This window comes from Hyla sarda, chromosome 2 (genome assembly GCF_029499605.1).
Source record: "Hyla sarda isolate aHylSar1 chromosome 2, aHylSar1.hap1, whole genome shotgun sequence".
Classification (NCBI taxonomy): Eukaryota; Metazoa; Chordata; class Amphibia; order Anura; family Hylidae; genus Hyla; species Hyla sarda.
The window spans coordinates 348,316,950-348,389,038 of record NC_079190.1 but is presented as its reverse complement, the minus strand read 5'-3'; the positions used below and the strand labels follow the sequence as shown (position 1 = coordinate 348,389,038).

Genomic DNA, 72,089 nt, shown 5'->3' with positions numbered 1-72,089 from the left:
GAGGAGGAAGAGGAAGAAGAAGAAGAGGAGGAAGAGGAAGAAGAAGAAGAGGAGGAACAGGAAGAAGAGGAGGAAGAGGAAGAAGAGGAGGAAGAGGAAGAAGAGGAAGGGAAAGAAGATGAAGAGTAAAATGATGATTGTGAAGAAAAGAGAGATTTGGTACAATCTGTAACCAAAAGGGAGGGAGGTCTTCTTGGCCGTCGTTAATAAAAATGTAATGTTTCATCTGTATGGAGCACAATTACTATTAATTGTGTCAGATATATATTAAAATATATTTACCCGATATGACGGTCTGTCTTTTTTCTACATGCTCAAAATGCCATGTTTAATTCTGTTAGAAATATGTGTTATTTAAAAATTCATTTTAAAGGAATGCTTCATTGTCCAGATATGGTCAGAGATGGATTACTGGTGATTACCTTGAATTGTGCGTTCAATATTGTCTGTGAGAAAAGTTACGATTTATTACTGTAACCTTCCCAAAAAGAGAAAAAAAAAATTGTATAACGAAAAAAGACTCCAGCTCACCATGGGTGCCATTAGGTCAAGGAGATACATCTGCAGGGAGCACGAGAGGGAAAGCCGAGCCATATCCTCGGTGAACCAGCTGATCCAAGTAGGAGAAATGGGGAAGAGGGAACTCCAGCTCCACAGTGGATAAAATTTAACCTTTAATGGTACATGTTAAAAAGAAAGTCCAAAATGAACAAAAAGACAAACAGTGCTCTGATGAGTTAAAAACCCACGTCCACCGACGCTTTTCGGACCGCTAACAGTCCTTAGTCATGGTGCTACATCCTAACCGGACAACTGCCTTATATATACTAAATAGTATATCAAAGTCACATGACAGACTACGTCACAAATTGAGCCACACCTTTTGCATAATAGCTAATAATCAAAATACGGCGAGCAAATAATAAATATAAATATGGCAAGCTTGTGTGAAAACTCAATATGTGTAAGCTAAATCACTTCTGTAATTCATACCTTTCGGATATCTAGTATCTAATATTAATATCCAAAAGGCTTCATGCTTCAAAAGGACACGTGACCAGTCTCCACCTCTTCGTGGCGGATGCACCCTTTCAATGCCGCAAACTTCTATGGAAGACACATCCCCTTGATGGATATCATGGATGTGTTTTGCAAGACCTGATAAAGAACGCATGTTGAAAGTCGCAGCATGTGAACTATGGAAGAGTTCATAGAGGGGCCAGACGAGCCTCGTCAACAGACACCATTTTCGAACAAACATGTACCGACATTGATGACAGGTTGTCAGCCAGAGGTTACTCTAGAGCCACGCTCAATAGAGCAAAGAACATGGCTAAGAGCAAAAGCCGTGATGCTCTATTAGTGGAGAAAAGAAACCCCAAGACCACTGGTGTCAGGACTACGAACAAAGTTACATTTTCTACTCAATACAGCACAGATTTTTCAGCTATTAAGAGTATTGTATCCAAGCACTTACCGGTTTTGTTTGAGGATGAGATATTGACGTCTATTCTACATAAAGGGGTTCACTATGTGGCCAAAAGGGGTCGTACACTACGCAATCAGTTATCCCCAAGCGATATATTAAACGATGAGCCTTCAGACACTTGGCTCCACCTCAAGGGCTTTTTTAAGTGTGTACGTACTAGATGAAATCTATGCAAACATGTTGTTAAGACAGCGGAGTTTGCATCATCTGCAAATGGAAATAGGTACCCCTTAAAAACTTTTATTAATTGTGACACGACACATGTTGTCTACCTAGCAACATGTGGATTGTGTAAAGTGCAGTATGTTGGGTTCACTACCCGTAAGTTAAAAAGACGCATCTATGAACACTTCCATAGTTCACATGCTGCGACTTTCAACATGCGTTCTTTATCTGGTCTTGCAAAACACATCCATGATATCCATCAAGGGGATGTGTCTTCCATAGAAGTTTGCGGCATTGAAAGGGTGCATCCGCCACGAAGAGGTGGAGACTGGTCACGTGTCCTTTTGAAGCGTGAAGCCTTTTGGATATTACTGTTAGATACGAGATATCCGAAAGGTATGAATTACAGAAGTGATTTAGCTTACATATATTGAGTTTTCACACAAGCTTGCCATATTTATATTTATTATTTGCTCGCCGTATTTTGATTATTAGCTATTATGCAACAGGTGTGGCTCAATTTGTGACGTAGTCTGTCATGTGACTTTGATATACTATCTAGTATATATAAGGCAGTTGTCCGGTTAGGATGTAGCACCATGACTAAGGACTGTTAGCGGTCCGAAACGCGTCGGTGGACGTGGGTTTTTAACTCACCAGAGCACTGTTTGGCTTTTTGTTCATTTTGGACTTTCTTTTTAACATGTACCATTAAAGGTAAAATTTTATCCACTGTGGAGCTGGAGTTCCCTCTTCCCCATTTCTCCTACTTCCCCAAAAGAGTCTGCTCTACTACTCTGAAGAAAATGCATTAAAGTACAGTATATTCTTTACCAGGGTGACACCCTACCAATATTTTGTACACTTTAAACTGCTTAGTTTCTTGAGATCACTAGACCCCCCCAGCACCACCCCTCAGCTTCTTTGACAACAAAAAATAGGAACAAAGCTGAGGTATTAGGGACTTTTCAAATATGGCTCAATATGACAAGGGTGCTCTGTGCAAATTCAACCAAGACATTTTTTATCACAGAATAATCTTTCAATTTACAGAGGTCATTTATCAGAACTGTCCAAGAGAAAAACTGGCCTTGTTGCCCATAGTAACCAATCACAGTGTTAATTTCTTACACTGCTATGTAAATGTTAAAGCTGCACTATGATTGGTTGTTACAGTTTTGATAAATAGGGTCCATTATTTCTAGATGTTAGTTAACACAGTACATTGAATTTCTGTTATTCCAAATGTACAGTATGTCCTGCTCTGTACCATACATTAAGGTGCAGTAGAAAGGTTATTTACATGAAGTGCTGTATATTAATGGAGCTCGTGTGGTGTAGGCTTAGAGGATAAATCCATGTGATTGGCAGAGGCCGCTGGCTTTAATATATAGCTAGGCTTCTTCTGCAATAGCAGGTCATTTAACACCCCAAATGCTGTACTCAATAGTGACTGCAGCAGTTAGGTATATCAGTAACTAACCCTGTATCAGTTACTAACTGACCTATAAACCCTTTGTGCAACTCACTCAGCAGTAGAGAAAAAAGTATTGTGGCACTCTCTATTCCAGTCATAAAACAAAGTTCAATCTTTATTTTATCCTGATTACAAGTCACAGGTCGGGTAAGATGTGAAGCTACAATGACAACGTCCATTTTGCTTGAATTCTCATGCTACCTCAAGCTTCCTCACCCCATCACGGAAACAACAGTAACCCCCAGATATTTGTCTACTCAACACTTCTCTTCTGACGTATGTCACTTTACCTTCCATCAAAAAATTATATATATGCCCCAAAAACACATGAGAATTAAGGCGTATCTATCATTTTTCAAGATAAGCTGCCCGGTGTGAACATGAGGAGCAGCACTATTTCTGGTCATTATATAACTTGTATGTGGTATTTTTAGCAGATTTGTATTCTGCAGGCTTCAGCTCTAATTTGTCGTTCTCACAGAGTTAGTGGGCCACTGGCATATGTATGCGGGCATGATTTCAGCTGAATATAAAGATGGTGATACAGTACCTGTGCCGGGAAATGAGGAAACAATATACCTTTCATGCTCCAGGATAACCCTTTTCATTTTCCTCCTTATATATGGATCTAAGAAAAGTTTTATATTTTAGACTTCTGTTAGATCATAATGTGTCCTAGGAGACAATGGGTGCTCTTATAGTTAAAAAAGACCACATCTGCAAGGGGTTAAATTATGTAGGCGTGAGATCGAGGGGAGAATCTTTAAATGCTGTATGCCACAATTTATCTCACAACCGAGCTCTCACATAAATCGCTCCCCATACATAATGATAAAACCCATTTATGGTATAGTTAGTGTATAAGGATTATATGTAACTTTGAACTAAGGCCTGTGGGTTCCCCTGATCCCAGGGTATACCGTATTTTTCGTCCTTTAGGACGCACCGGCGTATAAGACGCACCCTATTTTTAGGTGCAAAATCAAAAAAATTTAAGATTTTGAACACAATAGTGGTCTTCAACCTGCGGACCTCCAGATGCTGCAAAACTACAACTCCCAGCATGCCCGGACAGCCGTTGGCTGCCCGGGCATGCTGGGAGTTGTAGTTTTGCAACATCTGGAGGTCCGCAGATTGAAGACCACTGCATAGGAGGTAATACTCACGTATCCCCGCTGCTCCGGACCCGTCACCGCTGCCCTGGATGTCGCTCCACCGCTGTCACCGTGTCCCTGTCACTCCGGAACTTCTCTGCTGCCGGCCGGGTATCCTCGCTCTCCGTCGCCGCCATCACGTCGTTACGCACGCCGACGCACGTACACGACGACGAGGAAGGAGAGCGCCGGCCATACAGGGGATCCCTGAACGGAGAAGACACCGAGGAGGCAGGTAAGGTCCCTCCCGGTGTCCTGTAAGCACTAACCCGGCTATTCAGTCAGGCTGTTCGGGACCGCGGCGGTGATATCGCGGCGGTCCCGAACAGCCCGACTGAACAGCCGGGTTAGTGTCACTTTCCCTTCAGATGCGGCGGTCAGCTTTGATCGCCGCGTCTGAAGGGTTAATACAGGGCATCACCGCGATCGGTGATGTCCTGTATTAGCCGCGGGTCCCGGCCATTGATGGCTGCAGGGACCGCCGCGATAGGGGTGTATTCGCCGTATAAGACGCACCGACTTTTTCCCCCCAGTTTTGGGGAAGAAAAAGTGCGTCTTATACGGCGAAAAATACGGTAGATCCAGAAGGTATTGCAGTTTATTAACTTCCGGCGGTGGTCTCCACTTCTCACTGTGGGGAAAACCCTCTCAATACATTGTGTGTACAGGTCAGTAACACCACCCTAAAGTGCCTGCTCAAAGCTAATATGTTGACTACTGTACTTTTATGTCCACTAAACGGCATGAGAACCTAACTTTTAGAGAATTACTAGTATGTCCTACATACTGCAGATTACTTTGTTCTCAAGTCGCTAGACACACAATATTTTGCAATTACAATTAATGTTTGGATTGATTTGCATTTCAGCTTAGTACACTAGTTAAATGTATCTGTAATACTAATACGTCTGCATGTTTGGAATGGTAGGTGCCCACATTTAACGTAACCTATGTGATGTAACCAGGTGTAATTCTTTTCGCTCTTGCTTTTTGGGACTGAAACATTCTAGAGAATAAGAGGGTCCCCAAAGTTGGTGCCTTACTGGATACCACTTGAACACCCCCCAGAATGATTTGAGCCATAACAGGATCTTGCTTTAGTGTCAAAATGTTACGTGTAACAATATCTTTGATCTCATTCAACTGAATACTATATGGAGTGACAAAGCATATCTGAGAGTCAAGTTTCTGCTCCTGACCCCCATTTCTGTCCAACCTTTTACTTTTATGGTAAGCCATTGGTGGGGGGTTTATGTTTCTGTAATCTTTAAAACAGCTTGATAGATTCTCCTTTAAATGCAATATCCTCAGTACAGTTAGGTCTTACTCTGTACCGTTTCCCATAGGGAAAATTTCTTTTCACATGGGGAGGATGACAAGGGCATGAGAAAAGCACAGCATCCCTGCACAGTTCTTGCAAAACGGAGTGAAGATTATTCTATCATTTTTGTGACTAATCAGAATAACAAGAAATTGGATTTCATGTTTACTAAAATCTCCTGTAAACTCAAGTTGCAAATGGTTAACAATCATTGTACATACGAAATAAAGGTATCATATGATTCATATTTTGTCATTTCTTCTTTCTTTACAATAACCAGTTGGTCAATATAACAATCCAGCCATTATATGTACTTGAAGAATGAATTGCTTGAAAAATATGCTGGCGAGAAACAACCCTCCCATACTTGCACCTTTAAAGGTTAACGCCAGTCAAAACTAACTTATCACCTTTCCTCCACGATCTTGGAACGGGAACCCCAGATGTCAATGGAGAGCGTGTATGTCTAACAGTAGACGGCACACACTTCATTCATTTCTATGGGGGCGCACGGGGATGCCCGACATGGCCAGGGGTCGCCCCCCCCCTGCAATCAGCTACTTGTCCCCTATCCTGTGGAAAGGGGCTAAGTTCGTTTTAGCTGGAGTTCTCCTTTAATCTGTAAATAACACGTGTCATTAAACAGGGAAAATTTTGATTTTAATAAAAACCCTAAGGCCATACCAATAAATTCTTTAAGCTCCGCTCTGTACATACTATAGGTAAATTGAAATAGAAAAAAAATTTATTTAACATCTGGAAAACAAAAGGCTATGTTGGATCTAAAGAAAAAAGATTTCATTATGGACAATATGGACAGAAGAGGCGTGGTAGTAGTTACAAATGCTGGTCTATACTAAAAATTAAACATGAGTCTATAACCACATATAGAGCGTTTCTAAAAAAAAATCTGATAGCAAAGTATCAAGTCAATCTGGAGAAATTATTAAAAGAAGGTGTTACTCAGAGTCCTGGACACTAAAATATTTGACTGTTTAACCCCTTAACGACGCAGGACGTATATTTACGTCCTGCGCCGGCTCCCGCGATATGAAGCGGGATCGCGCCGCGATCCCGCATCATATCGCGTGGGTCCCGGCGCTAATCAACGGCCGGGACCCGCGGCTAATACCACACATCGCCGATCGCGGCGATGTGCGGTATTAACCCTTTAGAAGCGGCGGTCAAAGCTGACCGCCGCTTCTAAAGTGAAAGTGAAAGTGACCCGGCTGCTCAGTCGGGCTGTTCGGGACCGCCGCGGTGAAATCGCGGCGTCCCGAACAGCTGATCGGACACCGGGAGGGCTCTTACCTGCCTCCCCGGTGTCCGATCGACGAATGACTGCTCCGTGCCTGAGATCCAGGCAGGAGCAGTCAAGCGCCGATAATGCTGATCACAGGCGTGTTAATGCACGCCAGTGATCAGCATTAGAGATCAGTGTGTGCAGTGTTATAGGTCCCTATAGGACCTATAACACTGCAAAAAAAATGTAAAAAAAAAGTGTTAATAAAGGTCATTTAACCCCTTCCCTAATAAAAGTTTGAATCACCCCCCTTTTCCCATAAAAAAAATAAAACAGTGTAAAAAAAATAAAAAATAAACATATGTGGTATCGCCGCGTGCGTAAATGTCCGAACTATAAAAATATATCATTAATTAAGCCGTACGGTCAATGGCGTACGCGCAAAAAAATTCCAAAGTCCAAAAAAGCGTATTTTGGTCACTTTTTATATCATTAAAAAATGAATAAAAAGTGATCAAAAAGTCCGATCAAAACAAAAATCATACCGATAAAAACTTCAGATCACGGCGCAAAAAATGAGTCCTCACACCGCCCCGTACGTGGAAAAATAAAAAAGTTATAGGGGTCAGAAGATGACATTTTTAAACGTATAAATTTTCCTGCATGTAGTTATGATTTTTTCCAGAAGTGCGACAAAATCAAACCTATATAAGTAGGGTATCATTTTAACCGTATGGACCTACAGAATAATGATAAGGTGTAATTTTTACCGAAATATGCACTGCGTAGAAACGAAAGCCCCCAAAAGTTACAAAATGGCGTTTTTTTTTCGATTTTGTCGCACAATGATTTTTTTTTCCGTTTCGCCGTGCATTTTTGGGTAAAATGACTAATGTCACTGCAAAGTAGAATTGGCGACGCAAAAAATAAGCCATAATATGGATTTTTAGGTGGAAAATTGAAAGGGTTATGATTTTTAAAAGGTAAGGAGGAAAAAACGAAAGTGCAAAAACGGAAAAACCCTGAGTCCTTAAGGGGTTAAATGTGAAAAAATCCTGTTACTCCCATATTTCTGTCTACCCCGAAAGTACACAAGAATATTTTTCCTCTCTAGATTACTGTTCGTGGAAGATATCTGCCCATTGGAGAGATTGGTAGATCAATACCTGCAACCACTAGCTTAACTAACCCCCTCATATTTACGAGATATTAAGCACACTTTAAAGTGGTATTCTGGTCTTATACTGGTCTTATTGCTGAGACCCCCTGTGATCTCACTGCAGCATACGGCATTTTGTCATGCCCCCTCCATTAATGGAGGGGGCGCAGTGTGACATCATGAGGGGGCGTGGTGTGAGGACCTAACTCTGTCTCTGAAAATCAGAGTTTCCCAGACTGAAGCCGCACCCGGCACAGGATGCCAGGTGCAGCACGGAGATTGCAGGGGTCCCAGAGTCAGGACCCCCTGTGATTAGACATCTTATTCCCTATACTATGGATAAGTGTTAAGATGTTTAAGGCCATAATACCCCTTTAAATATTATTGAACATATTGGGACAAAAGTTATAGCTGGGTGAGCTGTGATGTTATGGGGTTTTAGCAATCCTCAATGACTTGGGTATTTAGTGTGACAAGTCTTATTTACAGTATGGGGATTTGTTTCTCCCCATCTCTCGCCAGCATATTTACATCAGTATGAGAAATACAGTACATTTTTTCTCAAAGCAATTCATTCTTCAAGTACATCCAATGCTATATTGACGAACTAGTCATGTTATAGAAAGAAGAACAGGTGAAATTTGATTCCATTATTTTGTACATACAGTAAATGTTAACTATGTGCAACTTGAGTTTGCAGGAAATTGTTGTGAACATGAAATCCAATTCCTTGATATTCAAAAATGATAGAATAATCTTGACTCCAGTTTGAAAGAACTGTGCAGGGATGCTGTGCTTTTGTCATCCTCTTGCCATCCTCCCTATGTGAAAAGAAATTTGCCCTATAGGGAATGGAACAGACTAAGATGTAACTGTACTGAGGATGTTACATTTGAGGGAGAATCTATCAAGCTGTTAGAAAGATTACACCACAGCGCTAACCCCTTAAGGACCAGGACAATTTTCACTGTAGGACACGGCCATTTTTTGCACATCTGACCACTGTCACTTTAAACATTAATAACTCTGGGATGCTTTTACCTTTCATTCTGATTCCGAGATTGTTTTTTCGTGACATATTCTACTTTATGTTAGTGGTAAAATTTTATTGATACTTGCCTCATTTCTTGGTGAAAAATTCCAAAAATTGAACATTTTGCATTTTATTTTTAACTTTGAAGCTAACTGCTTATAAGGAAAAAAAATATTCCAAATAAATTATATATTCATTCACATATACAATGGCCCTCATTTACTAAGAGTGGAGCGTCGGTTTGTGTTTTTACAAGTCCTTTACTCCTTTTTTTCTGATGCTATTTACTAATCTGTCGCCCAATTTCCCTTTCTTTCTGTCGCAGGTTTTTTTTCTGTCGCACAAAATGTATTCTGTACGACAGAAAAAAAGTCTCTGCAAATTCTGACTACATTAGTGCTTGTACTTCTACCCCCATCATGGAACAGGGTCTGTTGGGGGTAGTAGTAGAGGGGCTGAGGGATTGATCGCACCGGGTTTCACTTCTGAGACCGGATCCAATCAGATGTTATTAAGCAGGGGAGAGGGCGTCATGTTCCGATCCCCTGCAATGTACAGTAAACTTTCATTTTTAAATTCACCACCAGGAGCCCTGAATGGCTGGGACTGAGGAGCCAATCAGGACCCCTGGCAGGGTTTTAATATAGAAGCGCTGTGGTGGGCAAAGATGTATAGAATCGCTGGGGGGCTATATATCTGGCCCCTCCAGCGTTTCTATATATCATTCCCCCTGCTGCGCTATATCAAACTTAGTGGCCGCTGCGCTTGAATAAATGTACTGCCCCCCCCAGTGCTATTATATAGCTATACTGACCCCCGCTGCGCATATACTGACCCCCGCTGCGCATATTTATATATATACTGACCCCCCCCCCAGCTGCGCATATTAATAATCCTATTTTCTCCCTCCCCTGGCTGCCAATGAATGAAAACTCCATTAGCGGCGGAGCGGAAGGCTGCTGCCCGCTCTCGCTACTAAGAGTTTGTCATTCATAGCGGGCAGCAGCTGCATATCATGCTGTGGGGGTCAGACATATGGATATATGTCTGACCCTCACATCATACATATACAAATGCTGGCTCACTGGCATTTTTTTTTTACACTAACAAGCTGGCGTAGCCCCCAACTTTTCCTTTTTATAAGGGGTAAAAGGAGAAAAAGCCCCACAAAATTTGTAGTGCAATTTCTCCAGAGTACGGAAATACCCCATATGTGGCCCTAAACTGTTTCCTTGAAATACGACAGGGCTCCAAAGTGAGAGAGCGCCATGCGCATTTGAGGACTAAATTAAGGATCGCAGAGGAGTGGACATAGGGGTATTCTACGCCAGTGATTCCCAAACAAGGTGCCTCCAGCTGTTGCTAAATTCCCAGCCAGTGGCTATCCGGAAATGCTGGGAGCTGTTGTTTTGCAACAGCTGGAGGCTCTGTTTTGGAAACATTGCCATACAATACGTTTTTCATTTTTATTGGGGGAGGGGGAGGACAGTGTAAGGGGGTGTATATGTAGTGTTTTACCCTTTATTATGTGGTAGTGTAGTGTTTTTAGGGTACATGCGCACTGGCGTGTTATGGTGAGTTTCCCGCTAGGAGTTTGCGTTGCGGCGAAAAATTTGCCACAGCCCAAACTTGAAGCAGGAAACTTACTGTAAACCTGCCTGTGTGAATGTACCCTGTACGTTCACATGGGGGGGCAAACCTCCAGCTGTTTCAAAACTACAACTCCCAGCATGTACTGACAGACCGTGCATGCTGGGAGTTGTACTTTAGCAACAGCTGGAGGCACACTGGTTGGAAAATCTTCAGTTAAGTTCTGTTACCCAACTCAGTATTTTCCAACCAGTCTGCCTCCAGCTGTTGCAAAACTACAACTCCCAGCATGTACTGATCGCCGAAGGGCATGCTGGGAGATGTAGTTATGCAACAGCTGGAGGTACTTAACTACAACTCCCAGCATGCTGAGACAGGTGTTTGCTGTTTGGGCATGCTGGGATTTGCAGTTTTGCAACATTTGGAGGGCTACAGATTTAGAGAACACTGCAAAGTGATCTCCAAACTGTGGTCCTCCAGTTGTTGCAAAACTGCAAATCCCAGCATGCCCAGACAGAAAACTGCTGTTTTGGCATGCTAGGAGTTGTAGTTTTGCAAGATCTGGAGGGCTACAGTTTAGAGACCACTGTATAGTGGTCTCAAACTGTACCCTCCAGATGTTGCTAGGCAACTCACCGGCTTCCGTACGATCCAGCCGCACGACGTCGCCACCTGCCGAACTCCTATCCCTTCAGGGGATCGTGGGTGTCTTAGACAACCGCGATTCCCCTTATATTCCGGGTCACCATAGACCCATAATGACCCGTAATAGTGCAAATCGCAAGTGGGAATTCACTGGCGATTTGCTGCGATCGCGACATGGGGGGGTCTGATGACCCCCTGGGCGTTTGCATGGGATGCCTGCTGAACGATTTCAGCAGGCATCCCGGTCTGATCCCCGCCCGGCGGGGACCGGAACTGCCCATGACGTAACTGTACGTCATGGGTCCTTAAGACCTAGGGTGTCGTGACGTAATGTTACGTCATGGGTCCTGTAGGGGTTAAAGAGTACCTGTCATCAAACCATATTTTCTAAACTAACTCAGATTATATTCCCTAACGACTCCTAACATCCCTCGTGCCCTTAAAAAAAATAGCTGAGCTTTAAAAAGTTATGTATCATACCATGCCCACAGTGTGTGAGCTCCCAGCATTGTGGGCATTCCACATTAGGCGCAACATCACTGAAGCCTGCAAGAACTGTGCCTCGCCATGCCCCGTACGCACTTCCTGAGCTTGGTCTCCTGCCAGGCCTGGAGGAGACAAAACTAACTGTTTGATCTGTGGCAGGGAACAGAACAGAGCCACCTAGTGGCCTTTTTTTCAATCACATTAAAAACCTATAAAGGTAGAGAATTTTAACAGCAAGTAAATAGCAAAGTGTCTAATAATTACATAAGGAACAATATATTAAAAGTTTAGTTGGTGACAGGTAGACAGGTACTCTTTAATATCCTCTTCATGGCTTAATATAAAAAAAAAAAAAAAATGGTACCTTACATGATAGAAATGAGGGTCAGGTGCAGAAACATGACTCTCAGATATGCCTTGTCACTATTTAGTATTAAGTTCAATGAGATCAAAGATATCGTTACATGTAACATTCTGACACTAAAGCAAGATCCTGTTATGGCTAAAATCATTCTGGGGGTAGTCAGGTGGTACGCAGTAAGGCACCCACTTTGGGGAACCCTCTTATTCTCTAGTATGTTTCAGTCCCATTGCAAGAGCGAGAGTAATAAAACCTGGTTACATGACAAAGGTAACTTTAAATGTGGGCACATATGATGCTAAACATGCATAGTGTTACAGATACATTTACATTTTGTGCTAATAAATATATAATAATATATTATATTGTAATATGAAAAATATAGTGTATTAAGCAACTTGCAAACAATGTAATCTGCAGTATGTAGGGCATACTAGTAATTCTCTACAAGTTAGGTTCTAACACCATTTAATACTGCAATGAACATATCCGCTTTGAGTAGGCACCTAAGGGATTTCTATAGTGGTGATGTTAATGACTTATACATACAAGGGTTATCCCCACAGTGAGAGGTGGAGACCCCCGCCAGAAGTTAATAAACCACAAGACATTCTGGATCTATCCTCCTGGGATGAGGGAAACCCACAGGCCTTAATTCAAGGTTAGATATGATCCTTATGTACTAATCATAAGATAACCAATACAGTAGACAAATAAACATACCAAATATTTGCAAACAATCCGTATAAGCATTAGTACAAAGTCATGAAGTAGTGAGGGTTGCAAGCAATTATTCCCATGGTGTAAGTTCTATGAACGTAACTGAAACCATCATATTGATAAAAACCCCTTCCAGACATAAATAGAGCATAAAAATATAACTCTCAAGCTGAGTATCTCACTTTATAAGAAACAGAAAAGCATTGATCAGAGGTCTCCAGAAACATATGATGTTAGAGAACAGGGCAATAATACAAACGAGAGACACCTTCCTTAACCCCTTAAGGACTCAGGGTTTTTCCGTTTTTGCACTTTCGTTTTTTCCTCCTTACCTTTTAAAAATCATAACCCTTTCAATTTTCCACCTAAAAATCTATATGATGGCTTATTTTTTGCGTCACCAATTCTACTTTGCAGTGACATCAGTCATTTTACCAAAAAAATCACGACGAAACGGAAAAAAAATCATTGTGCGACAAAATCGAAGAAAAAAACGCCATTTTGTAACTTTTGGGGGCTTCCGTTTCTACACAGTGCATATTTCAGTAGAAATGACACCTGATCTTTATTTTGTAGGTCCATACGGTTAAAATGATACCCTACTTATATAGGTTTGATTTTGTCATACTTCTGGTAAAAATCATAACTACATGCAGGAAAATGTTTACGTTTAAAAATGTCATCTTCTGACCCCTATAACTTTTTTATTTTTCCACGTACAGGGCGGTATGAGGACTCATTTTTTGCGCCGTGATCTGAAGTTTTTATCTGTATGATTTTTGTTTTGATCAGACTTTTAGATCACTTTTTATTCATTTTTTAATGGTATAAAAAGTGACCAAAATAAGCTTTTTTGGACTTTGGAATTTTTTTGCGCGTACGCCATTGACCGTGCGGTTTAATTAATGATATATTTTTATAGTTCGGACATTTACGCACATATGATTATTTTTATTTGCACTTTTATTTTTTTTATGGGAAAAGGGGGGTGATTCAAACTTTTATTAGGGAAGGGGTTAAATGACCTTTATTAACACTTTTTTAACTTTTTTTTTTTGCAGTGTTATAGGTCCCATAGGGAAGTATAACACTGCAAACACTGATCTCCTATGCTGATCACTGGTGTGTATTAACACGCCTGTGATCAGCGTTATCGGCGCTTGACTGCTCCTGCCTGGATCTCAGGCACAGAGCAGTCATTCATCGATCGGACACCGAGGAGGCAGGTAAGGGCCCTTCCGGTGTCCTGCAAGCTGTTCGGGATGCCGCGATTCCCCCTCGGCGGTCCCGAACAGCCCGACTGAGTAGCCGGGATACTTTCACTTTCACTTTAGAAGTGGCGGTCAGCTTTGACCGCCGCTTCTAAAGGGTTAATACCGCACATCGCCGCGATCGGCGATGTGTGGTATTAGCCGCGGGTCCCGGCCGTTGATGAGCGCCGGGACCGACGCGATGTGATGCGAGGTCGCTTCATATGGCGGGAGCCGGCGCATTACGTAAATATACGTCCTGCGTCGTTAAAGGGTTAAAGGGGTATTCCAGGAAAAAACTTTTTTTTACATCAACTGGCTCCAGAAAGTTAAACAGATTGTAAATTACTTCTATTGAAAAATCTTAATCCTTTCAATAATTAGCAGCTGCTGAAGTTGAGTTGTTGTTGGCAACAGTGCTCTCTGCTGACATCTATGCTTGTCTCGGGAACTGCACAGAGTAGAAGAGGTTGCTATGGGGATTTGCTTCTAAACTGGGCGCTTCCCGAGACACGTGTCATCAGAGAGCACTTAGACAGAAAAGAACAACTCAAATTCAGCAGCTCATAAGTACTGAAAGGATTAAGATTTTTTTTAAATAGAAATAATTAACAAATCTGTTTAACTTTCTGGAGCCAGTTGATATATATAAAAAAAAGTTTTTGTTCCTGGATAACCCCTTTAACCCCTTGGTGACAAGCCCATTTTCATCTTAAGGACCAGAGCATTTTTTGCACATCTGACCACTGTCACTTTAAGCATTAATAACTCTGGGATGCTTTTAATTATTAATTTGATTCCGAGAATGTTTTTTCGTGACATATTCTACTTTATGTTAGTGGTAAATTTTTGTCAAGACTTGCATCATTTCTTGGTGAAAAATTCCAAAATGTCATGAAAAATGTGAAGTTTAGCATTTTTCTAACTTTGAAGCTCTCTGCTTGTAAGGAAAAGGGACATGTCAAATAAATTATATATTGTTTCACAAATACAATATGTCTACTTTATGTTTACATCATAAAGTTGACATGTTTTTACTTTTTCAAAGACATCAGAAAGCTTCAAAGTTCAGCATCAATTTTCAAATTTTTCACAAAAAAAGGGACCAGTTCAGTTTTAAAGTGGATTTGAGGGGCCTTCATATTAGAAATTCCCCATAAATTCCCCCATTATAAAAACTGCACCCCTCAAAGTATTCAAAATGACATTCAGAAAGTTTGTTAACCCATTAGGTGTTTCACAGGAATAGCAGCAATGTGAAGGAGAAAACTCAAAATCTCAATTTTTTACACTAACATGGTTTTGTAGACCCAGTTAGGGGTAAAAGGAGAAAAACAAAACAAAATGGGTAACCCAATTTCTCTCGAGTAGGGAAATACCTCATATGTGAACGTAAAGTGTTCTGTGGGTGCACTAGAGGGCTCAAAAGGGAAGGAGGGACATTAGGATTTTGCTGAAATGGTTTTTGGGGGGAATGTCACATTTAGGAAGCCCCTAAAAATAAAAAACACATGGCATACTATTTTGGAAACTACACCCCTCATGGCATGTAACAAGGGGTACAGTGAGCCTTAAAACCTCACAGGTGTTTGATGATTTGTCGGTAAAGTCGGAGGTGTAAATGAAAAATTATAATTTTTTCACTAAAATGCATTTTTTTCCCAAATTTCAAATTTTTACAAGAGGTAATAGGAGAAAAAACTTCCCAAAATTTTAACCCTGTTTCTTCTGAGTATGGAAATACTCCATATGTCGATGTAAGGTGCTCAGTGGACAAACTACAATGCTCAGAAGAGAAGGAGCGCCATTGAGCTTTTGGAGAGAGAATTTGTTTGGAATGGAAGTCGGGGGCCATGTGCGTTTACAAAGCCCCCATGGTGCCAGAACAGTGGAGCCCCCCACATGTGACCCCATTTTTGGAAACTACAACCCTCATGGAATGTAATAAAGGGTACAGTGAGCATTTACACCCCACTGGTGTTTGACAGATCTTTGGAACAGTGGGCTGTGCAAATGAAAAATAACATTTTTCATTTCTACGGACAACTGTTCAAAAAAATCTGTCAGACACCTGTGGGGTGTAAATGCTCCCTGCACCCCTGTGGTGTGGAGCTGGGGTGAGCCCTGTTTACTGTATGTGTCTGCTGCTACATTTCCCTTGCACTATCGTGCTCTACTCTGTCTTCCTAGCCTCAGACAGCTATACATGTTTATCTGTGGGAGCTGTCTTGGCTTTAAAACAGTATACTTTTTTCACTGTGGCACCTCAAACCCTATATATCTTATACTTTGCTGGTTATTTACCTCTCACTAGTCATGTATGTACTATACATGCAGCAATACATCTTATGCAGACATACAGTCCCTGTGTGATCAGGACTTTTACCCCAGTATCCTGTTTTTTTCATTACTGTCCATTTGTGTGATTCCTTATATGCATTTTTTTATGTTATTTTCCTATCAATAAAGAACTAATATTTTAATCTTTCTAAATTGATTATTGTCTGGAGTTTTTTTCTTGTGCCTTGTGCACATAATGTAGGTGTTATATTTAGTTCATTTATGATAAACCTCCACTTCTATATCTTTTGTGCTGGAGCTTACATCGGCGTAAGGGATTTTATAGGTTCATTGCCTTTCATAAGGGGTAAAAGGAGAAAAAGCCCCCCAAAATTTGTTAGGCAATTTCTCCCGAGTACAGAAATACCCCATATGTGGCCCTAAACTGTTGCCTTGAAATACGACAGGGCTCTGAAGTGAGAGAGCGCCATGTGCATTTGAGGCCTAAATTAAGGATTTGCATAGGGGTGGACCCGGATGCAAGAATTAGACTTGCCTCTAATTCCTGCATCCGGGCAGTGTTTCCCAAACGGGGTGCCTCCAGCTGTTGCAAAACTCTCAGCATGCCTGGACAGTCAATGGCTGTCCGGCAATACTGGGAGTTGTTTTGCAACGGCTGGGGGCTCAGTTTTGGAAACAGTGTTGAACAAGACATTTTTTATTTTATTTTGGGGGGGGGGGGGGGGGGGGGCTGTGTGTATATGTAGTGTTTTACTTTTTATTTTGTGTTAGTGTAGTGCTTTTAGGGTACACAAAAAATTTGCTGCATCTCAAACTTGCAGCGAAAAACTCGCTGTAAACCCCTGCCCGTGTGAATGTATCCTGTACATTCACAAGGGGGGGGGGGGGGGGCAAACCTCCAGCTGTTGCAAAACTACCAGCATGCCCTTTGGCTGTCCGTGCATGCTGGGGGTTGTAGTTATGCAACAGCTGGAGGCTTAAGTAACTGGTTTGTTACTTAACTCAGTGTTTTGCAACCAGTGTGCCTCCAGCTGTTGCAAAGCTACAACTCCCCGCATGTATGATCTATCAGCGCATGCTGAGAGTTGTAGTTTGCAACAGCTGGAGGCACACTGGTTGCAAAACAGTGAGTTAGGAAACAAACTCTGTGTTTTTCAACCAGTATGCCTTCAGCTGTTGCAAAAACTACAACTCAGCATGCAGTGACAGCTGAAGGGCATGCTGTAACTTGTAGTTATGCAACAGCTGGAGGCATATTACAAACACTCCCAGCATGCCCTTTGGCTGTCCGTGCATGCTGGGGGTTGTAGTTATGCAACAGCTGGAGGCACACTGGGTGCAAAACAAAACTGTGTTATTCAACCAAAATGCCTCCAGCTGTTGCAAAACTACAACTCCCAGCATGCCCAGACAGCCGAAGGACATGTTGGGAGTTGTAGTTATGCAACAACTGGAGGAGAACAGTTTGGAGACCACTGTGTAGTAGTGTCCAAACTGTAGCCCTCCAGATGTTGCAAAACTCCAACTCCAAGCATGCTCAGACTGTCCAGGCATGCTAGGAGTTGTAGGTTTGCAACATCTGGAAGGACTACAGTTTGGACACCACCAGTTTATGGTTTTATTTGATCTTGAATATTGGTGAAGCTCTTCCTTTTGTTCTTTAAGTATACAATGCTGTGAGTTGTAGTGTGGCAACTCCTAGAAGGCAGCAGTGAAGATCACTTACCACTGATCTTCACTGCTGCCTCCACCGCTGCCTCCGCCTCCTTACTGCCGACAGTCCCGCTGCCAGTCCCGCCACTCTGGCACCCGCCGCCATCTCCCCCCCCCCCCCCCCCCCCCCCCCCGCTGTGCCCGGACATCCAGGGCTGGGCACAGCGAGTATTTCAACTTTAACACCCCCCCCCCCCCCGCCATTGGTCGGTCAGTCCTAACCAACCAATGGCTGCAGGGGATAGGAATAGGTGGTACCCCTATCACCTCGCTCCTATCCTTTAGAACAATCAGGGCTGTCTCCAATCATCCCTATTTTCCGGGCTATCGGGTATTCAGAGATCGGCGATTTGTAGCGATCGCCGACATGGGAGGGTCTCAGGACCCCCCCCCATGGGTCTGCACAGGGTGCCTGCTGAATGAATTCCCATGGGCGTACAGCTATGCCCTTGGTCCTTAAAGGGGTACTCCGCCCCTGGCATCTTATCCCCTATCCAAAGGATAGGGGATAAGATGTTAGATCGCCGCGGTCCCGCTGCTGGGGACCCTGGGGATCGCCGCTGCGGCACCCCGCCATCATTACTGCACAGAGCGAGTTCGCTCTGTGCGTAATGACGGGTGATACAGGGGCCGGAGCAGCATGACGTCATGGCTCCTCCTCTCATGACATCACGGCCTGTCCCCTTAATGCAAGTTTATGGCAGGGGGCGTGACGACCGCCACGCCCCCTCCCAGAGACTTGTATTGACGGGGGCAGGCCGTGACGTCAATGAGGGGCGGAGCCGTCACGTAACGATGCTCCGGCCACCTGTATTGCCCGTCACGTAACGATGCTCCGGCCACCTGTATTGCCCGTCGATTTCGCTCTGCGCAGGAATGATAGCGGGGTGCTGCAGCAGCGATCCCCGGGGTCCCCAGCAGCAGGAACCCGGCGATCTAACATCTTATCCCTATCCTTTGGATAGGGGATAAGATGTCTAGGGGCGGAGTACCCCTTTAAGTACCAGGGAGCAAGGGCGTACCTGTACGCCCTTGGTCCCCAACAGGCTGAAAAAAATTTGAATGCTGGGTTTTGCAGTCATTGGTCCAAGGCGCAGGAAAATCTTGTGCTCATCCAACCAATGGTCCCATGCATGAATGGTGGGTCACTAGAAAAGTCAAGGGTGCAATAGCCAGAAGATCCCATAAAGCAATCTATGGCAGAAAGGAAAAGTCCATGAAATACATTTCTAAGCCCATTCAATGCTTCTTGGTCCCATTCTGAGTCCAGTCAAATACTCGTGATACAATCTCAGGACCAGCAAGCCAACACCACTGAGTTCCTTATGTTTAGTGAAAATTTTAAAACACATTCTAGATCTACTAGAACCCCAGGCAAAAATTGAGATTGCCCTCTACTGGGTCTTGAATATGTTGATGGGAACAGTTTGGAAAATATATAACAAATGAGGTAGGATATACATTTTGATGACTTTCAACGGCCTAAACCAATATACTGGCCCTTATTTACTAAGAGTGGAGTGTAGGTTTCTTTGTGGGTTTTAATTCCCTACAATTTATTTTCCACGGTATTTACAAATTTTCCCTACATTTTCCACTTTCCCTACACTTTGCTTTTTTTACACATGCTCTGATCCGTCTGGTTTTCCTCAGCTCAAATCCACAACATTTTATGTGGAAACCTTAGTAAATATATTGGTTTTTTGTGAAAATGTTATGAACACGCCCCTTTTGGGAGACCACGCCCCTCTTCATGACTGCCACGCCCCTTTTTCGGGATTTCATAGAAAAATGGAGAGTTAGTTGGGGTTTTTTCAATTCTGGTGCAAAATCTGGCGCAGACAGAATTTCTGGTGCAATGCGACAGAATCTGGTGCACAAGCCGACAAAACATGTCGGGTTTGCAATAGTAAATGAGGGCCATTGTCTTTAAAAATTATTTTGGAGGGCAGTGAGTATCCTGTACAACAAGAGGCAATAATTAAGTGGGAAAAGATGGAGTTTAGATGCAATATTGATTCCCAAATACACAATATACTCAGTACTGAAAAAAAAATGGGGACCTAACAAAAAACCACCAGAGGCAAAAAAAAATTATAACCCTCATAGGTACAAGAGTAGGACATCGGTGTTGAGAGCAAGTGGTGGTGATCCCACCCAAACCAGATGCCCCTCACTGTGGAGTTATTCCGAAGAGCAACAGTCAAGTGTCCCATGGTGATAGAGCAAGGGAAACAAGGCAAAACCATGAAAAGTGCCATTATGGATAGAAAAAGGCAAAAATATAATTCGCTTGAACACGAGTAGAAGGATTTGAATAGAGGGCCATGGTCTTATCAACAAAATGTGGCCCCAGTCCAAGTGAATCAGGGAGACCCTAATGCACTTTGTCAAACACTTTTCTACAGACAAAAGACACATTGGGGAGTCTTAGCGCTGAGCCAAAAAGGTATTGTCCCTTGCCTCCCTGCCTGGAACAAAGCCAACCTGGCCTCCACGAATAACCTGAAGGATTATCTACATGAAAGAATTTGTTAATATCTTCCTGAAAAGTTTGAGATCACAATTTATAAGAGATATTGGGAAATAGTTCTGGCAATAGGTGGAGTCTTTACCTGGTCTATGCAGGACTACCACATGAGCCTCCAATGCCTGTTTGCAAAAGGGGCAAGACTGAAAGATACTGTTAAAACAGCGAGACATTAAAAGGGGTTATCCAGCATAAGGTGATTTTAGTACGTACCTGGCAGACAGTAATGGACATGCTTAGGAAGGATCTGCGATGGTCTTGGGCTAAATGGCTATGTTGTGAGATTACCATAACACTGTGGCTAGCTTTTTGTGAACTGGTATTTCCTGTTTGAGTTTTTCTTTTTTGACTACAAATCCCATAATTCCATTTTCCTTCCTCCCACACATCAGCCACCCCACCCACTGAAACCTAAATGAGCTGCATCCATTCAAAAGACCTGTGGTTTTCAATCAGGGTGCCTACAGCTGTTGCATTAGTTCAGGGATGTGGAAATTCTATCGCCCGACGCCCGGGACAAGTAGTTTTAGGCGCCGGGCAGGTGAATTTTTTTTTATAGATTTAGCCCTGCATCGGGCGAGCAGGGACAGACAGACTTCCCCCTTATTTTTCTTTACTGTCGGTGTGAGGCGCAGGAGCGGATGCAAGTCTACACCTCACACCGGCACTCAGAATGTATGGAGGGGGCGGCGGCCTCCAGCTGATTGCAGAGCCCCCTTATTTCACCTCCCGGAGGATGCAGCTCTACACAAGAAGACACAGCAGGGTGAGAGGACGTAAGACAGCTCGGCACACAGCTCCCCCCTCCCCCGCACACAGCGCTATCCCTCCCCCTCCCCTGTCTCCACAGGACCTAATCCACCACGGGGAGGCTGCATGTTTGCACGGGGAAAACACAGAGCGGGGGAGGGGAGAGAGGAGAGAACTTCCGGTGTGAGGGGAGATTTCCAAACCCATGTAACCTCACACCGGCCGGGACTACAGCTCTGATGTCCACTCATGGCGGCTCAGGTGAGGAGGCAGAGAATACAGGCGGCAGGGAGGGTGGTTGTATATGTAGGGTGTGAGTGTATGTGTGATGTGTGTATGTAATGTGTGTGTGATGTCTGTCTATGTGTGATGTGTATGTAATGTATAATGTGTGTATGATGTCTATGTGTGATGTGTATGTAATGTATAATGTGTGTATGATGTCTATGTGTGATGTGTATGTAATGTACAATGTGTGTATGATGCCTGTGTGTGATGTGTATGTAATGTATAATGTGTGTATGATGTCTATGTGTGATGTGTATGTAATGTACAATGTGTGTATGATGTCTATGTGTGATGTGTATGTAATGTATGATGTGTGTATAATGTCTATGTGTGATGTGTATGTAATGGATAATGTGTGTATGATGTCTATGTGTGATGTGTATGTAATGGATAATGTGTGTATGATGTCTGTGTGTGATGTGTATGTAATGTATAATGTGTGTATGATGTCTGTGTGTGATGTATATGTAATGTATGATGTGTGTATAATGTCTGTGTGTGATGTGTATGTAATGTATAATGTGTGTATGATGTCTGTGTGTGATGTGTATGTAATGTATGATGTGTATATGATGTCTATGTGTGATGTGTATGTAATGTGTGATGTGTGTATGATGTCTATGTGTGATGTGTATGTAATGTATGATGTGTGTATAATGTCTGTGTGTGATGTGTATGTAATGTATAATGTGTGTATGATGTCTGTGTGTGATGTGTATGTAATGTATGATGTGTATATGATGTCTATGTGTGATGTGTATGTAATGTGTGATGTGTGTATGATGTCTATGTGTGATGTGTATGTAATGTATGATGTGTGTGTAATGTCTATGTGTGATGTGTATGTAATGTATGATGTCTGTGTGTGATGTGTATGTAATGTATGATGTGTGTATAATGTCTGTGTGTGATGTGTATGTAATGTATAATGTGTGTATGATGTCTGTGTGTGATGTGTATGTAATGTATAATGTGTGTATGATGTCTGTGTGTGATGTGTATGTAATGTATAATGTGTGTATGATGTCTGTGTGTGATGTGTGTATGTAATGTATAATGTGTGTATGATGTCTGTGTGTGGTGTGTATGTAATGGATAATGTGTGTATGATGTCTATGTGTGATGTGTATGTAATGTATAATGTGTGTATGATGTCTATGTCTGATGTGTATGTAATGTATAATGTGTGTATGATGTCTGTGTGTGATGTGTATGTAATGTATAATGTGTGTATGATGTCTGTGTGTGATGTGTATGTAATGTATACTGTGTGTATGATGTCTGTGTGTGATGTGTATGTAATGTATAATGTGTGTATGTCTGTCTATGTGTGATGTGTATGTAATGTATAATGTGTGTATGATGTCTATGTGTGATGTGTATGTAATGGATAATGTGTGTATGATGTCTGTGTGTGATGTGTATGTAATGTATAATGTGTGTATGATGTCTGTCTATGTGTGATGTGTATGTAATGTATAATGTGTGTATGATGTCTGTCTATGTGTGATGTGTATGCAATGTATAATGTGTGTATGATGTCTGTCTAAGTTTGTGTGTATGCATGTGATGTATGATGTGGGGGGGGCAGCAGTGGGTGTATGTATGATGTGTGCATATGTATGATGTATATGTATGGTGTGAGTGATGTGTATGTAATGTATGATGTGTGTGTGTGATGTGTGTATGTATATGATGTGGGGGGGGCAGCGGCGGGTGTATGTAGGATGTGTGTATGAATGGTGTGAGTGTATGTGTGTGTGTATGTAATGTATGATGTGGGGGGGGGGCACTGCCGCCGCCAGTTGTGTCATCTAATTTTATTTTTTGTGTCTTCTGGTCACCGGCACTGAATTGCACCCCCAGAGTCCTCCCCTCATACTCACCTGACGACCAAGAGCCCCACGGATGCAGGCAAACACACCCGAACCAAAACTACAACTCCCAGCATGTTAGACAATAACCTAATCTGTAGAACTATAAAGTGTAACATGCTGGGAGTTGTAGTTTTGGTTCGGGTCAGCTGCAGAGCTATAGGCTGCATCAGGGCATGCTGGGTGTTGTAGTTACTAACTGCAATTCCCTGTATTCCCTGACACAGACTATGGCTCTGCAGCTGACACAAACCAAAACTACAACTCCCAGCATGTTCCACAATAACCCTATACAGTGCAACATGCTGCAACACCCAGACAACCATAGACTGTATCAGGGCATGCTGGGAGTTGTAGTTGTGATTCGGGTCAGATGCAGAGCCATAGGCTGTATCAGGGCATGCTGGGAGTTGTAGTTACTAACTGCAATTCCCAGTATTCCTTGACACAGACTATGGCTCTGCAGCTGACACAAACCAAAACTACAACTCCCAGCATGTTATACAATAACCTTAACTGTACTATACAGTGCAACATGCTGCAACACCCAAGTTTCCAATTTTCTTTAAATAAAAATAATGTCCAAAAATAAACATAAGTGGTATCGCTGCATGTGGAAATGTCCTGACTATTAAAATATGATGTTAATTAAACAGTACGGTGAACGGTGTAAATGTAAAAGAATAGTCCAGAATTGCTCATTTTTGGTCACTTCATATGAGAAATTTTTCATAAAGTGATCAAAAAGTTACATCTAGACTTTTCTGGGCTTGTCTGGGGTGTAAGAGGATCTACAGCTCTCCTGCCGCTAATAGCCTGACATGCTGCGATCTCTGTGGCCGCCTATTAATCCATTAGATCATCGCTGTCTAAGTTGACAGCAGTGTCTAAAGGATCTTATATCCATCCCTGGTGGTCTAGTGGGGGGGATCGTACTATTTGGGTGGAAATTATTTAATCTACCAGGACAAGTGGATTTTCTTGAGGGACAAGTAGATTGTGTTCAGCTTTAGTCCCTTGGACAAATAGTTGTTTTTTAAATTTCCACACCCCTGATTAGTTGCAGATTGATCTCTCTCCCACCAAGCGATCGCTCCACCCATTGAAGCAGACAGGTTCCCTGTCATCATTATGTACAACACTAACTTTACAGCCCCTGTAGCATAGTCAAATAAAAATAATTCCTGGAATACCCCTTTAAGGGTAAAAGTAGCAGAAAGAGCCTCAATGGTAGACAACAACCAATGGACCTTGGCACTACAATCCTCTTTAATGTTGCACCTTTCTGAACAAGAACAACCCCTTCCATTGAAGGAGAGCGCCGTAGGGTCAGAAGTATGCGTGTGTAGTAACATGTTCCCTGATGATTTGGGTAATCACTTCTTTACAGACCAAGTCTCCAATAAAAGATTATTCATTCTCCAAGTCCATTACCTACGCACTAACCTTAGCCCGACACAAGGTTAGGAAGAAAGGAGCATGATCAGACCAAAGAACTGAGGCCCAAGGCTCCAGAGACAAAACAAACTAACCAATAAAGAACACGTCCAATCTGCCATAAGAATTGTGAGAAAATTCTTATTCCTAGGACGTAAAATATGCCACACATTTACGAGTCTACACAATTGATCACACAGGTTTTATTATTTTTTATCTCTCTCTGGATATATGTATCTGTACATGCTGTTATATAACGTGCTATTAAAGAGTACTTGTCACCAAATAAACTGTTCTAAATTAACTCAAGCTATGTTCCCTAACTACTCCTAACACTTCTCCCACCATAAAAAAAAAAAATTCAGAGCTTTTAAAAAGTACCTGTATCTCATCATTCTTCTTGCTCACATAGTGCAATTTCCCAGCAGGAAAAAGTGGGTGTTTACCAGCAGGCATGACATCACTGAAGCCTGCTGGGGGACCACTTCTGCCCTAACATGGTTGCAGAGCAGTGATGAAGAGAAGATCTCAGGCTCTGTGCATGTTTCAGTCTGTGTTGCTATCAGTGAGGCTCTCCTGAAGGTTACAGTTTGTGCAGCTTTTTGTGAGAAAGCATAGAAACTCACAGGTGCAGGGGCATACCACTAACAGGCACCTATTTTTGTGTCGGCTAGGATGATTCTTCTGGCCAAGTATACATCTACCCCTAGTGGAAAGTACTGTATGATTATATTAGGGATCGACCGATATCTTTTTTTAGGGCCGATACCGATCATCTGTGGCCTTTCAGGCCGATAGCCGATAACTTATACCGATATTCAGGTATAAGTTATCGGCTATTTCTCCACCCCCCAAGAAGCCGCTGCAGATCATTGATTTAAAGCAGGAGCCTTAAATCAATGAACTGCAGCGGCTTTGGCTGAATCAGAGACCACCACCGTCCGCTTCTCTCCCCCTGCCTGTCCGGGGGTCCTCCCAACCACCGCCGCTGCCCCCCAGCCACCCCCCCCCCTACCCCCCGCACCGCACACCGCCGCTGCCCCATTGCCTCCACTATCCCCGGTTTTATAATTACCCGTTCCCGGGGTCCGAGGTCCGCGTTACTTCTGGCTCCCGTCCTGAGCTGTCACTGTGCGCACTGACGGTGACGTCACGTTGAGGACGTCACTGCGCTGCGCGGCGCCCAGCAGGATGCAGCAGGAGCCAGAAGTAGCGTGGGCCACAGACCCCGGGAACAGGTAATTATAAAACCTGGGATAGGGGAGAAAATGGGGGCGGCGTGCGGTGGGGGGCGGTGCGGTGGGGGCGGGACATTATCGGATTATCGGCAAGGTAATTGCTGATACCGATAACGTCAAAAATCGTGAATATCGGCCGATAATATCGGCCAAACCGATAATCAATCGATCCCTAGTTTATATACACAGATAGGAAATGTAAAACATCGGGTGATAACACAATCCAAATAAATCCATTGTGCAAAAAAGAAATCCATAGATACATACCACAACAGGTAAAAATATCATTCAAAGAAATTAAGATTAATTTCTTTCAGATAACCCCAGGGGACCCGTCGCTTGTAGTTTAATAATCCAAAGCACCTCTCTCAGGAGCAAAGGCACATGACCGTCCTCCCCTAACAGTACATTCTCAATTCTCTCCAGGCTGGCAAATTTCAAACCCGTAGGATCATTTTTTACATGGTGTTCAGCTATATGGGAAATAAAATGGGTAGCACGAATGCCAGCCTGTAAAGAATAGATATGTTCTCTTATACGCATGCATAGCTTTCTTTTTGTTTTTCCAACATAATAGAATCCACATGGGCATATTATGCAGTACACTATGTACATAGACTTACACGTGATAAGCTGGTTCACAAAGATATTTTCCCCACCTAAACTAAAATTATGCTTCGCTATATTACATTTGCAATAATTGCAGTTTTTACATGGGTAATTTCCTTTTTGGTGTGAATTTGTTCAACCAAGTATCACTATTACTTTGCACTCTTCATTTTTTATTTTTACTGACATACACTTGGCCTTTTCAGGGGTTGACATATACTTGAATGGAAGAAGCATCCTAACCAACGTGAAACTAGTTGCCTGTTAGTGGTATGCCCCTGTGAGTTTCTGTGCTTTCACTCCCCGCTTTGTGAACGAATTGTCATCCTGACAGACTTTGCCTTAAATAAAAGATCCCAGTTCAGACTGCTACCAGGTGAGGGCGACTTCATTTTTCTTTGCATTGGATGGTCTTTCATACTCTGTCGTTGCACCACCGGTGAGAACTTACTGTTTACAGCCTTATATTGTGGATGTCTCATCTATGGATAGTGGTGTCTGATATCTGTACATACTTCTTTATTATTGTTCCATTGGATTGGACTTTTTAACATACCACAAAAGGCCTGCAGGTAAATAATAGCAGCGAAATGTGGTGGTGGAAAATCTTTCTGCATCCAACATCATTATTACTTGTCACAATAAAAAGTATTCTACTGGGTGGGCCATTTATATGGATACACCTTAATAAAATGGGAATGGTTGGTGATATTAACTACCTGTTTGTGGCACATTAGTATATGTGAGGGGGGAAACTTTTCAAGATGGGTGGTGACCATGGCGGCCATTTTGAAGTCGGCCTTTTTTAATCCAACTTTTGTTTTTTCAATAGGAAGAGGGTCATGTGACAAATCAAATGTATTGAGAATTTCCCAAGAAAAACAATGATGTGCTTGGTTTTAACCGAACTTTTTTCTTTCATGAGTTATTTACAAGTTTCTGACCACTTATAAAATGTGTTCAATGTGCTGCCCATTGTGTTGGATTGTCAATGCAACCCTCTTCTCCCACTCTTCACACACTGATAGCCACACTGCAGAAGAAATGCTAGCACAGGCTTCCACAAGCCTGTGCTAGCATTTCTCCTGCGGTGTGGCTATCAGTGTGTGAAGAGTGGGAGAAGAGGGTTGCATTGACAATCCAACACAATGGGCAGCACATTGAACACATTTTATAAGTGGTCAGAAACTTGTAAATAACTCATGAAAGAATAAAGTTACGTTAAAACCAAGCACATCATTGTTTTTCTTGTGAAATTGCCAATAAGTTTGATGTGTCACATGACCCTCTTCCAATTGAAAAAACTAAAGTTGGATTCAAAATGGCCAACTTCAAAATGGCCACCATGGTCACCCCCATCTTGAAAAGTTTCCCCCCTCCCATATACTAATGTGCCACAAACAGGAAGTTAATATCACCAACCATTCCCATTTTATTAAGGTGTATCCATATAAATGGCCCACCCTGTAGTATCTATACCCCTTTTCAAAGGAACCTGTTCACCTGTAACAGGGCTTGTTCTTTTAAAGGAAAACTGTCAGATATTTTCTCCCGCACTATCCACACTACTGGTGGATAGTGCCGGAGACGCTGATTAAAACGAGCCCTACCTTACCCATTTGCCCGCAATTGTGGTTTTATTCTATGTGTATATCTTGCTGTAACTGGCACGGGCAGGGCTTCTGCACTGACGTCAACGCCGCTAAAATGAATATTCATCCCCCCTCCCTCCAGTTAGGAGCAGCAAAGAGAGGGAGAACTGGAGGGAGGGGGGGGATGAATATTCATAAGCGGCGCTGACGTCAGTGCAGAAGTCCCACCCTTTCCAGTTACAGCAAGATATACACATAGAATAAAACCACAATTGCGGGCGAACGGGTAAGCTCGTTTTAATCAGCGTCTCTCGCATTATCCACCAGTACTGTGGATAGTGCGGGAGAAAATATCTGACAGTTTTCCTTTAAGCATATGTTATTCTTTGGTGCTTTTGCACAGACTTGTATATGTCTATGTGATACCCTAGCTTGTCCTAAGTTACTGTACTGTGCAAACTGAAAATGATCTTCACGAGGAGGGTGTAAACTTTGTAGAATCCCCCCCCACACACACACACACACACAATGTATCCAGGAAGCATTGGACCTTACTTGGATCCTGGGTTTAGACAGGAGTAGGGATTTTATATATGTGGTGTGCCCGACTAAGGATCAATGTCGTAGTCTTCTCATGAAGAACTAATGCGTAGGTTTGCTCTTTGTACTTGAGCCGAAGCTCACATTGACTCTCCATCTCCTCAGAATAGCAGAGCCAAGGAGCGGTGCTTTTGACTGTACCAGGTAGAGGCGTCTTTATGGAACATGATGGTCCACCCAGGTTCTACTGACCCGGCGGATAATGTGGTAATGGTTTGAATGAGCGTTTAAACCCCCATTTTATATTCTGCTCACTATCAGTGGGATTCCAGGACACAGGCAACGCATTCACAACTTTAAACCCTCATACACTCTGTACAGAACTTAGTGCATGCATGTTTTATCAGAGAAATAGGTACATATGTGATGTAGAAAACACAATGATATAGGCAGTCAGCACTTTTATACACACATTTTACTGTCCGGCAAACCTTACATACTACAGCCACCCGACCTAAATTCAGTGTAGCAGCTGGTAAAGCCATTTTGGGCCAGCACATATGAAATATCTCAAATGTATATTCTGGACTAAAATGGAACATATATGATGGAAAATGGCCTATAACAAAAAGAAATATTAAGGTCACACACTGGAGTAAAGTAACTGGACCATTTTACTTCAGCAACTATCATCTGATCCTGAAATATGACTCATGACAAATGTCATCTGACACGTCAATACAAAAGAAACAATATTTGTATTAACGTGTGATGCTATGTACTTGGTTCTAAGTCATGAGATCCACAACAAACACATGGGCATGAGATGAATACACAGAATGATCCGGTCTATTGTTTAGTGACTATGTTTAGTCATAAGGTTCTATACTAAGCACAGAATCTTGCCCCAGTTCATGTTACCCTCACATTTCATGGTGTACGCAGCTGCTACACTGCCACATCTGAATGATTTTCCCTTAAAGTTGCTGACCTCAACAGTGACCTCCCAGAAGGTGCTGGCTGCAGCATCGGTTCATAAGGTCTACCTAAAGGACTTTCTGACCAGTGGCATTTTCAGTATTCCACAAAGTGCAACTGTCCCGGCGTACACATTTTGCTTAGCTGTGACCACCACTTCCCCTCTCTGCAGACAAGAGACTATACGTTACCTGTTAACTAATGGATAAAGTTCACATAGGACATAAAAAATAAGCTGGTGGTCTGTATCATGTTTGGGTGTTTAGATGCAGCACTAGGGTGGGTTCTATTTTGACACCTAGACTTTTTAATCACTGTATACAGCTATTTTTATTGCATGTGTGCATTATTCTAACAAAAATTATTATTTGAACCATTTGGAAGCTGCAGCTCAGGGCTGGCTCTGCCTATAGGCAAAATAGGCAGCCGCCTAGAGCGCACTCTTGATGGGAGGGCACTGCTCTGCCTGCTGCAAGAAAGTTAGACAACCAGCATCCGAACCACTCGCTCAGCCAGCAGCATGAGGAGGAGTTTTCTTGCAGTATGTCTCCCCAGTAGTAAGCTGTCTACATGAGCAGGGGGATTGTTACAGTGTGTAACCCCAGAAGTAAGGTAGGGTGTGCCAATGGGCGGAGTCAAGGGGAGGCAAAATTGGCTTTTGGGTGGCAAAAATCCTTGCACCCGCCCTGCCACAGCTGGAATTATAATGCCCTTGTGTTCTTTGGTTACATTGTGTTGTACTAGAGGAGTAGCATGGCCCCCTGTACTTCAATAAATTGAATGCCCGATCCAGTTCTTGCATGACAGATTTGAGAAGCCTGGCTGAAGTGACTATAGCTCAATGGGTTCCTGTGAAACAGGACACTGCAGTAAAAGTCTAGGTCCTGCCTTTTTAGGGTAGGCTCACACTTGCCGTATTTTGCTGCTGCGTACTTTCCTACCCATTGAAGTCAATGGGTAGCAAAATATGTAGCTGATTTTGCAAATTATTCACTTTAATGGGTAGGAAAATATGCAGCAGCAAATATGGTACGTGTGACTGTACCCTTACTGGAAATCTGTTGGTAAACTATTACACTTACATTCCACTAACAGTAACAGTCCACACCAGCCAGGTACACTATTTAATGCCATGATAAAGGACAAACATTGTATTTGCTTATTCTGTAGTCTTATATGCCAAATTTCTTGTTTTCTATCCAAATTGCTTGATGGTAATCCTGTAGAACAGGGTTTTCAAAACAGGGTTTCTCCAGCTGTTGTAAAACTACAACTCCCAGCATGCCCGGACAGCCGTTGGCTGTCCGGGCATGCTGGGAGTTGTAGTTTTGCAACAACTGGAGGCAAACACTGCTTTAGAACTACACCTACAAAAAGAGCCACTCAATTGATTATAAGATTATTCATTAATACTGAGAAAAGAAAACCCTACAAAGTAAAGAGGACTGGGCAACCTGCTACCATAAAATATATCATTTTATGGAAGCATAAAAGCAGAGAAAAACAGGTGTCTGGGTATAATACAATTAGGGCTGCAACAATTATTCAATGAAATCGATAAAATTCGATAATGGGATTCGTTCGTCCGGGGCGCCTGAGGTCATGAGGCTGCTGCTCATGGGAGCGTGAAGTCAGGTGCTATACCGTACTGCCGAAGCCAATTCCTAGTGCCACCCTCCACTGACCCATCCTTCACTGACCCACCAATCACGAGCTGCCGCTGTGCTCTCTTCTTCCGCCTATGGATGCACTCATCATGCCTCCATTTTCTGTGGAGCTTCAGCCTGCCCTGGAGGACCTCACCCGTACTGCTGCCACCCGTAAGCCAGGATCCTACTGTATAATGCGCCCTGCTCAGGGCTCATGCAGCCACTGTTACTGCCGCATTCATATTGTCATAGGGGTATGTGCAGAGCATTGCACCCTAGTGTCTGTAGTACAGACACTAAGGTGCAATGCTCTGCACATACCCCTATGTGTATAGCAGTGTGTAACTATGTAGTACATACAAACTGCTCTACACATGGCGGTAGTACTACAGACACTAGGGTGCAATGCTCTGTGACAGGGTATCTCAGCCTGATGACACTGGTACTGTGCAGCTCTCTGGGGTATCTGAGCTTGATGTGTGATACTGTCTGTCAGATCTGGGGTAAAACACATTACGACATCAGTCTGCAATACCACAGATCTAGTCACCAAACACAGAGGCCAAAATGTGGTATAAACAGTAACAATTCTTTATTAGTCATATGTTAAAAACATAATTAGATCAAAAAATTGTAAAAAAGACAGAATACACATACAAATAGAACAAGAGGTGAGTATATCATGGACTAAATAAAGTGCATAAGTGTGCAAGGAGTAGGTGTCACCATAGTAATGGGACACTTATAGTGTGCAGGTACTACAGAGGTCAGGCACACCATGTACAAATGTTTGTACCATAAAAATGGGTAAAATTTATGCAACAAATAACAGGCTGAAAGGGAGAAAAAAAAAGCATTAGAATGAACAAGTTAGGCCATGCACACATATACCAGATACCTCACCTCACCTCACCCCGAACGCGCTTTCGCTGATATGCTTTCTCAAGGGGCGTGTCTCAATATCGGGAACAGCAACCTTATGTATCCTAAGCCAGCCAATCCGAGAAGTTACCTGTATCGCATATCCTGCTCGATATAAGCCCCGCTTCCTAGTTAGTATATTGCTGGAAGTATTCCTGGTGTGGTGTAGTGACGTACATCTCATGCGCAGGATGCAAACGAGGTCTCGCGATGTGTGAGACATTCCCCGGCATGAGCGCTCGTAATCTGTGCTCAGCCGTGGATGTGCGCACACTCGCGTCTAGTGCATGACGTCAACAGGTCACGTGGGAGATCACATGATCGCCGGGGATTGTATGAGTGTGTTGCTAAGTAACGCTCAGCACAATAGAAAGCTGCAAACAGATACACCACGGTGTAAAGACAGTGCTGGGATAGTGATGGTGAAAAAGAAAGAGGAAGAACACTCACCCAACCACCAGTAGTTGAAACACAGGAATTAAGACATATAATGAAAAAATATAATTAATATTCAAAATACAATTCAATAATACTTGTGAATGTAATTATTAAGAGTGAATGTGTATGATCCGATAGACTGAATGTGAACGGAAATAATGAAGGGACTGGTTAGGGAAGATGGATGAATGAACAATATGAAAAAAGTGAGTGATTAATGCTAGTAGTGACAAAAGATTATGATATAAAAACCAATCCAATGCGACATTTTGCACAACAAGGGAGGAGATGGTGGCCCTACAGGCGTTGGAGGATCTTACAGATGAACATGATGGCACAAAGGATGAGTGGTTTCCAAAATCTCTTTCACCTAGATCTCGTAAGTTTCCCCCTACATCTATCTTTACTAATGTTGACTTGTTTATACAATTGGTGGCAAATGATCTGGAGTCACTTTCTCCAGTTGGGCTATTTTACAACTGTTCAAAGGCTGAAAAAGAAGCAATTGATCAACTTAAAGGCCTTAAGGAGGTAGTGATCAAGCCCTCCAATAAGGGGGGCAATATTGTTATTTGGCCATCTCTTCTATACGAGAAAGAAGCATTTAGACAACTGAGACACACCAAATGCTACCAACGCCTTCAACCCGCTAATAAAATTTAAGGGGGAACTCTACTCCTCTAACGCAGGCAGTACTTAATGGGACTATCACGACCAAAGAGAAGAATTGCCTCATGATTGATAATCCACCCATTGCGACCCTATACCTTCTACCCAAAGTTCATAAGCAGTCAACTACACCCACGGGTAGGCCAATTGTTTCTGGTTGAAATAGTTTATGTGAACCCATCTGTAAATTACTTGATCACAATTTTAAAAAGAGACTATACCATCTTTTTTAAAGGATACCACAGATGCGCTCCGACGAATGGAATCTGTACATCTAGATGATGATATGTGGATAGTAACCTGTGATGTTGAATCATTGTACACTTCCATTCGCCATGAAGATGGACTCAAAGCGGTGCAAATATTTCTAATGATGTCTGGATTTGATGAAGATAAAGGTGAGTTTCTTTTACAACTCCTGAGATTTGCCCTTACTCATAACTTCTTCACCTTTAAAGAGAAATATTACTTGCAGGTGCAAGGCACCGCAATGGGTGCGGCTTGTGCACCTGCATATGCAAATTTATTTCTTGGTGCATGGGAAAGGGATATTTTTCTCATAAATCCACCCCCTTTTATTGACAGGGTTGAAATGTGGGCACGTTATATTGACGACGTGAACTTCGTCTGGAGAGGCTCACAAGTTGATCTATCTATGTTTATGAATTAATTGAACCACAACAACGTGAACATCAAGCTAACATACAAGGTCGACATAACATGGATTTTCTTGATATATTCTTCTCTGTCGATGGTGATGGATATGTGCAATCTGATCTCTTTAGAAAACCCACAGCAACAAATTCTCTATTGCACGCTCAATCATCCCACCCACATAGTCTCAAAAAAAGGGATCCCAATGGGGCAATTCCTGAGACTAAAGAGGATTTGTTCCACAGATGAGGCATTTGAAACACAAGCAATGGAGCTATGGGATCGATTCCGCGAACGTGGTTACCAAGAGAGATGGATCAGAAGAGCCTATCTCAGAGCGAAACATACTAAACGAGAAGTCCTGCTGAAGCCCAAAGAGAAGAAAAAAAGTAAAGACGACCAGGTGAGGCTCATTCTCTCATATCACAATCAAATTCCCCAGGTTCGCGAGATTTTGGCAAAATATTCGAAGATTCTAACACTCGACCCAATTTTACAATTGTATCTACCTGAAAATCCGGCTATTACTTTCTGTAGAACTCCCAACCTCAGAGATATTTTGGTAAGGAGTCATTACAAGGACAATAAATCTGTGCCATTTTTTCCCCCTAAAAAAAAAAAATGGGGATGTCACCCATGTGGCAGATGCGTAGTTTGCCCCAATGTGGCTAACACAGATGAGTTTACCAATTCTGAGGGTTCACGCATTTTTTTAATTACCCATGAAATATCATGTAATACTACAGGGATCATATATCACGCTACCTGCCCATGTGGTTTCATTTATATAGGCATGACATCTCGAGAGCTTAAAAGAAGAACAAGGGAACACGTATTGGGCATCCTTGCAGCAAGAGATTAAATCGGACCCCACAAGATTAACAACAATACCACGCCATTTCAAGTCACACCACGATTGCAACTCCCAGGGATTTCTGGTAAGGGGGATTGATCGAGTCTTCTTGGGTACCAGAGGGGGCGAGTGGAAAAATCAATTGGCACAATTAGAGACGAGATGGATATATTGTCTTAAGATGCTTCATCCGAAAGGTCTGAATGACCATGCGAGTTTTGTACCGTTTCTATAGGCAGTGATTCATTAAGTTATGGGTAGTTATACTGCATAACAGTTTTTCTTGGTCCAGTGTCTCAGCCCTAGTGTTCCTAGGGCTTTGGGTTTTATTTATATTTTATTTTATGTGATTTTAATTCTGTCTTTTCTTCTTTTTTTTCTTCTCTTTTTATCCTCCTAGCCAATGATCGCAAGATTTGAATGATCTGCCACCATTCTCTCCCGTTGTTTAGACCTTTCTGATTATGTGTTGCACAGGTGCGGCCATGCACTATATATATCTACCACATTTAGTGACATTGCTTATCACATCTATTAATGTATTTATGGGTTTGTCTTTATGCCTTTTTAGCATATTTGGGCAGTTTTGCCGCACACTTTGAATTTTATATGCACAGACCCATGATTCATTTTATGTTTATTTTTCATGCTTGTATATGCACCCAGCACTTTACATTTCAGCTGCTATTTGATTGACCGTGATATTCCCTATGGTATATCAGGATATATTTTTTCATCACATTCCCTTTTCGCACACTTAGCACATCAAAAATTTTTTGGCAATTTTTCCTTAATTTCACATTGTCACTATGTCACCATCACTTTTAACATACATTTTTCATTTATTTATTGATGCATATCTCACTTCACTCCATTTTATTCTTTTTGCAGTTTTTTTTATATTATAATCTTTTGTCACTACTAGCATTAATCACTCACTTTTTTCATATTGTTCATTCATCCATCTTCCCTAACCAGTCCCTTCATTATTTCCGTTCACATTCAGTCTATCGGATCATACACATTCACTCTTAATAATTACATTCACAAGTATTATTGAATTGTATTTTGAATATTAATTATATTTTTTCATTATAGGTCTTCATTGCTGTGTTTCAACTACTGGTGGTGGGTGAGTGTTCTTCCTCTTTCTTTTTCACCATCACTATCTCAGCACTGTCTTTACACCGTGGTGTATCTGTTTGCAGCTTTCTATTGTGCTGAGCGTTACTTAGCAACACACTCATACAATCCCCGGCGATCATGTGATCTCCCGCGTGACCTGTTGACGTCATGCACTAGACGCGAGTGTGCGCACATCCACGGCTGAGCGCAGATGCCGAGCGCTCATGCCGGGGAATGTCTCGCACATCGCGAGACCTCGTTTGCATCCTGCGCATGAGATGTACGTCACTACACCACACCAGGAATACTTCCAGCAATATACTAACTAGGAAGCGGGGCTTATATCGAGCAGGATATGCGATACAGGTAACTTCTCTGATTGGCTGGCTTAGGATATATAAGGTTGCTGTTCCCGATATTGAGACACGCCCCTTGAGAAAGCATATCAGCTAAAACGCGTTTGGGGTGAGGTGAGGTATCTGGTATTTGGGTGCATTGCCTAACTTGTTCATTCTAATGCTTTTTTTTTTCTCCCTTTCAGCCTGTTATTTGTTGCATAAATTTTACCAATTTTTATGGTACAAACATTTGTACATGGTGTGCCTGACCTCTGTAGTACCTGCACACTATAAGTGTCCCATTACTATGGTGACACCTACTCCTTGCACACTTATGCGCTTTATTTAGTCCATGATATATTCACCTCTTGTTCTATTTGTATGTGTATTCTGTCTTTTTTAACATTTTTTGATCTAATTATGTTTTTAACATGACTAATAAAGAATTGTTACTTTTTATACCACATTTTGGCCTCTGTGTTTGGTGACTATATTGATTTGGCCTGTGGTCTTTTATGACTTAGTGCCTTTATAGGGTTTTTTGCTTACAATACCACAGATCTGCAGACAGTATTACACATTCGGCTGAAATACACTAGCTCAGCAGTAAGTAATATATATAATATCAGGCTGAGATAGCTCATATCTGCAGATAGTATCACACATGAAGCTATGTTTAATGACAAGTTGATTTAAAGGGAAATTGTGCCACATAGGGCCTATACTATGGCTGGTAGAAGTAGATAGCAAGTATATGCAAATGTTTATGGCTGCAGTGTAAAAAAAAAAGATGGATTTCATTTTTTTTCCCTTTTTGGTGCTAGAAAAAAAAAAAAAAAAAAGAGAAAAAAGAATTGGCTACAACTAGAAACTGCAAGTGAAGTGGTTTTCTGCTGCACCTCCGTGATCTCATTTCTTAGAACAAGCAGCTCTGTCTTGACTTTTGCCTGCACATTTATCATTTAAAAATGTACTTAAATTTTCTAAATCTTGGGTCCAGCGCAGCGGAAATAATGAGAGGATCATGGACTTGTTCTGGAAGGATATCACTCCATCTGCTGGTTGGTTGCAGTGGATAGGAAGCACTTTGTGGCCAAATATTCAAAAGATACAGACTCACTGTACCCCACAGAAGAAGGTGCCTCAAAACACTCCATTTTTCTGGCTTTAGGTTCTGATGGGTCTGACAGGGTTACAGTTAAAGGGCTAAACACTGCTCAGCTTTTGGAACAAACTGTTCCGAACGCTGGAGCCGGCACGGGGAGCTTGTGACGGCCGTCACGCCCCCTCCCATAGACTTGCATTGAGGGGGCGGGACGTGACGCCATAAGGCAGCAAGGCATTGACATCATGAATTTCTTCTGCCGGCTCCAGCGTTCGGAATAGTTTGTTCCAAACGCTGAGCAGGGGAGTACCCCTTTAATGGCCACATTTTATCAAGGAGTCTGTCAAAGTGCTGTTCCATCTGGTGCTGACATCTTGCGGCGGTTTATGTTCCACTGTACCCATCTCCATCTGCTTCTCCTTCAACTTGATTGTTTATTTCAATTCCACGATTCTTCAATGCACCATTATAACCAGCTGCAAAGTGTGGCCAGGGCAGTGGATACTGGACCCTCCATGCTTCTCCTCCAGGATGTTTGCTAGTAGCAAATTGCTACCCTGATGGTATCCTTCACATTCTGGAAAGCCTCCTCGTACTTCCTGCAGTCCTGCTGCCACCACATTGACTATATGGACAATGGACTAATGTGGCACTGGCTTCTGCATGGCTAACCAAAAGGCACGAGGATTTGTCATGGCTCTGCTTTGCACACCTTGTAGATGTGTTTGAAGTTTGTTTGTTTGTTCTCTTACTCTAACTTTTTTTTATGATGTTTTTAACTTGTTTTATTTGCATAATGTACATAGTTATTAAAGTTAAACCCCAAAAAATACTTTGTGTGTCATTTTGCTGGTTCAATCAAACTGTTAGCTGCAACCCTAAATATAATGCAAAAAAATTAAATAAGCCGGGTCATAGTGTATGTATACATGGAAAGATATACTCTAAACCTTACTAGATGGTAAAATATCACAGAGGTATACCACTCTGCATACAAGGCAAGTTGTTAAAATTCAGGTCTAACACACTATGGCCACAAGGTGGCAGCGTGTGGTCATTAAATGGTGTAAATGATAATACAGAAGATTACTTGACAATAAATTCTAAATACGGTATTCTAATACTATACTACTATACTACTATAAATACTAATACTACTACTATACTATAAGTTTATTAGTGTTTCATCAGACTTTGCTGAGAATATATATAGATTTTCAATGTTTATGCATGCAGCTGAGAGAAATCACCAGGTATACATGAATGATTTATACATTCCAATGAGCATCGAGAAATTCTAAAAGACCTAAAGGCTGAGTAAGAGAGTACAATTCAGGTTGCCATACCACACCAGACTCACCCTCCACTTATTATCAAGTCATCTTCTGTATAATCTTTTAGATTATTTCATGTGCACACACTGCCACCTTGTGGTCACAGTGTGTTAGCCCTGCATTTAAACAACTTGCATTTGAGTGGCATACCCCTGTGATATTATACCATCATATAAGGTTTAGAGTATATCTTTCCATATTTACACTTTGGCCTGACATATATAACCCCTTAAAGGAGAACTCCGGAGAAAGTAAACTTATATGGATAGGGGATAAGTAGCTAATTGCGGGGGTCTGAGCACTGGGACCCCCGTGATCTCCGGGACGGGACCCCTGCTCTCTCTGAAAAGACAACATGCCCTCTATTAATTTCTATGGGAGCGCCGATGATGCCCGAGTGCCGCCTACAGCACACGCTCCTCTCTGAGCGCCGGGTCCCGCCCCGGTGATCGCGGGGGATCCAAGCCCTGGGACCCCCAACAATCGCTGGGACGGGACCCAGTGCTCAGTGGGGAGCGCCTACTGCAGGCGGCACTCGCGACATACATTTCTATTGGAGCACTGAGTACAGCACTCAGGCATCATCGGATCAGTTTATTTTTATCGGATATCTCCTTTAAAGACACAGCCCATTTTGGCCTTAACACATTAACGACCATGGACGTGTATACAGGCAGGATGCACGTTCCAGCAGCAGGATGAGTATACACATCCATGGTTCTCGTGGATACTGCCCAGTGCACCCACGAGATCGCGGCAGGGACTCAGCTGTAACACACAGCCGGGACCCTGCCGCACTGCCGGGACCGAAGTAAGCTTCGGTCCCGGCAGTTTAACCCTTATAGCCGCGTTTGGAAGTGACCGCGGGCTGTGAGAGTTTTGACAGTGGGAGGGAGCTCCCTCTGTCTTCCCTACAGCACTCCGCAGCTCGATCGCGGGGTGCTGTGTGTGATCCCCGGAAGGCGGGGGCCTGCCACACTGCTGGAACCGAAGTAAACTTTGGTACCAGCAGTTTAACCCTTACAGCCGAGATCGGAAATGACCGTGAGCTGTAAGGAGTTTTGACTGAGGGAGGGGACTCCCTCTCTCTCCTGTTGCACCCCACAACGATCGCGGGGGTGCTGCTAGTTACCTTTACAAGGACCCCCAGGTCTGCCTCGGTTATTGCCTGTCCTGTCCTGATATGGTGCCTGCCAGTGTAAAACTGGCAGGCAGCATATAACTGCAATGCTTTGGAATACTAAATATTCCAAAGGATTAAATATAAGTGTAAAAAAATAATATAAAATAAAAGTGTAAAAAAAAAAAAAAATTCCAAATACATTTATTAAATAAATATAATAAAAAATGTTAATGCATAATGTGTTGGATCACACGGCGCACATTCGCAGCATGTGCGGTATTGTTCTGACAGCTCTGATCCTTTGCAGGCAATGGGTGGGGTCTATAATTCATATAATGATGCCCTAAAAGCCAAAGGGGGCTCCTCTCCTTCTTGGTCCTACCAGTCGGTCAGGCAACCAGATATGGCAGAGTGGGGGTACTGCCCAGCCCAGGACGAACAGCGTGATAAAATATGGGCGCATTTCCTCCATTTCAAAAGCGGCTTACCCAAATGATGTCCCACAAATAATTTGTGGGAAAAAAAGCTAATTGCTATCTTTTCCACTGACTTTGAAATAATTAAAGCCACACAATAAGGGCTCAACGTACTTACTTTTGCCCTAGGTGAATACTTTAGGGGGTGTAGTTTCGAAAATTGGGTCACATCTGGGGGTGCGGTATTGTTCTGACAGCTAGAATGCTTTGCAAGATGAAGTACGCCCTATAATTTGTATAATGATATTCTGAAAGCCAAATGGTGCTCCTCTCCTTTTGGGTCTCACCATGTGGCCAAACAACCAAATATGGCCTAAGCGGGGGTATTACCGAATACGGGACGAACAGCATAATAAAATATGGGGCGCATTTTCTACATTTCAGTTGCCATGCACAAAAAAATATGTCCCACAAATGATGCATTTGTGGGGGAAAAAAAGAGAATTTAAATTAGTCCACTGGCTTTGTTACCATTACTGCCGCACAAAAATGACTCAAAGTACTGGGTTCTTTATGGTTCTGGCAGCTAAAACCCTTTGCAGGCATGAAGTGCGGCCTATAATCCATTCGGCCTAAAATGATGCCCTGAAAGCCAAATGGCGCTCCTCTCCTTCCGGGTCCTACCACGCGGCCTGGTCTTTCAAGGTTTACTTGTATTGGTGTTAACCCCTTAAGGACAATGGACATACTCCTACGCCCCCGTTTCCGAGTCCTTAAGGACAAAGGACGTAGGAGTACGTCCTGTCCATTCCCGCCCCCCCGCCGCTAGCCGGAGCCCGATGTCTGCTGAAATCGTTCAGCAGGCATCGCGGCATATCACCCAGGGGGGTCATGATTACCCCCCTGGACAATTCAGCCCAGCGATCTGCGGCGGATTCCGGGTCAATCGGGTCTCCAGTGACCCGGAATTACTGGCTGATCGGGGCCGTCTCTGACGTGCCATCTCACGATCGCCTGATTGGTCGGCCGGTTTACCGGCCGACCAATCAGGGCACCTACTGCGGGTATCACTTCCGCAACCCGTTCCGCCCCTCTTCCGGAGGACGTGAGCGGGAAAAAGACCCCGGGAGCTGGGGACCCCAATCCCTGGCGTCAATGTTGGGATCGGGGCCCCAGGAGGAGCGGCGGCGAGGGACTGACCTGCAGCGTGGAGCAGCGGTAGGAGGTGAGTGACAGCCTCCTGCTGTTGCTTAGCAACAGCTCCCAGCATGCAAAAAGGGCATGCTGGGAGCTGTAGTTTTGCAACAGCTGAAGGCACATTTTTTCTATGGAAAAGTGTACCTTCAGCTGTTGTATAACTACAACTCCCAGCTTGCACAAACAGCTAAAGTGCATGCTGGGAGTTGTAGTGGTGCATCTGCTGGTTGCATAACTACAACTCCCAGCATGCCCGTTGGCTGTCGGTGACTGCTGAGAGTTGTATTTTTGCAACAGCTGAAGGCACACTGGTTGTGAAACACTGAGTTAAGTAGCAAACCAGTGTGTCTCCAGCTGTTGCATAACTACAATCCCCAGCCAAAGTAGTATGCCTCCAGCTGTTGCATAACTACAAGACCCAGCATGCCCTTCCGCTGTCCGTACATGCTGGGGGTTGTAGCTTTTGCAACAGCTGAAGGCACACTGGTTGCAAAACACTGAATTTGTTACCAAACTTAGTGTTTCACAACCAGTGTGCCTCCAGCTGTTGCAAAACTACAACTCCCAGTATGCACTGATAGACCGTACATTCTGGGAGTTGTAGTTTTGCAACAGCTGGATGTTTCTCCCCCCCCCCCCCCCCCCCCCCAATGTGAACGTACAGGGTACACTCACATGGGCGGAGGTTTACAGTAAGTATCCGGCTGCAAGTTTGAGCTGCGGCAAAATTTTCTGCCGCAACTCAAACTGCCAGCGAGAAACTACTGTGAACCCCCGCCCGTGTGACTGTACCCTAAAAACACTACACTACACTAACACACAATAATATAAAAAGTAAAAAACACTACATATACACATACCCCTACACAGCCCCCCTCCCCTCCCCCAAAAAAATGAAAAACGTCTGGTACGCCACTGTTTCCAAAATGGAGCCTCCAGCTGTTGCAAAACAACTACTCCCAGTATTGCCAGATAGCCACTGACTGTCCAGGCATGCTGGGAGTTTTACAACAGCTGGAGGCACCCTGTTTGGGAATCACTGGCGTAGAATACCCCTATGTCCACCCCTATGCAAGTCCCTAATTTAGGCCTCAAATGCGCATGGCGCTCTCACTTTGGAGCCCTGTCGTATTTCAAGGCAACAGTTTAGGGCCACATATGGGGTATCGCCGTACTCGGGAGAAATTGTGTTACAAATTTTGGGGGGAATTTTCTGCTATTACCCTTTTTACAAATGTAAAATTTTTGGGAAACCAAGCATTTTAGGTAAATAAAAATTGGGTTTTTTTAACATATGCAAAAGTCGTGAATCACCTGTGGGGTATTAAGGTTCACTTTACCCCTTGTTACGTTCCCCGAGGGGTCTAGTTTCCAAAATGGTATGCCATGTGTTTTTTTTTTTGCTGTCCTGGCACCATAGGGGCTTCCTAAATGCGGCATGCCCCCAGAGCAAAATTTGCTTTCAAAAAGCCAAATGTGACTCCTTCTCTTCTGGGACCTGTAGTGCGCCAGCAGAGCATTTTTCACCCCCGTATGGGGTGTTTTCTGAATCGGGAGAAATTGGGCTTAAAAAATTTTGGGGGGTATTTTCTGCTATTACCCTTTTTAAAAATGTAAAATTTTTGGGAAACCAAGCATTTTAGGTAAATAAAAATTGGTTTTTTTTTAACATATGCAAAAGTCGTGAATCACCTGTGGGGTATTAAGGTTCACTTTACCCCTTGTTACGTTCCCCGAGGGGTCTAGTTTCCAAAATGGTATGCCATGTGTTTTTTTTTTTTTTTGCTGTCCTGGCACCATAGGGGCTTCCTAAATGCGGCATGCCCCCAGAGCAAAATTTGCTTTCAAAAAGCCAAATGTGACTCCTTCTCTTCTGGGACCTGTAGTGCGCCAGCAGAGCATTTTTCACCCCCGTATGGGGTGTTTTCTGAATCGGGAGAAATTGGGCTTAAAAAATTTTGGGGGGTATTTTCTGCTATTACCCTTTTTAAAAATGTAAAATTTTTGGGAAACCAAGCATTTTAGGTAAATAAAAATTGGTTTTTTTTTAACATATGCAAAAGTCGTGAATCACCTGTGGGGTATTAAGGTTCACTTTACCCCTTGTTACGTTCCCCGAGGGGTCTAGTTTCCAAAATGGTATGCCATGTGTTTTTTTTTTTTTTTGCTGTCCTGGCACCATAGGGGCTTCCTAAATGCGGCATGCCCCCAGAGCAAAATTTGCTTTCAAAAAGCCAAATGTGACTCCTTCTCTTCTGGGACCTGTAGTGCGCCAGCAGAGCATTTTTCACCCCCGTATGGGGTGTTTTCTGAATCGGGAGAAATTGGGCTTAAAAAATTTTGGGGGGTATTTTCTGCTATTACCCTTTTTAAAAATGTAAAATTTTTGGGAAACCAAGCATTTTAGGTAAATAAAAATTGGGTTTTTTTTAACATATGCAAAAGTCGTGAATCACCTGTGGGGTATTAAGGTTCACTTTACCCCTTGTTACGTTCCCCGAGGGGTCTAGTTTCCAAAATGGTATGCCATGTGTTTTTTTTTTTTTTGCTGTCCTGGCACCATAGGGGCTTCCTAAAGGTGACATGCCCCCCAAAAACCATTTGTCGCTCCTTCCCTTCTGAGCCCTCTACTGCGCCCGCCGAACAATTAACTTAGACATATGAGGTATGTGCTTACTCGAGAGAAATTGTGTTTCAAATACAAGTAAAAATTTTCTCCTTTTTACCCCTTGCAAAAATTCAAGATTTAGAAGATTTAGAATTTTCTCCTTCACTTGCTGCTATTCCTGTGAAACACCTAAAGGGTTAAAACACTTACTGAATGTCATTTTGAATACTTTGGGGGGTGCAGTTTTTATAACGGGGTCATTTATGGGGTATTTCTAATATGAAGACCGTTCAAATCCACTTCAAAACTGAACTGGTCACTGAAAAATAGTGAGTTTGAAAATTTTGTGATAAATTTCAAAATTGCTGCTGAACTTTGAAGCCCTCTGGTGTCTTCCAAAAGTAAAAACTCATAAATTTTATGATGCAAACATAAAGTAGACATATTGTATATGTGAACCAAAAAAAATTTATTTGGAATATCCATTTTCCTTACAAGCAGAGAGCTTCAAAGTTAGAAAAATGCTAAATTTTCATATTTTTTCATCAAATTTGGGGATTTTTCACCAAGAAAGGATGCAAGTTACCATAAAATTTTACCACTATGTTAAAGTAGAATATGTCACGGAAAAATAATCTCGGAATCAGAATGATAAGTAAAAGCATTCCAGAGTTATTAATGTTTAAAGTGACAGTGGTCAGAATTGCAAAAAACGCTCTGGTCCTTAAGGTGTAAAATGGCCTGGTCCTTAAGGGGTTAAAGGGGTACTTTTTTTTTTTTTTTTTTAATCAACTGGTGCCAGAAAGTTAAACAGATTTGTAAATTACTTCTATTTAAAAATGTTAACCCTTCCAGTACTTATCAGCTGCTGTATGCTCCACAAGAAGTTTTTTTTCTTTTTTGAATTTCTTTTCTGTCTGTACACAGTGCTCTCTGCTAAAAACCTCTGTCCATGTCAGGAACTGTCCAGAGCAGTATAGGTTTGCTATGGGGATTTTCTCCTGCTCCGGACAGTTCCTGACATGAACAGAGGTGTCAGCAGAGAACACTGTGGACAGAAAGAAAAGAAATTAAAAAAGAAAAGAATTTCCTCTGTAGTATACATCAGTTGATAAGTCCTGGAAGGATTAAGCTTTTTTAATAGAAGTAATTTACAAATCTGTTTAACTTTCTGGCAGCAGATGATTTGAAGAGAAAAAAAAAAAAGTTTTCCACCGGAGTACCCCTTTAATGCGGACATTCTATACATTTACAGACAGACAGTAACAATGCTGTGTAGTGTCCCAACATTCAGAATAACATCAGATACTAAAAATGAAACCCAGCCAGCGGTACGGGAGAAGTCGTACAGTGCAGCGTCCACACAGAGAAGGAAAAAATGACTGGATCCCCTGCTGATTTTTATGTTTGCCCACTGACAAAGAAATGATTAGTCTATAGTTAAACAGTGAGAGACTAAATAAAAACAAAACAAACAAAAAAACCACATTTCACATACGTTATGAATTGATTTGCATTTTACTCAGTGAAATAAGTGTTTGATCCCCTATCAATAGCAAGATTTCTGACGACCAGGAGCCTTTTATATAGGTAACGAGCTAATTTCAGCTCGTCCTGAGATGGGAACCAGTGTATGGCCTGGGTTCCTGACTTGAGCCCGCGCCATATCGGCTGACCCCCTGCTTATTCCTGTAGTTGGGGGCCCGCCATTAATAGCCAAATTGCGGCGATCGCCACGGCCGGCTATTAACCCTTTAGATCTAAAGAGACCTTTAACCAGTCCCTGGTGGTCATGTGGGGTGGATCGCGAGGTAGCTATCCACTTCTGAGGTAGCCCGAGGGCTTACCTTTCCTTCCATGTCTGCTGTCGCTCTGTAATTGATAGAGCCTGGCTGAACTGAATTATTTGAGCGCAGAGCACACAGATCAACGTAGTTCTAAGGAACTACATTGATCTGTATGAGGAATCTAATGATTCCTCCTAAAAGTCCCCTAAGGGGACTAATAAAGTGTAAAAAAGAGTTTAATAAAAGTATTTAAAAAACACCCATTAACCCCTTCCATATTAAAAGTTTGAATCACCCCCCTTTTCCCAAATTCCGTATTAAAAATTTGTAAACATAATAAAAATAAACATATGTGGTATCGCCACATGTGCAAATGCCTGAACTCTAAAAATATAATGTTAATTAAACTGCATGGTCAATTGCGTTTATGTAAAAAAAATACCAAAGCCCAAAAATGCTTATTGTTGGTCACTTTGTATTCCCTAAAAAATGTATAAAAAGCAATCAAAAAGTCCCATCAAAACAAAAATGAGCCCTCATATAGCCCCGTATACGGAAACATTTAAACGCAATAGGGGTCAAAAAATGACAATTTTAGACATACTTATTTTGGGGCATGTAGTTATAATTTGTTTTAGGTAGTAAATTAAAATAAAACCTACATAAATTGGGTATCCTTGTAACAGTATGGACCTACAAAATAAAGATAAGGTGTCATTTTTACTGAAAAGTGCACTGCGTAGAAACGGAAGCCCTAGAAAGTTACAAGTTGGCGTTTTTAGTTTTTATTTTTTTTTATTTTGCCCCACAAATATTTTTTTTTCTGGATTTGCCGTAGATTTTGTGGTAAAAGGATTGATGTCATTCAAAGTAAAATATGGTGGTGGCACAAAAAACAAGCCCTTATATGGGTCTGTAGGTGGAAAATTGAAAGTGTTATGATTTTTAGAAGGTGAGGAGGAAAAAACTAAAGTGCAAAAATAAAAAATAAATGGCCCAGTCCTTGCCGCAGTTTCACGTAGTCTTTATCTTATCAACATCTGGCACAGACGATCAATCAGATTCCAAACTCTCACATGCCAGAATGTCTGCATGGAAAATCTCTGTGCGGACATTCTTAAAACTGCGAGCGCCAGCATGACGCTGGGACCGCTTGGGAATGCTCCATCTCATAGACAGCAATGAATTCCCTGCATAGTCCGTAGAAAGAATAGACGTGTCCATTCTTTCTGTGGACATCGGAATATGAATTTCTGGAGTATGGGCAGAGCTAAGTGACGTCACCGCTGCTGTTTGCTAGAAGTGGGACCCAGCAGAGAAGCAGCAGCGATGACGTTGTTAAGCTCCGCCCATGCTCCAAGTCGAAGAAACGGGAGATAAGGCAGAAGATTGCCTGGGGCCGGAGTACCCCTTTATGGGTATGTTCACACTGTGGAATTTGAGAGGAATTTACTTCAAATCATCCAACAATAAAAGTTCAGTTAATGTTAGTACACTTTTCCACTGCCCTGTTAACACTGCTTCTGCTTCTGATGCTGAATTCTGTTCCACCCGAAGACAGAACATGTTCATTCTTCAGGCGGAATCCGCTTATTAAAGCCCATTGAAGTCAATTGGACTTTTTTTTTTTCCTGAGGAAATCAGTTTGAAGCGGAATTCAAGCGGAAATGGCGGAACTTCCTCACCAACATCATCTGCTGCTCCTTAACTCTGCGTGTAATTTCTGCTTCAATTCCGCTTCAATATCACGGCAAGCAGAAAAAAGGCAGATTTCAACACTTTCTTGACCGAAACAACTCCTCTTCAATTCCTCAGTGTAAACATATCCATAGAGGTGTTTTTAACCCCTTAAGGACCGGGGTTTTTTCCGTTTTTGCATTTTCGTTTTTTGCTCCTTGCCTTTAAAAAATCATAACTCTTTAAATTTTGCACCTAAAAATCCATATGATGGCTTATTTTTTGCGCCACCAATTCTACTTTGTAATGACGTCAGTCATTTTGCCCAAAAATCGACGGTGAAACGGGAAAAAAAATCATTGTGCGACAAAATTTAAAACAAAAACGCTGTTTTGTAACTTTTGGGGGCTTCCGTTTCTACGTAGTACATTTTTCGGTAAAAATGACACCTGATATTTATTCTGTAGGTCCATACGATTAAAATGATACCCTACTTATATAGGTTTGATTTTGTCGGACTTCTGGAAAAAATCATAACTACGTGCAGGAAAATTAATACGTTTAAAATTGTCATCTTCTGACCCCTATAACTTTTTTATTTTTCCGTGTATGGGGCAGTATGAGGGCTCATTTTTTGCGCCGTGATCTGAAGTTTTTAACAGTACCATTTTTGTATTGATAGGACTTATTGATCGCTTTTTATTCATTTTTAAATGATATAAAAAGTGACCAAAAATGCACTATTTTGGACTTTGGAATTTTTTTGCGCGCACGCCATTGACCAAGCGGTTTAATTAATGATATATTTTTATAATTCGGACATTTCCGCACGCGGCGATACCATATATATTTATTTTTATTTTTATTTACACTGTGTTTTTTTTTTTTATTGGAAAAGGGGGGTGATTCAAACTTTTAATAGGGGAGGAGTTAAATGATCTTTATTCACTTTTTTTTTGCAGTGTTATAGGTCCCATAGGGACCTATAACACTGCACACACTGATCTTCTATGCTGATCACTGGTTTCTCATAAGAAACCAGTGATCAACGATTCTGCCGGATGACTGCTCATGCCTGGATCTCAGGCACTGAGCAGTCATTCGGCGATCGGAGGAAGGAAGGGGCCCTCCCGCTGTCCTGTCAGCTGTTCGGGATGCCGCGATTAGCCGCGGCTATCCCGAACAGCCCGACTGAGCTAGCCGGGAACTTTCACTTTCGGTTTTAGCCGCGCGGCTCAGCTCTGAGCGCGCGGCTAAAGGGTTAATAGCGCGCGGAGCCGCGATCGGCGCTGCGCACTATTAGAGGCGGGTCCCGGCTTCACTATGACGCCGGGCCCGCCGTGATATGACGCGGGATTACTGTGTAACCCCGCGTTATATCAGAAGAGCAGGACCAAGGACGTACCGGTACGTCCTTGGTCCTTAAGGGGTTAAAGGGGTGTTCCAGTACTAAACAACCCACTGGGACCCCCCAGCGATCAGACACTCATTCCCTATCTTGTGGCTAGGAGATACATTTTTAAGTACTATAGTTCCTCTTTAGGCGGACAAAACATAGTCACTAGTAGTGATGAGCGGCATAGGCCATATTCGAATTCACCATATTTTGCGAATATATGGACAAATATTTGTTCTATATTCGCAAAATTCGCATATTTGCTATGCTCGTTCTTTTTTCTTTTCATGCGAACATTCGTAATGAAATTCACATAGTGTGCATGTGCGATTATGTCTTTCACCTAAAAGAAGGGAGGGATCAGTGTCCACTGACTGGAAGTGCCGATATTGTCATTACGTATATTTATCACTATATTCTCAATACTTGCTAAATCGCAAAGTGCTGATATTCGCGGTAAAAATTCGTATTTCGAATATTCGCGCTCAACACTAGTCACTAGGGCCCAAACTGTGTGAGATAAAAAAAGAGTGAATTTCCCCCAGCAACCAATCACAGCTCAGCTAACGAGCTCTGGTAAAGTGAAAGCTGAGCTGTGATTGGTTGCTGGGGGAAAATCCCTCCACTTTTTCTCTCACACAGTTTGATAAATCTGGGCCTAGGAGATTTATCAAAATTTGTGCAGAGGAAAAGTTGACTAGTTGCCCATAGCAACCAATCAGATTGTTTCTTTCCGTTTTTAGAGGCCTATTTTGAAATGAAAGAAACAATCTGATTGGTTGCTATGGGCAAACGGTCAACTTTTCCTCTGTCCAGGTTTTGATAAATCTCCCCATAGTAAACTACCTTTATTTCACAGGACCCTTCACCACGCCCCAGTGGATGTTCCTACACCCCAAATGTAGGAAACCTATCGTTGTGAACATAGCCTTACCCACCAAGTCCTGCTTCATGCCATAGGCTGCATTCACACCACGTTTTTGCAAGACAGTTCCCGTATCAGGTTTTTGATGAAATACGGATTCCTCAAAACCTGACTAAGGCTGCATTCACACTTCGTTTTTACATTACGGGTGCCGGTTCCGGTTGGGGAAGGTGCAAACCGGGCTCTCCCATACCCCAGCCGGACCAGTGCTGAAATCCATTTACTTTAATGAGCCGACTGGAGTAAAACGGTGACTCAGGTTGGCTCATTTTTGACCCGTATCTAGTTTTGTGACTGGACCTAAAACCGTAGTATACTACGGTTTTAGGTCCGGTCAGGAAACTGCCTACGGGTCAAAAATGAGCCGACCGGAGTCCCCGTTTTACTCCAGTTGGCTCATTAAAGTAAATGGATTTCAGCGCTGGTCCGGCTGGGGTATGGGAGAGCCTGGTTTGCACCTTTCCCGGCACCCGTAATGTAAAAACATCAAAACGTGTGTACAAATTTTAACCTGTATACGGTTAAAAACCTATACAGTTTGAAAAATGATCTCCGGTTGCATTAATTTTTTTTTTAAAGAAAAAAACGTATACGTTTTTAACTTTTCACTCCAGTATGAATAAAGTTTCACTTGTTTAATTGAAATTCCAAGAAAAAAAAACTGTGCAAAGTCAAAAACCGTATGGTGCAAACCGGACGGAACCGTACGCACATACGGTTCTGTACGGTTCCCATTGACTCCCATGTTTAAAAAAAAAAATAAACGTATACGGATTTTCAATCTGACCAAAAACTGTGATAGGCTACGGTTTTGGTTACAGGAAAAAAAACTGACAAAACTGTACAAGACGCAAAACAGATGCAACCGGATGCATCGTTTGGCATACGGTTTTCACATTGAAAATATATACGGGAACTGTATTGCAAAAACGTGGTGTGAATGCAGCCTTATACATGTCTATATTCCAGATCAGTGTTTCCCAACCAGGGTGCCTCCAGCTGTTGCAAAACTACAACTCCCAGCATGCCCGGACAGCCGTTGGCTGTCCGGGCATGCTGGGAGTTGTAGTTTTGCAACAGCTGGAGGCACCCTGGTTGGGAAATACTGTTCCACATGTATGCAGGCATATTCCTTTACAGGTTTTTATATTCCCGCCAAAAAACTCATCTCGTCAATACAGTGAAGTCTACTAATATACACTGGACAGATCCAGGCCAGGACACTACATGATGAAAACAGAGGAACATACAAATCTGCTACATGCCTGAACACATCCAGCTCTGCTACATGAACTACACCCCTTCCCAGGAGCAGTTCACACAGTAAGGACGCTCAGGCTGACTCCTCCCCAACATGTGACTGATCACATGGTGATGACGTCAAGAAAGGTCCTAGCGCCCAGTAACATCAGCGGAGCTGTCATCCTGCCGCTCTGTGTGTCAGTGATACAGGGCTGTCAGGTAGGAGAGCGCCGCGGTGTGCATGAGGCCGGCCATGGTCATTGCACTGTATAAGGAATGCTAAAATGTATATAGAGCCTTATTATGTTTCCATTGCCCTACAGTGGAGGGTTAGGCCTGTGTCACACGGGGGCTTCAAGTGTGTGATCCCAAGTACAGAGGGGCTGCAGAGACCTGTAAGCATGGTCATCCCGCCCTGACTTATGTCCCCTCTGTGGCTGCAGGGTCACCTGTCTAATCGCTCTGCCCGGGACTAGAGGGGGGGGGGGGCTGTCACTTATCTGACAGCTCCTGATCTATAGCTGCCATGTGTACAGTGACAATGGGGGAGATTTATCAAAACCTGTACAAAGGAAAGTTGCCCATAGCAACCAATCAGATCGCTTCTTTCATTTTTAACATGGCCTCTGCAAAATGAAAGAAGCTATCTGATTGGTTGCTATGGGCAACTGGGCAACTTTTCCTCTGCACAAATTTTGATAAATTTCTCCCAATGATCCTGTGCTACATTCTAAAAAAATGTCTGGGTATAATGAATCAGATCGCACAGTGATAATAACTAGTGGAGCGGCAGGGGTCATATTCGAATTCGCGATATTTCGCAAATATATTGACGATTATTCGTCCTATGTTCGCAAAATTCGCATATTCGCTCTGTTCGTTCCTTTTTTTTTTTCCCCATGTGAAAATTCACATGGAAAATTATCATGTGAAAAAAAAAAAAAAAAACGAATGTTCGTCATTACGAATATATAGAACTGGATTCTAAATAGATAATAGTGAACTGCCGATATTCACATAAAAAATTTGCATTACGAATATTCGTGTTCAACACTAAGAATCACGCAAAAGCTCTGTTTACATTAGCAGTAATGCTTCTAATTCTAAGGCATCAGTTTTGTCAGATTAAAGGGGTACTCCGGTGGAAAGGTTATTTATTTATTTTTTTTAAATCAACTGGTGCCAGAAAGTTAAACAGATTTGTAAATGACTTCTATGAAAAAATCTTAATCCTTCCAGTACTCATTAGCAGCTATATGCTACAGAGGAGATTCTATTCTTTTTGAATTTCTTTTTTTGTCTTGTCCACAGTGCCCTCTGCTGATACCTGATGCCCGTATCAGCAACTGCATTTTTTATTTATTTAAAGGGGTACTCCGGCCCCAAGACATCTAATCCCCTATCCAAAGGAGAGGGGACAATATGTCTGATCGCGGGGGTCCCCTGCAATCTGACATGCAGCACCCCCCTGTGAGCACTGCAGGAAGCGCTGGAGGCTCCCATAGAGTTGCATTGAGGGGGCAGGGCGTAACATCACACAGGGACGGAGTCGTGACGTCACGATACTCCGTCCCTGTGGTCGGGAGGCACAAGACTGAGAGCCTCCAGCGCTTCCAGCAGTACTTACAGGTGGGTGCTGCATGCTAGATTGCGGGGGTCCCCAGCGGCAGGACCCCCGCGATCAGACATCTCATCCCCCTTAAGATTTCTTGGGGCCGGAGTACCCCTTTAAACTTTTTTTTTTCTTTTTCTTCCACCTATTATGATAGTTATGAGATGATTTGTGGCCATACCAAATTATCATCTGAAAATGAGTCACTGTATTTAGTCAGACATGACTACTACTAAATGTGATGGCTGGAACTGCTTCTATTTGGGGAGGCCTGTGATGTTAGGTCTTATTCACTTCTGTGTCACAGAGTCTGTTTCTGAGCAGAATGGACATAAATGGCTTGAATGGGGTCCGTCTGGTTTTTCATTTGAGTCCATTACCTAGTATTGAACTGCTTTTCAAGGTTTTCATCAGTCAGTCTGGAGGTAGTTGCCTCCCCCTGCTCATATATAGTTTTCCTCCTTAAAGGGGTACTCCGGTGGAATACATTATTATTATTTTTTTTAATCAACTGGTGCCAGAAAGTTAAACAGATTTGTAAATGACTTCTACTAAAAAATCTTTACCCTTCCAGTACTTATTAGCAGCTGTATGCTACAGAAGAAATTCTATTCTTTTTTTATTTCTTTTTTGTCTTGTCCACAGTGCTCTCTGCTGACACCTGATGCCCGTATCAGGAACTGTTCAGAGCAGGAGAAATTCCCCATAGCAAACCGATGCTGCTCTGGACAGTTCCTGACATGGACAGAGGTGTCAGCAGAGCGCACTGTGGACAAGACAAAAAAAGAAATTCAAAAATAATAGAATTTCCTCTGTAGCATACAGCTGCCAATAAGTACTGGAAGGGTAAAGATTTTTTTAATAGAAGTAATCTACTAATCTGTTTAACTTTCTGGCACCAGTTCATTTAATTAAAAAAAGTTTTCCGCCGGAGTACCCCTTTAAGGTAGGCCCTTCCTTGAGAGTAGCCTGTATCCTGAAGGTAGCAACCCCCCAGAAAATAGTTTGCCCCCCCCCCTTTAGGTAGAACATTCCCTGTAGGTAGTTTGCCCCTGTAGCTTAGACCCTCCTCTGTAGTTAGTTTGCCCCTTGTATAAAGGACCAACCTGTATATAATTTGCCCCTTGAAGGTAGGACCCCTGTCCTTGTATATTAAAACAAAAACTACACATACCTTGGGTTCATCAGCATCTTCTCATCACTAATTGTGTGCCTCTCGGAGCACCTCCGGCTGCGGCTGTCAGGTTCTTGCGGCAGTTCGGCCAGGAACCACTGAGGGGCCACAAAAAACAATGTTGCAGGTTGGACGTTTCCCACCCCTTCTTTAACTAAAACTGAACATAATGCAGATGGGGGGAAAAAACTGGGATAAATATAGATAAATATGCAACGAAAAAAGGGAAAGAATTGTAAAAAATGAAACCCATTTTATGACCCCATCTTAACACTCATTGCATTATTCCATTTTATTGGGTTCTATGAGCTAAAGCCCTGTATATGCATCAGATAGCAGAGTAGGGTGATAGAGGTCAAGCCCTTTATGGAGGTTTATGGCCTATGCAGGCCTCAGAGGTGGGACCCAAATCTTTCTCTAGAATGGGGCCCCCAGTTGTGGTGGCACATAATATAAGGCCAACTACTGTAAGGCCATGTTCACACGGCAGAATGTCCGTGCGGAGTTCTGCATGAATGCCATTGATTTCAATGGGATTCTGCTGCTCTCATCAGAATTCCTGATTCCGCGTCTGCAAAAACATTAAACATGATCGATACTTTTGCAAATTCCACAAGGAAATGCATTGCCGTCTATGAGACGAGAGGGCCTAGCATTTCCGAGAGGGCCTAGCGCTGGCATGTTCTGCTGGAGCTCCGTTGTCTGTGGAAGGTCCAAACGGAAATTTTCCATGCAGGAATTCTACCATGTGACCATAGCCCTAGGGTATATTCACACGGCAGAATTTCCGCATGTGGAATTCCTCATGGATTCTGCATCAAATTAAAGCCCAATAGACTTCAATAGGATCCGCATTCCCATTCACACTTCGGAATTTCAGAATGCGGATTCCGCACAAGCCACAAACCAACCAAATGAATATGGACGTGGAATTGGGGCAGAGGTGCGGAAATTCTGTCATGTGAATATACCCTAAGGGTACGTTCACACGAGCGGATCCCCAGTGCGTATTATGCTGCGAATCCACCACTGACCGACCGCTGTATGCTGCCTTTACAGGTGCCTGCTCGGAGCGGCAATACGTCGCTACGAGCAGACACACTGCGATGTGCGATTTGCCTCGCTCATGCGCAGTGTACTCGCACATCGCGGCAGCTCTTAGCCTAGCTCATACAGCAGGGGGAGCAGCCGCGATGTATGCGAGTACACCATGTATGCGCAGCGTCTCGTACATCGCTTCAGTGTGTCTGCTTGTGCCTATCGCCGCTCCGAGCAGGCACCTGTAAAGGCAGCATACAGCGGTCCTTCAGCGGCGGATCCGCAGCGTAATACATGTGTACATACCTTAAGGCTAGATTGACATGACGGAATGACATTCTGCAAACTGCAGGGTGCCAGCATGATATGCAGGCGCTAGGACCGCACAGGAATGCACCTTCTCCATGCCGGAAAAATCTGCCACGGAAATTCCGCCATATTCACAGTGCAGCAGAATCCCGTTGAATTGTACAGGACTCTGGTGCAGCGGAATCTCCATGCTGGATTCCAATGCGGAACAAAACACAAGTTAGGGAGGCAATTCCGGAATTCTGCATCAAATTAAAGTGGTACTCCGGTGGAAAACTTTTTTTTTTTTTTAAATCAACTGGTGGCAGAAAGTTAAACAGATTTGTAAATTACTTCTATTAAAACAATCTTAATTATTCCAGTACTTATTAGCTGCTGAATGCTACAGAGGAAATTCTTTTCTTTTTGGAACACAGAGCTCTCTGCTGACATCACGAGCACAGTGCATATGTTTGCTGTGGGGATTTTCTCCTACTCTGGACAATTCTTAAAATGGACAGAGATGTCAGCAGAGAGCACTGTGCTCATGATGTCAGCAGAGAGCTCTGTGTTCCAAAAAGAATATAATTTCCTCAGTATTCAGCAGCTAATAAGTACTGGAAGGATTAAGATTTTTTTTTAATAGAAGTAATTTACAAATCTGTTTAACTTTCTGGCACCAGTTGATTTAAAAAAAAGTTTTCCACCGGAGTACCCCTTTAAAGCTCAATAGAATTCAATAGGATTCCGCACTCCCATTCACACTTTGGAATTTCCGCATGCGGATACTCTGCACGAAATCTGCACAAGACACAAACCATCCAAATGAATGCGGACGCAGAATTGGTGCCGATGTGCAGGAAATTCTGCCGTGTGACTATAGCTATACTATTCCCTCACTCTAAGGCTCTGTTCACATGCCGGAATTTCCAGAAACATCTGGCACCGAAATTCCGAGTTCTGTGTCGGCAGAAAGAATGAACCTGTTAATTTTTTCTGCGGATTCCGCACGGAATGCTTAACTGTCTATGAGACGGCATATTCCCGTGCGGTCTCAATGTTACTGTAGGAACTTCTCGCGTAGTCTCTAGTCCAGTGTTTTCTCAACCAGGGTGCCTCCAGCTTTTGCAAAAACTACAACTCCCAGCATGCCCGGACAGCCAACGGCTGTCCGGGCATGCTGGGAGTTGTAGTTTTGCAACAGCTGGAGGCACCCTGGTTGAGAAATACTGCTCTAGTATCAGATAGCAAGAATTGAGCATGTTCAGGTTTTATCATGTTTTAGTATGGTATATGATAGTTGCAGTGATTTTTAGGATCTTTGTATGCCTGCCAGTGTTTTTTATTCATTTTCTCTAATTCCTGTATTTCCCAAGCTGGCCCTCCAAATGGCTGAGTGTGAAACAGACCGTGAAAGCAGTCACGCTTTAGATGGGGAGGTAAGCAGTCCATCTTTACACGTCATTTTATTTTTTAAAGGGGTACTCCCGTGGAAAACTTTTATTTTTTTTTTAAATCAACTGGTGCCAGAAAGTTAAACAGATTTGTAACTCACTTCTATTAAAAAAATCTTAATCGGTCAAGTAGTTTTTAGGGGCTGTATACTAAAGAGAAATCCAAAAAAGAAATGCATTTCCTCTGATGTCTTGGCCACAGTGCTCTCTGCTGTCCATTTTAGGAACTGTCCAGAGCAGGAGAAAATCCCCATAGCAAACATGTGCTGCTCTGGACAGTTCCTAAAATGGACAGCAGAGGTCAGCAGAGAGCACTGTGGTCATGACATCAGAGGAAATGCATTTCTTTTTTGGATTTCTCTTTAGTATACAGCCCCTAAAAAGTACTGGAAGGATTAAGATTTTTTAATAGAAGTGATTTACAAATCTGTTTAACTTTCTGGCACCAGTTGATATATAAAAAAAAAAGAAAAGTTTTCCACGGGAGTACCCCTTTAATTTTATTTTTATTAATATAATAATGTAAGAATATGAGGAAATGACATATGTACTTAGGTTCTACAACCTATCACCTCCAAAGTGACCTTTTCACATATATAAATAGACCCTACTGTATATGCACTATTCATATAAATGCACATACTGCTTATATGATAAGGTAACATTTAGTACTCTGATAGTATTGGCATGGTCTTATAGCTGTTTTTTCTTAGTAGTGTTGAGGCTTTATGACTGCTATCTTTAGGATATGTTCACATGGTGTATTTTGTAGCATAAAACATAGTATGCTTCAAAATACGCTTATTTTACATTATGCAAATTCAGTAGAAGAACACTGCTTAGGTCGCATCTTTAACTTCACCCAGTTCATTTTTACAGATGTGAAAAAAGGTAACAGGATTTTTATGGGTATTCTGTACACAATGCATTGGGTCACATTCCCCCTTAACGACAATAAATGTATGTCCTGGTAAATGTAAAGTGGGGCAAAAAAGTATTTAGTCAGCCACCAATTGTGCAAGTTCTCCCACTTCGCTGATAGCAGCCGGGGACCCGTCGTAATGGGGGACAACAGCAATCAGCTGACGTCCGCCATTAAAGGAGAACTCCGGAATATAAAAATTGTGGCCCATACTGCCGGCAGTAAAAACATAAAGATGTACATACCTTCCTCCGCTCCCCTGGGGCCTCCGGTAACCGGCTTCGGTCTCCGCCGCGATTCACTTCCTGGTTGCCGGAGGTCGGAGAATCATACTGCGCTCAGCCAATCACCAGCCGCAGCGCAGTCCGACTCGGCCGGCGATAGGCTGAGCAGCAGTGTGAAAACGCTTCAGGACACAAAATTCTTCACTCCACCGGCACCTGCGGCCGGGGCCGAAAACGTCACACTGCCGCTCAGCCTATCGCCGGCCGAGTCTGACTTCGCTGTGGCTGGTGATTGGCTGAGCGCAGTATGATTCATCCGACCACCGGCAACCAGGAAGTGTATCACGGCGGAGACCAGAGCCGTTTACTGGAGGCCCCGGGAGAGCGGAGGAAGGTATGTACATCTTTATTTTTTTACTGCCGGCACTATGGGGGACAATTTTTATGTTATGGAGTTCTCCTTTAACCCCTCAGATACTTTTATCAATACAGAGTGCGGCAGTGCAGCTATTGTAATAGCTGATCTGATCGCCTGCATCACGGCCGCAGGGATCAGAACAGCTAAGATAACAGTCGGAGGTCCCCTCACCTGCCTCCGCCGCTCTCCCGGGCCTTCTTCCTTCCAGCAAACCAGAGCAGAAGATCGCCGATAATACTGATCACTGCTATGCCTATGCATAGCACTGAACAGTATTAGCAATCAAGTGATTGCTATAGATAGTCCCCTATGGGGACATAATAGGTAAAAAGAAATAGTGAAAAATCCCCTCCCCCAATAAAAATGTAAATCACTCTTTTCCCCCATTTTACTCAAAAAAGCATTAAAAAAATATTATTAAAACATTTTTGGTGTAAATGGCCGATCTATCAAAATATAATGTTAATGACCCCGTACGGTGAACGGCGTAAACTTAAAAAAAAAATCCACATCACATTCACAAAAAAAAATTATGAAATAGTCAAATACACACAAAAGTGGTCTCATAGCTGGAGGAAAAATCCTCCCACGGTCAGGTTGTGTCCCGCCACTGTCAGTGAGGACAAGCTGGGAGTTGTAGTTTTGCTAATGCTAGGGGAGATGTGAGCAGACAGCATACTGAGGGAGGGGGCGGAGACCTGCACAGTGAGGCCACGCCCCCTCCCTTTAAGAGGAATTCAGACTAGTGAGCTAAATTAAAAGTGTAATAAAAAATAAATAAGGTGCTAGACACATAAAAATTAGATGTACATGGTCAGGATTAGGTACTGAGTGATATATTAAAGAAAAATGTTTTTGTTGTTGGATCTGACGGGTACGCTTTAACAAGAGTTATTCATGTGTATGGGACAAATTTCAGAATAAAAAAAAAAATATTTATATGTATGTATTTAAACGTGATGTATGTAAGAAACGTGATGTGAACCCAGCCTTATGCAGCATCTAACTCGGCCAGTCAGAAATGTGCATATAAAAAATGTCCAATATTGATCTTGCTCTTGCCGAGGCTAGATCGCGTCTGGCCTTGTCATGACTGTTCATTGTGTTTGCTTACTGACTTTGTCTGATATACCTGATGCCAAAGCTTTCTGGTTTTTGACTTGTATAACTTGAAATCCTTAATAAAATTTTTATTGCAAAAAAAAAAAAATGTTCCAAGTGTAGAGTTTTTTCTAGTTCTTTTGCTGTGTGACACCAGCCCAGGGATAGCCAACTTGTTGCCCCTGGTCAGTATGATGTTCATTTTCTGTTTTCTAAGACTACAGTCACTTGGCCATGTTTGTGGTCTGTGAAAAACTTTAGAATTCATATATTTTTTCCTATAATATACAATATTATACACTGAACTATGCAAATGTGTATATTTACCATATGGTCAGAAAATGACAGCAAGTCATCTGTTCACTGCAGATTATAGATTTTAGTGGATTTCACTCTTCTCACTCTGAAAATGGCAACACTGGCAAAAGTGTGTAGCAAATCTGCAATATAATAGCATACTGTGAATAAAAAAAATATCGGAAGTGGTAAAAAAAAATATGGGTGGAATTTATCATTAGCACAGAATTTTGCGCAGCCTGAAAACCTGCTGCCAAACATGTGTTTTGTTTCTAGTTGCTGTTCAAAATGTATTATGTTATGCACATCAGTTCATAAGTTTTGTCAGGAAGCCCTTGGATAGCGCAAATAAGGGTGAAAAGCTCACACACATTCCTACATTTGCGTAAAAATAACTTTTGTGCAAGTGATACATTCAGTGCGCCAATCATAGCATCTGCTAACCACGCTCCCTGCAAGCGCACAACAAGAAAAATGACAAAGCCAGTGCAGACAACATAAACATAATGCAAGATTGGATGATAATTTTAGTGCAAAATAAAAACACACTACGCACAGAATTTTACAGGTGCTAAATTTACCCCATGTGTAAATAGGGTATTAAACTGTAGTACAGTAGTATGTTTCCTCTGCAGAGGTTGCTTTAATTGAAGTACATGGGAGAGAATACAGTCTACTAGTGGCCTTCATGAGTGCAAAAGGGGTTTTACAGATTTGTGCGCAATGTTGTAACTTCCACCAATGTTCTGGATCACATGAGAAGTACCAGATTTAGGTATTTAGCTCCTTTCCTCTTAATTGAGTCACTCCACCGCTACACATCTTATCCCCCATCCAAAGGATAGGGCTAAGACGTCTGATTTCAGTGGACTCCCGCGATCTCCATGCTGCACCCGGCATTGGTTTAGAGGGTCGAGTGCAGCGCCGGAGGCTCGAGACGTCACGGGCGCTCCTGCCTCAATGCAAATCTATAGGAGGGGGCTTGACTGCCGTCACGCCCCCTCCCATAGACTTGCATTGAGGGGGCGTGGCTGTGACATCACAAGCAGGGCGTGACCATGACGTCACGAGCCTCAGCCCCGCATTGCTGGTCATGCGGCACGGAGCAAAGTTCGCTCTGTGCACCGGATGTCTGAAGTGCCGCAGCCTATAAGATCATGCCTGGTATTGATACGTTATCAGAAGTTACACTGTTTAGGTTTTACACATTGATCATTTCTCTGTTATATTTGTGTTGCAGGAATCGATGAAGTCAGATAATCTCACGGTCCGTTTCTCAGTAGAGGAGCTGGAATCACACGAAGAGAGACAAAATGAATCTTGTAAGAGTGGGACAACAAAGATCCACCAGAGCCCAACCTTAGTGGGTAGGACAATTTACTTTTCCTTATGAATCCTTCATACACATACAGCCCTAAAGCAGCACCATGGCCCTTTTAGTGTCAGGCCATGTTCACATGGCGAAAGTTCCAAGTGAAATTCAACAGAAATATCCCACTCAGAAATTCAGCTGCAGCAGACTCCCGTTGATTTTCATGGGATCCTGCTGCACTGTGCACAAGGTGGAATATTCCCAGCACATCTTTCTGCTGTGGAAATCCTGATTCCGGCATCCGCAGAAATATTGAGCCTCTTCAATGTTTCTGCGGATTCTGCTTTCATATGCATTGTCTTCTATGGAGACTGCATTTCTGAACAGTCCTTGAGCCGCGGAATGTCCACCCGTATTGAACATGGCCTCAGGATCAATATGGGTCCTGGCTCTCAAACCCCCACCACACAGAAAACAATGGCATATGCTGTGGTCATCCATAACTACTGATAACGTTAACTTGATGCTACTATTTCGCTTTGGCTGCATCCATTTGTAGGTATACATTAGCAGCCCTTAAAAAAAAAATTCTGACTTGTACCGCGCAATTCTGCACTTTAATTGCCCAAATCTAGTCAGCTAGTAACTATATTCAGGCCATTTCCTATACATATGGTTATTTATGAGACTTAAAGGGGTACTCCGGTGGAAAACCTTTATTTATTTATTTATTTATCTATTTATTTTATTTTATTTCTTTAAATCAACTGGTGCCGGAAAGTTAAACAGATTTGTAAATGACTTCTATTAAAAAAATCTTAATCCTTTCAGTACTTTTTAGCAGCTGTATGCTACAGAGGAAAATCTTTATATATTTTTTTATTTATTTTTTTGTGTTGTCCACAGTGCTCTCTGCTGACACCTGATGCTTGTATCAGGAACTGTCCAGAGCAGGAGAAAATCCCCATAGCAAACCTATGCTGCTCTGGACAGTTCCTGACATAGACAGAGGTGTCAGGAGATTACTTCTATTAACAAATCTTAATCCTTCCAGTACTTATTAGCTACTGAATACTACAGAGGAAATTCTTTTCTTTTTGGAACACAGAGCTCTCTGCTGAAATCACGAGCACAGTGCTCTCTGCTGACATCTCTGTCCATTTTAAGAACTGTCCAGAGTAGGAGAAAATCCCCATAGCAAACATATGCTGCACTGGACAGTTCCTAAAATGGGCAGAGATGTCAGCAGAGAGCACTGTGGTCATGATGTCAGCACTGTGTTCCAAAAAGAAAAGAATTTCCTCTGTAGTATTCAGCAGCTTTTAAGTACTGGAAGGATTAAGATTTTTTAATAGAAGTAATTTACAAATCTGTTTAACTTTCTGGCACCAGTTGATGTAAAAAAAAATAGTTTTCTACAGGAGTACCCCTTTAAAAGTGTGGTCTGATGTACTATTGAGTCCAGATAAATAAATGTATACATGAGGAAGTGGCCTGATAGACTAAGTTTGGAGTGTTAAACTATACAGTTATGGCTTTGCACACATGCAAGCTGTACAGAATAATATTAATCTTTCCCTTTTCTTTTATGGTGGTGTTTCCATTAATCCCATCACTGTATTTCTCCCGTCAGGTTATATTTATGTGAAGCCAGAGATAGTATCACGGATTCACCGAGGAGAGGAGCTTTGTGTAAGGAGCAATTTGTATTCTCAAAAGTGGAACTGCAAAACCGCTTCTTCTACAAGTAAGTTTCGTTTTTTCTGCGCTACTTCTGACAACTGTAGAGAACTTTTGGGTTCTATAGATTGTTACCTGGACAGAGGACCAGAAATTATAATGAACAACATAGGATTTAGGAAAAGGTATACAGCAGAAACATTAATGCCCCATGCAGGTGTGTGTAGATAGAAATAAATAAAGATAGATAGATTCAGTATGTATATGGAAACCTGAGGAAATGAATCATATTGCTTCAGTCTAATGCTAAAAATATAAAAAGTAATCTGAATCGTTGCTACAGACAACTGGTCCACTTTTCCTCTGCACAGGTGTTGATAAATCTGCCCATACTGTATATATTGTGGAAGTTTAGCTCAGTAGAGATGGGCAAGGGACAGTAAACCACAGTGGGAGACAGTGACACAGTTTAAATGCAAATCTTCACCTAATTTTTTTTTTAGAACAATTCACATGTGCACAAAAAGCAAAATAAAACCTGTCTGTCCAGCGCTTACTAATTTTTTTAGTTTGCCCTTACTATACTAAGACTGGCCACGCGACAAAACAAACTTAAAATGTGTTACCTTACACTCTAGCAATGCTCCCAGGAGGAAAAGCTAGCAGATCTCAGGACTTCATGTTCATTTTCCCACACAGCCTCTCGCTGCATACTCACTCCACTTCTGGATGAGACTTATCAAAGGTCTCTAACAGCTATGGTTTGCTAGGGATTTAACTCTTTAACCCTTTAAGGACCAGGCCCATTTTGGCCTTAAAGGGGTACTCCGGTGGAAAACTTTTTTTTTTTTAAATGAACTGGTGCCAGAAAGTTAAACAGATTTGTAAATTACTTCTATAAACCTGTTAAGGACCCAGGATGTACCGGTACGTCCTGAGTCCGCTCCCGTTCTATAACGCAGAAAGTTGAACGCCACGTCTAAAGTGAAAGTAAAACCATGCTGGTTAGCTCAGGGAGCTGTTCGGGATCGCCGTGGCGAAATCGCGGCATCCCGAACAGCTTACATGACAGCCGGAGGATCCCTACCTGCATCCATGCTGTCCGATTGCTGAATGACTGCTCAGTGCCTGAGATCCAGGCATGAGCAGTCAAGCAGCAGAATCATCGATCAGTGGTTTCCTATGAGAAACCACTGATCAATGTAAAATATCAGTGTGTGCAGTGTTATAGGTCCCTATGGGAGCTATAACACTGCAAAAAAAAATGTGACTAAAGAACATTTAACCCCTTCCCTAATAAAAGTTTGAATCACCCCCCTTTTCCCATAAAAAAAACCCAGTGTAAATAAAAATAAACATATGTGGTATCGCCACATGCGGAAATGTCCGAATTATAAAAATATATCGTTAATTAAACGGCACTGTCAATGGCGTACATGCAAAAAAATTCCTAAGTCCAAAATAGTGCATTTTTGGTCACTTTATATCATGAAAAAATGAATAAAAAGCGATCAAAAAATCCTATCAATACAAAAATGGTACCCTCACATCGCCCCATACACGGAAAAATAAAAAAGTTATAGGGGTCAGAAGATGACAATTTTAAACGTATACATTTTCCTGCATGTAGTTATGATTTTTTCCAGAAGTACGACAAAATCAAACTTACATAAGTAGGGTATCAATTTAACCGTATGGACCTACAGAATAAAAAGAAGGTATAATTTTTACTGAAAAAATTTACTTTGTAAAAACGGAAGCCACCAAAAATTACAAAATTGTTTTTTTTTTTCAATTTTGTCTCACAATGATTTTTTTTTTCGTTTCGCCGTAGATTTTTGGCTAAAATGACCGACGTCATTACAAAGTAGAATTGGTGACACAAAAAATAAGCCATCATATGGATTTTTAGGTGCAAAATTGAAAGAGTTAGGATTTTTTAAAGGTAAGGAGGAAAAAACGAAAATGCAAAAACGGAAAAACCCCGGGTCCTTAAGGGGTTAAAAAATCTTAATCCTTTTAGTACTTTTAGCAGCTGTATGCTACAGAGGAAATTCTTTACTTTTTGAATGTCTTTTTTGTCTTGTCCACAGTGCTCTCTGCTATTACCTCTCTCCATGTCAGGAACTGTTCAGAGTAGCATAGGTTTGCTATCAGGATTTTCTCCTGCTCTAGACAGTTCCTGATACGGGCATCAGGTGTCATCAGAGAGCACTGTGGACAACACAAAAAATATTTTCTTCTGTAGCAAACAGCTGCTAAAAAGTACTGAAAGGATTAAGATTTTTTAATAGAAGTAATTTACAAATCTTTTTAACTTTTCATTTAAATAAAAAATGTTTTCCACTGGAGTACCCCTTTAAGGATCAAGCCAATTTTATTTTTGCATTTTAGTTTTTTCCTCCTCGCATTCTAAAAATCATAACTCTTTTATATATTAGAATATGCATGGTAAAATACAGGACTTATGTAAATCAAACTCAAAGGAAATGAGACCATCATATATAGGCATCTTATGTCACCAAAAAACAGTTGGGCATTGGTAGTTGGCATAAGCAGAGCTCCGCATGAGGGGACAGAATAACACATATCAATATCCGAGTATAACAAGTTTGGGTTAACACTATCAGCATTGCGTGGATACTAGGCCATACATTGAGGAGTCAAAACTACCAGTTAGAGCTTGAGTAAGTAATTGGTGACTAACAAATGTGGGGATAGGTTGATAGTTCCCATGACAAACAGAGGATGTGAGAAAAGGAGAGATAGAGAGAGAAGGGAGAAAGGGACCGAGATAAGGAGAATGTGAGTAGTAGGGGGTGGGAGGGAGGGGTAGGTAGAGGGAGACAGGGCAGGTCAGAGGGTGTACATACCTCGGGAGGCGACAGACGCGGGCAGGGCCCCCACAGGGCAGGCGTGCTGGCTATGCTGGGCAGGGCATCACACACTCGAGAAAGGCGCAAGAGAATTAAGGAGGCGGCTAGGGTGTCATGTAAGAGGTCCTATAGTCATTGGAAGACAAAAACGTAGTCCAAGGACTCCAGATTTGATGATGTTTCGCCACTTGGTTTTTGGAGTCAGCGATAAGCTCCTCCAACTCTTATATTTCTATCCACAGACCCATATGAGGGCTTGTTTTTTGCATCTCCAGTTTTACTTTGTAATGACATCACTTATTTTACCATAAAATGTACAGCACAACCCAAAAAATATTATTTATGTGAGAAAATTGAAAAGAAAACTGCAATTTAGCAAATTTTCTAAGGTTTTGTTTTCACGCTGTAGACTTATCGGTAAAAATGACATGTTTTCTTTATTCTGTGGGTCAATACAATAAAAATGATACCCATGTTATATGCCTTTTCATAATTGTACCGCTTTAAAAAAAATCTCAAACTATTTTAACAAAATTAGTATGTTTGAAATTGCCCTATTTTGACCACCTATAACTTTCAAATTTTTCCGTATACGGGGCGGTATGAGGGCAAATTTTTTGTGCCATGATCTGTAGTTTTTATCGGTACCACTTTTGCTTAGGTTTTTACAATTTATAAATTTTTTGGGGAATAAAATGTGACAAAAAAGCAGCAATTTGTGAGTTTTTTTGGGGGAGTTCAGACGATACCAAATATGTTTATGAATAATTTTTTCATGCTTTTTTGGGAGTAAAATGGGAAGAACGGATGCTTTACATTTTTATTGGGAGAGGGGATTTTTCACATTTATAAACTTATTTTTTACTTTTTTTTTTTACACTTTAATAGTCCCCTATGGGACGCATCATTTGATTGCTAATACTGTTCAGTGCTATGCATAGGGCATAGCACTGATCAGTGTTATCAGCAATCTTCTGCTGTGGTCTGCTCGATCTCAGACCAGAGCAGAAGACCCCTGGAGACGGCAAGAGGCAGGTGAGGGGACCTCCGGCCGCCATGCTGGATAACCGGATCCCCGCAGCAGGGCGATACAATTATCCAAAGTACCACACTGCCACAGATGCCGTGATCTGTATTGATCACGGCATCTGAGGGATTAATGGCGGACATTCATGCGATCGCGGATGTCCGCCATTATCGGCGGGTCCCTGGCTGCTGATAGCAGTCGGGACCTTTTGCGCATGATGCAGAGCGTAAGTGTATGTCATGGTGCGTTAAGTACCACGGCACCATGACGTACATGTACCAAAGGATAGGGGATAAGATGTGTGATCACAGGGGTCTCGCCACTGGGCCCCCCCCAAATCCCCCCCCACGATCTACCTGCTGCACCCGGCGTTCATTTAGAGCATCGGGTTCAGCGCCGGAGGCTCGTGATGTCACGATTACGCCCCCTTAATGCAAGTCTATGAGAGGGGGCATGATGTAGACTTGCATTGAGGGGGCGTGGCCGTAACATCACGAGCCTCCGCCCCACATCGCCAGTCATCCGGCACAGAGAGGAGTTTGCTCCGTGCACCGGATGCCTGGGGTGCTGCAGCCGAGATCAGATATCTCATTCCCTATCCTTTGGATAGGGGATACGATGTCTAGGGGCGGAGTACCACTTTAATGGATTTTCCCATATGTCACCCAGATTTCCCTGGATGAGATATGTGCCATCTGAAACCTGGTTGCTACATATGACAGGTACCTTGGGAAAATATAGCAATAGCGATCCCCGACCACCAATTCTAACCCAGTTTCACAATTTATTAGTTACTGTTTTTCATTTTATAGTATTTAAGAACTTCCTAACATTTGATGTACATGTACTCATGGTAGGTACCTGCTGTTAGCTACAGCTGACACCTGCCACCAGTGGTCAATATCATAGTATAACTACATAAAGTAAGATTTTTTTATTAACAACTTTATCTAGCATGTAAATCTGTTACCTGAAGTCAAATCTCATCTGTATAGTATTAGGAGCTACAACTATAATATAATCTACATCTGGCAATATGGGAAATATTCGGAAGGTACATGGTATGGTACCAATTCTTATGTATGGATCCTTTCTGTAGGAAGGAAATCACTGTAAGTTCAAGGGGAACCGCTCTGAACAAATTTTTAACTTATTCTGTGCTTTTGTGTTTGTTTTTAACAGGTAGATGCAGGAGTGACAAATTTGAGGAAGACTCTAGGACTGTGATAAACTCTTCAGCTACTATATCGGAAGATAATGGTTGTGTACAGCAGGATTATAACCAAAGAGAGAGACAAGTGCTTCATATTAAAGGTTTACCCAGTGGGTCAGCTGCAGCGACCACCCCTTGTGAAGTAGAAAGCCCATCCGATTCTAAAACTGTAATGAAACCATGTATTTCAACACTTCCGCTAAAATACACCAGTGCTAATTCCATAAATAATCAGGTACGAGAGGAACACGGCACAGAAAAGGGGGCGTCATTTCCTAAACAATTTCCTGGGACCTCACAGAAAACTCGTACAAGGAGGAAACATTTCATGAGCGGCAGGGGCACAAATACTGAGGCTGGTCTTGACTCTTTAGAGCCAAAAGCAATACCAGGAACTAAAAGGAAGCCAACAAAGTCATATACCTGCACAGTGTGTGGCAAAAGTTTTACCCAAAATGCTAGTCTCATCATTCATCACAGGACACACACAGGTGAAAGACCCCATGTCTGTAAGGAATGTGGGAAAAGCTTTATTAGTAGTGCATATCTAGTCATGCACCAGAGAATCCACACAGGAGAACGGCCCTACGTGTGCAAAGAGTGTGGGAAAAGCTTTATAAACAGTTCCAATCTTATCATACATAGGAGAGTGCACACCGGTGAACGGCCCTACGTGTGCAACGAATGTGGAAAAAGCTTCCGCCATAGCTCGGATCTTGTCAGACACCAAAAAGTCCACACTGGGGAGAGGCCCTACACTTGCACGCAATGTGGAAAATGCTTTTTCCGAAGCTCTCACCTTATTCGGCACCGAAGGGTTCATACAAAGAGCTAGATGAACAGTCTCATTTAATTTATTTATCAGTGTATTCGTTGACATTTTTGGTCAAATTTAGAATCACATATTGCCAAATATTTAGTTGTACTTATTGCACTTTTTATAAAGAATTGATGTCTCGCTAACTACAGCTCCCAATATACTTCAGCAGTGATGTCATCTAATGAAGAGCCACAGCTTTCCTGCTTTATTACACCATAAACAGCTGATAATATTATCATTACATTCCTTTCTTTCATGATATTCTGTATATGATCCCTCTAGTCTAACGTCTCACAGAAAAATCAATAGCCCTAGCAGGCAGGATTGGTTGTAGCAGGCAGGATTGGTTGTAGCAGGCAGGATTGTTTGCAGCAGGCAGGATTGTTTGCAGCAGGCAGGATTGTTTGCAGCAGGCAGGATTGTTTGCAGCAGGCAGGATTGTTTGCAGCAGGCAGGATGGGTTGCAGCAGGCAGGATGGGTTGCAGCAGGCAGGATCGGTTGTAGCAGGCAGGATCGGTTGTAGCAGACAGGATTGGTTCGCTTCACCTCCTCACTTAAATCTAAGGCAGTGCTATAAAAGTTCTAATAACCTGCCATATGAAAAGAAAGGAAATACAGATTACTGACTGGATCAACAGTAATTTGTTGACCTCTATCAAAGTTACAAATATAATCATCTGTGTCTTTAAGTTATATTTACATCTGCTTAGCCAGCTCCAGACCCGCATAAGCATGCAGCCCCCTCCCCTTGCAGTTATACTTACCATTATTAGCTGCTGTGTAGTCCACCTTGACTCAGCTTGAAGGTATTATTGCAGAAGTTGGAAATTTCACGAGGGCAGATGCCAACTAAATGTACTAAATGTCTTCATGGTTATGCAGTGTTCCAGAGAGCTTAAAGGGAATCTGTTAGCTGCAATTTAGATCCCAAACTGCTGACACTGTAATCTAGCTGTTAGGGCAGGGAGATACATGGGGGGAGATTTATCGAAACCTGTGCAGAGAAAAATTTGACCATAGCAACCAATCAGATCGCTGCTTTCATTTTGCAAAGGCCTTGCTAGAAATGAAAGAAGCAATCTGATTGGTTGCTATGGGCAACTGGGCAAATTTTCCTCTGCATAGGTTTTGATAAATCTCCCCCATGGTACCTTGTATATATCTGTCTGTGCTTTCATAACATAGAAAAATGCTTTTATTCTCCTGTCCAAGCCCCTGAAGTGCTGAGGGCTGGAACACTTCCTTGCTGTCCCTTCCATCCCTATTCCTGTTTGACAGTCAGCTGGAAGCTTAGCCCTGTTTCCAAATCTCACACCTGCACACAGTTTGTATGCACAATGCAGAAGCAAGATTTGGAAACAGGGCTTAGCTTCCAGCTGACTGTCAATCAAGCAGGGATAGGAAGTGTTCCAGCCCTCAGGATTTCAGGGGCTTGGGAACACTACTTTGTACAGGAGAATAACATTTTTTTACTACTTTATGGAATACAGATAATAAAAAAGGATCATGCGTCTCCTTGTCTCCTACTAGGACATACTAAGTAAGTGGGATGAATATTTACAAAGGATCGGGATAAACAGTCGAAGGGGCGGGGTTATCGACCAGTGTGTATAAATTGGCAACTTGGAGTTATTGCCCCTTTTGTAAATATGGTATGTTCCTAACAAACTGGCAATACCAGCACTGACTGGTCAGTATCAGGAGAAAGCTCCAAACCACTTGGACAAGGGGAATAGTAATTAAAATTGTTCAAATCTATCACCAGGAATAGATTAAAAACATTATTTTATTTCTTACATGTTAAGATAAACTGTTGGCAAGTTAGACAAGCTAAAAAGCACTAACGCGTTTTGAATGTAAATGTTCTGAATCAACTTGGTCTAACTTACCAACTGTGTATTTTAACATGTAAGAAATAAAAGAAATGGTTTAACTACTCCTGGTGCTATGTTTGAAAGATGTTCTACTAGTGTGGCGCTCCATCAGACATTTTAGGAAGCTTCCTGAATTCTCCAACTAAAATAATTAAAAAGAATCAACATGACTGTGTGCCAACATGCTTTTCAGATGAGATTTATCTTACCTAGTCCCTATGAAACTACCTTTACATTACATTTGGTTAATGTTAGAGATGTGCTGTCTCCTTACAGCAGAAAAAAAAAATTTCTGTAAAATGTTATAAATATCAGATTACTGTGATACTGTGCAGTGATTGAAAGACAATCATGGATTACATTATTTTATATCCCTCACAGCATTTCCATAGTTTCTTTCGTTATGTATGCTAATGGCAAAGTGAATTGTTCATTAAAACAAATTTTTGCTATTGCACTCCCTATGGTAAATAAAAAATGTTTCTAATATACTTTTATTTAAAAAAAAAAGAAGTTTTCTATGTTTTATTTGTGCTTAAAAAAGCTCAAGAGCACATTTTCCCCCATCTCATGCACAGACTTTGGACCGAAGCCCAAACACAGAAAGTGCAGCCTGGAGTGCTGGGGGGGGGGGGGGGGGGGTATCCAGCCTCATCCAATCATAGCTCCTCTCACACTTAACTGCCATATACTGTTGGTTGGACCCCCCCCGCCCCTCAGCACTCCAGGCTGCACTTCCTGTGTCTGGGCTTCGGTCCAAAGTCTGTGTATGAGAAAACGTAATTTTTTTTTAAACAAAGTATATTAGAAATATTTTTATTTACCACAAGGAGTGCAATAGCAAAAATTAGTTTTAATGAGAGTGCCCATTTAAGCATTTGCAGTAGGATACCTGAACAGAGAATAATAATTTAGCAAAAACACAAGGAACAATTCAATATCTCTTTTCACTTGTTCATGACCTATTCCCATAAACACATTGATAAAGGTGTTACACCTGAATTTTTATTTTATTTTTTGTGGAAAATGTGATAGGATCCGAGTAGGGAAAGAAGGGGTGCCTTTTTATTTCCTTAAATGGGCACAGTCAGAATCAAAAACTTGGCAAAACATTAATCTTTAAAATATAAAAATGTGTATCTCCTTTTTATTACAAATCATGGTTTATATAAAAAGACAACTAGGAGTCTCCATATAATCCAGAAAATGATCCTGTATGGCTGCAGGATCATCTTTGTCCCAGCTAAAGCACAGGCTGGGACAAAGTCCAGGAAGGGAGAGTAGGACAAGAACTCTGTGCTCACTCCTGTCCTGCCTGTCAGACTCCAATCTGAAAAGACAAAGAGGAGGGGGTTACA

General features: G+C 42.3%; 1 protein-coding gene across 2 annotated transcripts; it reads left to right on the top strand.

Moving 5' to 3' along the window:
- The first annotated feature begins 36,407 nt into the window (after positions 1-36,407).
- LOC130356548 (zinc finger protein 565-like) lies at positions 36,408-71,183 on the top strand. Of its 2 annotated transcripts, none has more exons than XM_056558236.1 (5): positions 36,408-36,618; positions 56,889-56,951; positions 61,169-61,295; positions 62,874-62,987; positions 68,006-71,183. In XM_056558236.1, the coding sequence occupies exons 1-5, from the start codon at positions 36,487-36,489 to the stop codon at positions 68,869-68,871; spliced, it is 1,302 nt and encodes a 433-aa protein (XP_056414211.1). In that variant the 5' UTR covers positions 36,408-36,486; the 3' UTR covers positions 68,872-71,183. The 2 variants fall into 2 exon arrangements, with proteins under 2 accessions (XP_056414211.1, XP_056414212.1); XM_056558237.1 differs by lacking the exon at positions 36,408-36,618 and adding an exon at positions 51,370-51,619.
- The last annotated feature ends 906 nt before the right edge of the window (positions 71,184-72,089 follow it).

What these genes read in the sequence shown, in the direction of transcription:
- LOC130356548 (XM_056558236.1), top strand. Translation starts at nt 36,487, where the DNA reads ATGTCTCGCACATCGCGAGACCTCGTTTGCATCCTGCGCATGAGATGT. An exon ending in CCAGAGCCCAACCTTAGTGG is followed by an intron (nt 61,296 to 62,873) that starts GTAGGACAATTT and finishes TTCTCCCGTCAG; the next exon opens with GTTATATTTATGTGAAGCCA. An exon ending in CAAAACCGCTTCTTCTACAA is followed by an intron (nt 62,988 to 68,005) that starts GTAAGTTTCGTT and finishes TGTTTTTAACAG; the next exon opens with GTAGATGCAGGAGTGACAAA.